We start from the raw sequence: 72,089 nt of genomic DNA, 5'->3' as shown, positions 1-72,089 counted from the left end.
GATGAATCCACATAGAGTTCTCTAACTTCACCCACATCCGATATTCTTAGCCATGTGATAAGCCCTCCTGTTGCTCTTCCCGCAGGGGATCGCCTAGCTTCCTTACAAAAAGAAGTAAACCCATGTCTATGTATATTTGTAATAGCCCAGGTTTCTTGAAACAGACACATACTGAATTTATCTATAACCAGCCCCCAGTCAGCATCAACTATTTTGTTTCTAATCCGAGCCACATTCAATGTTAAAAACTTTAAGGTCAGTATCTTATGGAACCTAGGATTTTCCTGGGGGATATCGAGTAAGCTCACCCCATGCTGGGGCTGGGAGAATGGTGTTTTAGATATAATATCTTCGGAGGCAACGCTGAAATCCTCTGTAAAAGGGGATCTATAGGCCAACCATTAGCTGTGGTTACAATGGATTTAGGGAGCGATAAGCTTCTGTCTTTTGGGCTTGTCCTAGCGCGTAGTCAGTCAATGGCTGATAGAACCTCTGCGGGGATCTAGGACAGCCAGGCAACATCGATGCTCTATAAAATCGTATTTCCTAGTTTGAAATTCAGCAGATGAGCACCCTTCCATAGTTACACAACTTTGGGTTTTAGGCTTTTCTAGTGAATCAACACCCACCTTGGAGGGCCTATTATCAGCACATAAAGGGGTTATATTCTGCGTAGACATAGGCTCAGGGCGGGTGTTTTGAAGACAAATACTTGAGCCATTTTGCATGGGGAAACGGGCTTCCATGGATAACAATCCCTTTACCAAATTTGGACTGGCTAGGTTTAGTCTGACAAAGTCTCACTGGCCTAGCTGGTCAGTGTAACGTTTGACCGAAGTTATATCAGAATAAATAATAGAGCAACATTGTCTAGTATGACTTAGCCAATAAACAACCTTATTTTTCAGAGATACATCATCTTCACGGGAGTTCGGGGATAAAGGGGGTACCTTGCACATATATAAAAAGTTGGTAGTGGTAGGACGTGTACAAGGTTGTTGAATTGCTGTAGAGTCCCACTTCGTTTTGGGACATCGGCTTATCCTTGGAGGTACACTAGATGGTGCGCTGAAACGCAAAGACTTGTGATGCTTGAACAGGGCTTCACTTGCATCGTGTGGTGGCCAGGGCCAGTCGCTAGGACCAGCTGCATTCATGGTAGAATTGGGGAGTAAAAGTGAAGGAGCAGTAGTACTCGTCCAAGCTTTGTTTTGTGCAGATACTAAAGCCCCCGTCGGGCTAATAACACGCAGGAAGGATAATACTTCTGCTAATGCTTTTTTTAGATCCCTAACCTCTTCTTGCAGACCCAGCACAACAGAGATCAACTCCTTTTGGGAGGAAACCACAGAGGATAAACAGTCCGAAGCTTGAAAATTCAAAAGTGGGCTCCCGGAGTCACTTGATTGTGAGGCCAATGGGAGGAAAGGGTTTGAGCATGGAATATTATGGACGGTCGCGGTGTCTGGCGTAGTATCGTCTGGTACCAGTTGATCTAAAGTCTGTTCAGTTAGTATAGCATCTGGGCCGTCAAGCTGGGATCCAGATGCTAGCGAGATAACTTCCTTGGAACTGCAATTCCCCTTGGACGAACAGCTTGGAAAAAAGAAAGTGTCAAGGGGACCAGATTTGGGCCTTTTCTGTGGGAACTTCATTTCTTTTTGTTTAATTATAGATTCAACCTCCTCGATCAAGTTATCAATCTCATTGGTTACACAATTATTAGGAGCCTTTGATGGTTTATGAAGTCTCTGGAGTTCAGGTTGCACTAGGGCCATATTAGGGCTTCCTTTCGCCTTGCGCTTTACCATTGTGGGAGCTGAAATTTACAATAGTATGGAACCGCAGCAGAGTCTCAGTGAATTCCTACCTTAAAGTGAAGAGGGATGGCCCAGCCCGGCCGGGCACGGGCTGCGCGGCACACTTTTTAGCACCCGCGTCTGGTGTCTGGCCCCCCCGGGCAGCAGCAAAAGCGCCTGGGACTTGGAATCCCACCAGGAGCTGTATAAACGGCAGGCAAGTGGCGGGGGCTGCGCGGCACGCTTTGTAGCTCCCGCGTCTGGTGTCCGGCCCCACCGGGCGGCAGCAAAGGCTCCTGGGACTTGGAGTCTGTAGGAAAGTACCATCTTGCCTGGCATGTTACCCCCATTTTTCACTGTATATATGTTGTTTTAGTTGTATGTGTCACTGGGACCCTGCCAGCCAGGGCCCCAGTGCTCATAAGTGTGCCTGTATGTGTTACCTGTGTTATGACTAAATGTCTCACTGAGGCTCTGCTAATCAGAACCTCAGTGGTTATGCTCTCTCATTTCTTTCAAATTGTCACTAACAGGCTAGTGACCAATTTTACCAATTTACATTGGCATACTGGAACACCCTTATAATTCCCTAGTATATGGTACTGAGGTACCCAGGGTATTGGGGTTCCAGGAGATCCCTATGGGCTGCAGCATTTCTTTTGCCACCCATAGGGAGCTCTGACAATTCTTACACAGGCCTGCCACTGCAGCCTGAGTGAAATAACTTCCATGTTATTTCACAGCCATTTTACACTGCACTTAAGTAACTTATAAGTCACCTATATGTCTAACCTTTACCTGGTAAAGGTTGGGTGCTAAGTTACTTAGTGTGTTGGCACCCTGGCACTAGCCAAGGTGCCCCCACATTGTTCAGGGCCAATTCCGCGGACTTTGTGAGTGCGGGGACACCATTACACACGTGCACTACATATAGGTCACTACCTATATGTAGCTTCACAATGGTAACTCCGAATATGGCCATGTAACATGTCTATGATCATGGAATTGCCCCCTCTATGCCATCCTGGCATAGTTGGCACAATCCCATGATCCCACAGGTCTGTAGCTCAGAACTGGGTACTGCCAAACTGCCTTGCCCGGGGTTTCACTGCAGCTGCTGCTGCTGCCAACCCCTCAGACAGGTTTCTGCCCTCCTGGGGTCCAGCCAGGCTTGGCCCAGGAAGGCAGAACAAAGGACTTCCTCAGAGAGAGGGTGTTACACCCTCTCCCTTTGGAAAATGGTGTTAGGGCTGGGGAGGAGTAGCCTCCCCCAGCCTCTGGAAATGCTTTCATGGGCACAGATGATGCCCATTTCTGCATAAGCCAGTCTACACCGGTTCAGAGACCCCTCAGCCCTGCTCTGGCGCGAAACTGGACAAAGGAAAGGGGAGTGACCACTCCCCTGACCTGCACCTCCCCTGGGAGGTGCCCAGAGCTCCTCCAGTGTGCTCCAGACCTCTGCCATCTTGGAAACAGAGGTGCTGCTGGCACACTGGACTGCTCTGAGTGGCCAGGGCCAGCAGGTGACGTCAGAGACTCCTTCTGATAGGCTCCTTCAGGTGTAGTCTGCCTCCTCTCTGCACTAGAAGGGTGTTAGAATCGTCCCCCTGCAACCGCAGGCACCAAAGAACTGCATCACCGGTACCCTGGGTCTCCTCTCAGCACGACGAGCGAGGTCCCTTGAATCCAGCAACTCTGTCCAAGTGACTCCCACAGTCCAGTGACTCTTCAGTCCAAGTTTGGTGGAGGTAAGTCCTTGCCTCCCCACGCCAGACTGCATTGCTGGGAACCGTGACTTTTGCAGCTACTCCGGCCTCCGTGCACTTTCGGCGGAAATCCTTTGTGCACAGTCCAGCCTGGGTCCACGGCACTCTAACCTGCATTGCACGACCTCCTAAGTTGTCCTCCGGCGGCGTGGGACTCCTTTGTGCAACTTCGGGTGAGCACCGTTTCACTCCACTTTGTAGTGCCTGTTCCGGCCCTTCTGCGGGTGCTGCCTGCTTCTGAGAGGGCTCCTTGTCTTGCTCGACGCCCCCTCTGTCCCCAGACGCAATTGGCGACATCCTGGTCCCTCCTGGGCCACAGCAGCATCCAAAAACCCTAACTGCACGACTTGCAGCTAGCAGGCTTGTTTGCGGTCTTTCTTCAGGAAAACACTTCTGCACGACTCTCCACAGCGTGAGGGGTCAGTCCTCCAAAGGGGAAGTTCCTAGCCCTTGTCGTTCCTGCAGAACCTTCAGCTTCTACTGTCCAGTAGCAGCTTCATTGCATCCACAGCCGGCATTTCCTGGGCATCTGCCCATCTCCGACTTGCTTGTGACTTTTGATCTTGGTCCCCTTGTTCCACAGGTACCCTCGACTGGAAATCCATCGTTGTTGCATTACTGGTTTGTGTCTTTCCTGCAGAATTCCCCTATCATGACTTCTATGTCCTTTGGGGAACTTTAGTGCACTTTGCACTCACTTTTCAGGGTCTTGGGGTGGGCTATTTTTCTAACCCTAACTGTTTTCTTACAGTCCCAGCGACCCTCTACAAGGTCACATAGGTTTGGGGTCCATTCGTGGTTCGCATTCCACTTTTGGAGTATATGGTTTGTGTTGCCCCTATCCCTATGTGTCATCATTGCATCCTATTGTAACTATACATTGTTTGCACTGTTTTCTAATACTATACTGCATATTTTTGGTATTGTGTACATATATCTTGTGTATATTTGCTATCCTCATACTGAGGGTACTCACTGAGCTACTTTGGCATATTGTCATAAAAATAAAGTACCTTTATTTTTATTATATCTGTGTATTGTGTTTTCTTATGATATTGTGCATATGACACTAGTGGTACTGTAGGAGCTTCACTCGTCTCCTAGTTCAGCCTAAGCTGCTCTGCTAAGCTACCATTATCTATCAGCCTAAGCTGCTAGACACCCTATACACTAATAAGGGATAACTGGGCCTGGTGCAAGGTGTAAGTACCCCTTGGTACTCACTACAAGCCAGTCCAGCCTCCTACATTGGTTGTGCAGTGGTGGGATAAGTGCTCTGTAACTACTTACCACTTTTGTCATTGTACTTTTCATAAGAGAAAAATATACAAAACAAGTTCAGTGTATGTACACCTAACCAAAATGTTTTGCATTTCTTTTCTCACCTCTTTTCTAAAGTGCTGAAAAGTACCTCTAAACTTTCTAAAAAGTTCTTAAAAAGTTTTAAAAGTTTTTTCTGTCTTTCTAAAAGTTCTGAAAAACGTTTTCTTCACTTTTTCTGTCACTTAAACACTGTCTAAAATGTCTGGCACAGGCCATACTGTTGATCTGTCCAAACTTGCTTATGATAACCTTAGCTGGAAAGAAGCAAGGAGTCTCTGCATAGATAGAGGTTTAAGTGTAAGAAAGAATCCTTCTAGAGAACTGTTGGTAAATATGCTTGTTGAACAGGATAAGGCCAGAGCTGGCACTACTGTTGAAAAGTTAGCTGATGGTTCCCACTCTGATTCTGGGGCACCCCTAGCAAAAGAGGTGGGAGGGAAACTTCCAAGCCTGCCCCCTAGCAGACAACCTAGCATAGTTGGTACTGATGTTGAGTCACATCATACAGATAGTGTGGTCTCACATCACAGTAAGAGTATTCCTTCTCATCATAGTAGAAGTGCTGTTTCTGTTAGCCAAGCTGTTAGGGTGCCTTCTGTTAGGGCCAGGTCTCCTTCTGTTCTATCTCAGCATACTTCTGTCTCTAGACATGCCTCACCCACCCACCCTGATGACAGAGTGTTAGAAAGGGAACTCAATAGATTGAGAGTGGAACAAACCAGACTGAAGCTCAAGAAGCAACAGCTGGATTTGGATAGGCAGTCCCTAGAGGTGGAAAGGGAAAGACAGAAATTGGGTTTAGAAACCCATGGTGGCAGCAGCAGTATTCCCCATAGTCATCCTGCAAAAGAGCATGATTCCAGGAATTTGCACAAGATAGTTCCCCCTTATAAGGAGGGGTATGACATTAACAAGTGGTTTGCTGCACTTGAGAGGGCCTGTGTTGTACAGGATGTCCCTCAAAGGCAGTGGGCTGCTATCCTATGGCTATCATTTAGTGGAAAGGGTAGGGATAGGCTCCTTACTGTAAAAGAAAGTGATGCCAATAATTTTGCAGTTCTTAAGAATGCACTCCTGGATGGTTATGGCTTAACCACTGAACAGTACAGGATGAAGTTCAGAGAGACCAAAAAGGAGTCTTCACAAGACTGGATTGATTTTGTTGACCATTCAGTGAAGGCCTTGGAGGGGTGGTTACATGGCAGTAAAGTTACTGATTATGAAAGCCTGTATAACTTGATCCTGAGAGAGCATATACTTAATAACTGTGTGTCTGATTTGTTGCACCAGTACCTGGTGGACTCTGATCTGACCTCTCCCCAAGAATTGGGAAAGAAGGCAGACAAATGGGTCAGAACAAGGGTGAACAGAAAAGTTCATACAGGGGGTGACAAAGATGGCAATAAGAAGAAGGATGGTAAGTCTTCTGACAAGGGTGGGGACAAATCTAAAAATGAGTCTTCATCAGGCCCACAAAAACACTCTGGTGGGGGTGGTGGGTCCAAATCCTCTTCAAATCAAAACAAAGAAAAGAAACCATGGTGCTATTTATGTAAAATAAAAGGCCATTGGACAACAGATCCCAGTTGTCCAAAGAAAAGCACCAAGCCTCCTACCACTACAACCCCTACTGCTACACCTAGTGTCCCTACTAATAGCAGTGGTGGTGGGAGCAAACCTACTAATAGCCAATCCAAGGGAGTAGCTGGGCTCACTTTTGGTAACTTAGTTGGGGTTGGTCTTGTTAGGGAGACCACAGAGGCTGTGTTAGTCTCTGAGCGGGCTATTGATTTAGCCACCTTAGTTGCTTGTCCCCTTAACATGGATAAGTACTTGCAACTACCCCTAATCAATGGTGTTGAGGTTCAGGCCTACAGGGACACAGATGCCAGTGTTACAATGGTAATAGAGAAACTGGTCCACCCTGAACAACACCTACTTGGTCACCAGTACCAAGTAACCGATGCTCACAACAACACACTTAGCCACCCCATGGCTGTTGTAAATCTCAACTGGGGGGGGGGTTACTGGTCCAAAGAAAGTTGTGGTTGCCTCAGATTTACCTGTAGACTATCTACTTGGAAATGATTTAGAGATATCAGCTTGGTCAGATGTGGAGTTGGAGGCCCATGCAGCAATGCTGGGCATCCCAGGGCATATTTTTGCTTTAACCAGGGCTCAGGCCAAAAAGCAAAAAGGACAGGGTGACTTGGATCCTGGAAGAATGGACCAAGTGCTCCCTAAAGCTAGGGCTAGTAGAAGTAAAGCACTACCTACTATCCCTCCCTCTACAGTGGATTCTTCTTCTGAGGAAGAAGAATTTCCACCCTGTGCAGAACCTACACCAGAGGAGCTGGAAGCAGACACTGCTGAGCTTTTGGGTGAAGGGGGGCCTGCCAGGGAGGAACTGAGTGTGGCACAGCAAACCTGTCCCACACTAGAGGGTCTAAGACAGCAAGCTGTCAAACAAGCTAATGGGGATGTCAGTGACTCTCACAGAGTTTACTGGGAGGACAACCTCTTGTACACTGAAGCAAGGGATCCTAAACCTGGAACTGCCAGGAGGTTAGTGATTCCTCAGGAGTACAGAAAGTTCCTCCTAACTCTAGCCCACGACATTCCCCTAGCTGGACATTTGGGACAAATGAAAACTTGGGACAGACTTGTTCCCTTGTTTCATTGGCCTAGAATGTCAGAGGACACAAAATAATTTTGCAAGTCCTGTGAAACCTGTCAAGCCAGTGGCAAGACAGGTGGCACTCCAAAGGCACCCCTTATTCCACTGCCTGTGGTTGGGGTTCCCTTTGAAAGGGTAGGGGTTGACATAGTTGGCCCCCTTGACCCTCCTACTGCTTCAGGCAATAGGTTTATCTTGGTGGTAGAGGATATCCTGAAGCAATTCCTCTAAGGACCACTACAGCACCTGCAGTGGCAAAGGCCCTCCTGGGAATATTTTCCAGGGAGGGCTTCCCAAAAGAGGTGGTATCAGACAGGGGAAGCAATTTCATGTCTGCTTACTTAAATGCCATGTGGAAGGAGTGTGGTGTGACATACAAGTTCACTACACCCTATCATCCACAAACAAATGGACTGGTGGAGAGATTTAACAAAACTCTCAAAGGCATGATTATGGTACTCCCTGAAAAACTCCGCAGGAGATGGGATATCCTTTTACCATGCCTCCTTTTTGCTTACAGGGAGGTACCCCAGAAAGGAGTGGGCTTCAGCCCCTTTGAACTCCTCTTTGGACACCCTGTGAGAGGTCCTCTAACACTTGTTAAGGAGGGTTGGGAACAACCTTTAAAAGCTCCAAAGCAAGACATAGTGGACTATGTACTTGGCCTCAGATCAAGGATGGCTGAGTACATGAAAAAGGCCAGTAAAAACCTTCAGGCCAGCCAAGAGCTCCAAAAGCAATGGCATGACCAGAAGGCTGTTTTGGTTCAGTACCAACCAGGGCAGAAAGTGTGGGTCTTGGAGCCTGTGGCCCCAAGAGCACTCCAAGATAAATGGAGTGGACCCCACACAATTGTTGAGAAAAAGGGTGAAGTCACCTACTTAGTTGACTTAGGCACTGCCAGGAGTCCCCTTAGGGTGCTCCATGTCAATCGCCTGAAACCCTACTATGACAGGGCTGATCTCACCCTGCTCATGGCAACAGATGAGGGACAGGAAGAAGAGAGTGACCCTCTCTCTGATCTCTTCTCTTCCACGGAACAAGATGCTCTGGTGGAAGGGGTTGTACTGGCAGATTGTCTTACTGCTGAGCAGAAAGACCACTGCATAAATCTCCTGGGTCAGTTTTCTGAACTCTTCTCTACTGTGCCAGACACCACTTCTTGATGTGAGCACACTATAGATACTGGAGACAGCTTGCCTGTCAAAAGTAAGATCTATAGGCAGCCTGACCATGTCAGAGACTGCGTAAAACAAGAAGTGCAGAAAATGTTAGAACTGGGAGTGGTTGAGCACTCTGAAAGTCCATGGGCCTCTCCTGTGGTACTTGTACCAAAACCTCATTCCAAAGATGGAAAGAAGGAAATGCGGTTTTGTGTAGACTATAGAGGTCTCAACCAAGTAACCAAACCTGATGCTCACCCTATACCCAGGGCAGATGAGCTCATAGATACACTGGCATCTGCCAAGTATCTTAGCACTTTTGACTTGACTGCAGGGTATTGGCAGATGAAATTATCAGAAGATGCAAAAGCAAAAACTGCATTTTTCAACCATTGGAGGCCATTACCAATTCACAGTAATGCCTTTTGGATTGAAAAATGCACCTGCCACTTTTCAGAGGTTGGTGAACACAGTCCTGCAAGGGCTGGAAGCTTTTAGTGCAGCATATCTGGACGATATAGCTGTCTTTAGCTCCAGCTGGGATGATCACCTGGTCCACCTATGGAAAGTTTTAGAGGCCCTGCAAAAGGCAGGCCTCACTATCAAGGCTTCAAAGTGCCAGATAGGGCAGGGGAAGGTGGTTTATCTGGGACACCTTGTTGGTGGGGAACAGATTGCACCACTTCAGGGGAAAATCCAAACTATTATAGATTGGGTTCCCCCTACTACTCAGACTCAGGTGAGAGCCTTCCTAGGCCTCACTGGGTATTACAGGAGGTTCATTAAGAACTATGGCTCCATTGCAGCCCCTTTTAATGACCTCACATCCAAGAAAATGCCTAAAAAGGTATTATGGACAGCAAACTGTCAGAAAGCTTTTGAGGAGCTGAAGCAGGCCATGTGCTCTGCACCTGTCCTGAAAAGCCATTGTTACCCTAAAAAATTCTATGTCCAAACTGATGCATCTGAATTAGGAGTAGGGGCAGTCCTATCGCAACTTAATTCTGAAGGCCAGGATCAACCTGTTGCTTTTATTAGTAGGAGGTTGACCCCTAGAGAAAAGCGTTGGTCTGCCATAGAGAGGGAGGCCTTTGCTGTGGTCTGGGCACTGAAGAAGTTGAGGCCATACCTGTTTGGCACTCACTTCATTGTTCAGACAGACCAAAAACCTCTACTTTGGCTAAAAGAAATGAAAGGTGAAAATCCTAAATTATTGAGGTGGTCCATATCCCTACAGGGAATGGACTATACAGTGGAACATAGACCTGGGAGTAGCCACTCCAATGCAGATGGACTCTCCAGATATTTCCACTTAGACAATGAAGACCCATCAGGTAATGACTAGTCTTATTGTCCTTCGTTTGGGGGGGGGGGGGGGGGGGGGGGTTGTGTAGGAAAGTACCATCTTGCCTGGCATGTTATCCCCATTTTTCACTGTATATATGTTGTTTTAGTTGTATGTGTCACTGGGACCCTGCCAGCCAGGGCCCCAGTGCTCATAAGTGTGCCTGTATGTGTTACCTGTGTTATGACTAACTGTCTCACTGAGGCTCTGCTAATCAGAACCTCAGTGGTTATGCTCTCTCATATCTTTCAAATTGTCACTAACAGGCTAGTGACCAATTTTACCAATTTACATTGGCATACTGGAACACCCTTATAATTCCCTAGTATATGGTACTGAGGTACCCAGGGTATTGGGGTTCCAGGAGATCCCTATGGGCTGCAGCATTTCTTTTGCCACCCATAGGGAGCTCTGACAATTCTTACACAGGCCTGCCACTGCAGCCTGAGTGAAATAACGTCCATGTTATTTCACAGCCATTTTACACTGCACTTAAGTAACTTATAAGTCACCTATATGTCTAACCTTTACCTGGTACCACTAGCCAAGGTGCCCCCACATTGTTCAGGGCCAATTCCCGGACTTTGTGAGTGCGGGGACACCATTACACACGTGCACTACATATAGGTCACTACCTATATGTAGCTTCACAATGGTAACTCCGAATATGGCCATGTAACATGTCTATGATCATGGAATTGCCCCCTCTATGCCATCCTGGCATAGTTGGCACAATCCCATGATCCCACAGGTCTGTAGCTCAGAACTGGGTACTGCCAAACTGCCTTGCCCGGGGTTTCACTGCAGCTGCTGCCAACCCCTCAGACAGGTTTCTGCCCTCCTGGGGTCCAGCCAGGCTTGGCCCAGGAAGGCAGAACAAAGGACTTCCTCAGAGAGAGGGTGTTACACCCTCTCCCTTTGGAAAATGGTGTTAGGGCTGGGAGGAGTAGCCTCCCCCAGCCTCTGGAAATGCTTTCATGGGCACAGATGGTGCCCATTTCTGCATAAGCCAGTCTACACCGGTTCAGGGACCCCTCAGCCCTGCTCTGGCGCGAAACTGGACAAAGGAAAGGGGAGTGACCACTCCCCTGACCTGCACCTCCCCTGGGAGGTGCCCAGAGCTCCTCCAGTGTGCTCCAGACCTCTGTCATCTTGGAAACAGAGGTGCTGCTGGCACACTGGACTGCTCTGAGTGGCCAGGGCCAGCAGGTGACGTCAGAGACTCCTTCTGATAGGCTCCTTCAGGTGTTGCTAGCCTATCTTCTCTCATAAGTAGCCAAACCCTCTTTTCTGGCTATTTAGGGTCTCTGCTTTGGGGATTTCCTTAGATAACGAATGCAAGAGCTCATCAGAGTTCCTCTGCATCTCTCTCTTCACCTTCTGCCAAGGAATCGACTGCTGACCGCGCTGGAAGCCTGCAAAACTGCAACAAAGTAGCGAAGACGATTACTGCAACTCTGTAACGCTGATCCTGCCGCCTTCTCGACTGTTTTCCTGGTGGTGCATGCTGTGGGGGTAGTCTGCCTCCCCTCTGCACTAGAAGCTCCGAAGAAATCTCCCGTGGGTCGACGGAATCGTCCCCCTGCAACCGCAAACACCAAAGAACTGCATCACCGGTACCCTGGGTCTCCTCTCAGCACGACGAGCGAGGTCCCTTGAATCCAGCAACTCTGTCCAAGTGACTCCCACAGTCCAGTGACTCTTCAGTCCAAGTTTGGTGGAGGTAAGTCCTTGCCTCCCCACGCCAGACTGCATTGCTGGGAACCACGACTTTTTCAGCTACTCCGGCCTCCGTGCACTTCCGGCGGAAATCCTTTGTGCACAGTCCAGCCTGGGTCCACGGCACTCTAACCTGCATTGCACGACCTCCTAAGTTGTCCTCCGGCGGCATGGAACTCCTTTGTGCAACTTTGGGTGAGCACCGTTTCACTCCACTTCGTAGTGCCTGTTCTAGCACTTTTGCGGGTGCTGCCTGCTTCTGAGAGGGCTCCTTATCTTGCTCGAAGCCCTCTCTGTCCCCAGACGTAATTGGCGACATCCTGGTCCCTCCTGGGCCACAGCAGCATCCAAAAACCCTAACCGCACGACTTGCAGCTAGCAAGGCTTGTTTGCGGTCTTTCTTCAGGCAAACACTTCTGCACGACTCTCCACGGCGTGAGGGATCCATCCTCCAAAGGGGAAGTTCCTAGCCCTTGTCATTCCTGCAGAACCTTCAGCTTCTACTGTCCAGTAGCAGCTTCTTTGCATCCACAGCTGGCATTTCCTGGGCATCTGCCCATCTCCGACTTGCTTGTGACTTTTGGACTTGGTCCCCTTGTTCCACAGGTACCCTCGACTGGAAATCCATCGTTGTTGCATTACTGGTTTGTGTGTTTCCTGCAGAATTCCCCTATCACGACTTCTATGTCCTTTGGGGAACTTTAGTGCACTTTGCACTCACTTTTCAGGGTCTTGGGGTGGGCTATTTTTCTAACCCTAACTGTTTTCTTACAGTCCCAGCGATCCTCTACAAGGTCACATAGGTTTGGGGTCCATTCGTGGTTCGCATTCCACTTTTGGAGTATATGGTTTGTGTTGCCCCTATCCCTATGTGTCCCCATTGCATCCTATTGTAACTATACATTGTTTGCACTGTTTTCTAATACTATACTGCATATTTTTGGTATTGTGTACATATATCTTGTGTATATTTGCTATCCTCATACTGAGGGTACTCACTGAGATACTTTGGCATATTGTCATAAAAATAAAGTACCTTTATTTTTATTATATCTGTGTATTGTGTTTTCTTATGATATTGTGCATATGACACTAGTGGTACTGTAGGAGCTTCACTCGTCTCCTAGTTCAGCCTAAGCTGCTCTGCTAAGCTACCATTATCTATCAGCCTAAGCTGCTAGACACCCTATACACTAATAAGGGATAACTGGGCCTGGTGCAAGGTGTAAGTACCCCTTGGTACTCACTACAAGCCAGTCCAGCCTCCTACAGAGTCCCACCAGGAGCTGTATAAATGGCAGGCCCGAACCAGAAGTGGATCTTGTTCACAACAAAGCGTAGAAATATTTTCTGTTGTGCATTCATTGGGATATTGCAATTGCAATTGTATTTAAATAGCACTTACTACCCCTGACGAGGCTTTGAAGCGCTTTTCGATGAGTAGCATGCTACGAGGCTTTGAAGCACTTTTCGGCGAGTAGCATGCTACTCCAGAACCCAAAAGGATTAGTGGTGGATTAGTATAGGGAAATATAAGTACAGTATTAGTATAGGGAGGTATGATTTAATTTGAGCAGAAGACATGTGAGTCTGTTATTTGGATTGAATAGAATAATGGAGGTATAAAGGAGGGAAGAATCCAGAAGTGTTAATTGTGATAACATAGTAGTAAGATGAGGCGTGGGGTCAGTAAAGTAGAGACAGATGAGGGAGTCTGTAGAAAGGGATTAGAGAGATCATAGTAGTAAAATTAGTTTTGGGATGAGTCAAAGGAGAGATAAATGAGGGAGAATTTAGTAGGGTTGGTGGGAGATCATAGTAGTAAACTGAGGTTTGGGGTGAGCCAGGAGGGGTAGAGGAGGAAGGAATATAGGAAGGGGTATTTTGGAGAGCTTAGTAGTAGACTGGGTTTGGGATGAGTCGGAGAATGGGGATAGAGGATAGATTGATAGAGGTATAGGGTAATGGTGAGAGAGTAAAGCTTTTGAGAGTATTTTTTCCCTCCTGTACAGTAGCACTAACGTATTAAATATATAGATACATGATTATATAGTAAGGGAATATATTTATAAGGAATATAATATATTGAGATTTAAGTTGTATCATGACAATGCCTAAACCCAGCCTTCCAACATACCATCTACAAACACCCTTCCCTTCTCTTCACTAATTACACACAACCATACTATCCTCACACCCCACTCCACCACACATATTACCTCTTCCAGACATCACAACTAACACAAACATCCCTGACACACATCTGTACCCTCTTACACACCTCTTACACTCATCTCCAAAACACATCAACATGCCCTGTAATACTCTAATACCACTCACCAACACTAACTCACATACAAATCATTCACAGAAAACCACATCAATATCCCCTCTCACAAACTTTCATTATACTTTCTGTCACACCCACTCCCACCCTCATGACTACACAAAGAATACAAATCCTGGCCACTCTTTACCCCTACATTCTCACTCTACACAAACATCTACTACACGCACAGCAACACAACAACATTCATTCACCCGCCTCTCATCCATTGCACAATTTAGAGCCTTCCATTATGGTCCACATGCTCCACCACCACCCCTAACCCATACTCCTTCCACACTAAACAGATGCAAACAAAGTAAACAACATGCCACTCTTAACAACTTTGCATCCCCTTGTCTATTACATAATAATGCTACCCTACAAAAAAAGTACACTTTTCATGTCTCTCTCAGCCATCAAGTCCACCACAGACCCAACAAAATACCTCCTAAGCCTTCTGGAAGAGTAACACTATATTGAAAAACAGGACTATTGTGACCCCCACACAGTTATCACAACACACCTGCTACAAGCTCAAAATGTACTGCTCACCCTTCTCCTAAACAAAACAACACCGCCACTAACACACTTTTTCTAAACTGCCTGTTCATAAATGCTTGATCACTCTAAAAAACCAAGCACCACATCTACGACCTGCTTAAAGACACACAACCTGACTTACTATTTATAACAGAATCATGGTTGGGAGATGACATGGCCCCAGTGTTGCATGAAGCCATTCCCCCAGGCTATCAAACCATCACACAAAACCGTATAGGCACGAGAGGAGGTGGACTAGCTATTATATTCAAACAAGCAATAAATCTCAGTAAAACAGACAACATTTCCATATAAGGTTGTGAAGCCCTCTTCACCAGATGCCACCCTACTCCAACTTCCTCCTGTAACTTTCTTCCCCTTTACAGACCTCCATCTAACAACTCAACATTCCCCAACGCTTTTCTAGATACAGTCTCAAACCTTATTACATTATACTCAAACCTATGCATTCTTGGGGAACTAAATATTTGGTTTGACAAACACAATATGCACCATCCAAAAGCTATCACCACTGGCCTAGTCGTATTGAACCTACATCAGATTGTACACAATCCCACACACATCGCTGGACACATCCTAGATGTAATTTTTGCTAAACCTGAACTAGTTACCATTCATAGCATCACGCCAATCACATGGTCAGACCACTATTTGATAACTTTCCGACATAAAACACCATAAATCAACACATCCCAAAACTACTTACATACATGTACCTATCGACCATGGAGAAACTCAATTTTGAAGACTTAGAAACACAACTAACAACCAACACAGATCTAGATGCAATTAATTCTGTTCCAAGACGTTATGAGTGGCTAAAGGAAGTTTTTGATATCCTAATACCTCTCAGAAAAACTAAACAGGACAAAAGAAAACAAACACCTTGGAGAAACACAGAACTTAAAAAGATAAAGCAACAAATCAGAAAGTTGCAGCGAACCTGGTTCAAAACAAACAACATTCAAGGCAAACTGCAGCTACACAAACTTGATAGAATATACAAATCATCAATCAAAAAAGCTACTACTCCGACAGAATTCAAAATGCTAAATCTGCAACCAAAGAATTTTATAAAATTCTCAATGAATTTCAAAAACCTAAATGCATGGAAGGAAGTCATCCCACTACTCAAGATCTCACAAACAAATTGGCAACTCATTACACAACAAAAGCAGACACATTGGAATCCTATTTAAAACACAATAAAACCATCAGCACCAACCCCTTTCCTAAATTCCCCTCTAAGAATAAACCAACCCAGCCTCTACAGTCCTCCAAACAAATATCACAAGGTGAATTTATGGATTTGGTCAAAGCAAGCAGGCCTTCCAGTTGCCCTTCTGACCCTTGTCCATCACACATCTTAAAGAGCATTCTTTTATCTACTGCTGCTGCCACACCTGTGAGAAGAATCATCAACAACTCTTTAACTACACAAACTTTTGCTGAAGACCGGAATAAGGGATGCATAAGTCTGTTATTAAAGACAACAAACCTAGACCCGCAGGACCCCAACAACTACAGACCAATCACAAATGGACCTTTCCTGGGCAAACTGATAGAAAGAGCAGCATTCGCCTAGATGTCACAATTCATTAAAGACAATTCCATACTTTCAGACTACCAAACTGGATTCCGCTGAGGAAGAGGCACTGAATCGGCACTCATAGCAATTTGGGATGATCTTAAAAACACAGTCGACCGCAATGGAGTTGCTGCACTACTTCTCTTGGACCTCTCGGCTGCCTTTGATATGGTTAACCATGACACCCTAATTCAAAGACTCCACAAAGCCGGCATAGAAGGGACTGTTCTCGACTGGATTATATCCTACCTTCAAAACAGAACTAACATTATCTATTCTCCCCCCTTCTCGTCCAAACCCTACCTCACAAAAGCAGGGGTCGCCCAAGCATCAATCATCTCACCTTTGCTTTTCAACATCTACATGATATCATTACCAGAAGTGATCAATGATTTTCAACTCATGTGCTACAACTATGCAGATGACACACAAATACTACCTAAATTGGAATGCCCCAAAGACATTGAAAACTCACAAATCTTCAGTTGCCTCAGAGCCATTGATCAGTGGATGACTTGGAGCCATCTCAAACTAAATGCTTCCAAAACAGAAATACTCACATGTGGTGACTGAAAAAATGATGACCCACTGTGCGCCTGGCCTGACTATCTTGGACCACCTCCTCAATTATCCGAAGAAGTTAAAGACCTTGGAATTATCATGGACTCCAAGTTAACAAGTAATGCCCAAGTGGACAAATTAGCATGAAGAAGTTTTATCACCTTGATGACTCTGCAACGCATCTTCCTCCACCTCGGATTTCCACACAAGTTGCAGGCTACTATCTCTATTGTAATATCCAAACTGGACTATGCCAATGGCCTCTACCCAGATCATCTCTTTCTATTATGAAAAAATGACAACGTATTCAGAACTCCGCTGCCAGGCTACTATTACATGTAAAGCCACAAGCCCACATTTCCCCTGCCTTGAGAGCACCACACTGGTTATCCGTTGCCAGAAGATCCATCTTCAAGCTGCTTTGTATCACCCACAAAGCTATACATGGAACAGGACTGCTTTTTATCGGAAACAAAATAACCAAATACATTCAACAAAGAAACCTCCGCTCAAGATTGGCACCCCCCTTAGAACACCACCATACAAGAAAAAGACTATGGGTGGTATATCCTTCTCCGTTCAAGCAGCCAAACTATGGATTTCATTACCCCCAAATATAAGATCCATGGATAACTATCTTGTCTTCAGAAGACTACTCAAGAGTTGGCTTTTCTTCATAACCACCATATTCAAACAGCAAAGGACTGCATATGCCTGTGTTGATAAATATTTTCTAATCTGATTATGTGTATATTCTAGATATGTATAGTTCTTTAGGAAATATGTATCACTACTATGTCACAGCCATAAATTACACACATACTCTTTAAACCTGTTTAACAAATGTATATTTACTTGTGGTTATATATATATATATATATATTATATATATATGCATGTATGTATATGTGTGTGTATATATATGTGTATGTTATTCTATGCTTAACATGCTCATAGGTCATTGCATAGCTCCTATATTGAAAATGTCACTTACCCAGTGTACATCTGTTCGTGGCATCAGTCGCTGTAGATTCGCATGTTTTGCATAGCTCGCCATCTGGTGTTGGGCCGGAGTGTTACAAGTTGTTTTTCTTCGAAGAAGTCTTTCGAGTCACTGGACCGAGTGACTCCTCCTTTTGTCTCCATTGCGCATGGGCGTCGACTCCATCTTCGATTGTTTTTCCCCGCAGAGGGTGAGGTAGGAGTTGAATTGTAGTAATAGTGCCCATGCAATGGAGTGACTAAGTATGTACCTATTTAAGGTTGAGATGATACATATACAAATAGTTGAAGGTAACTTCCAAACTGCTACAGGCTCCCGGGGAGGCGGGTGGGCACATGCGAATCTACAGCGACTGATGCCACGAACAGATGTACACTGGGTAAGTGACATTTTCAGTTCGATGGCATCTGTCGCTGTAGATACGCATGTTTTGCATAGACTAGTAAGCAGTTATCTCCCCAAAAGCGGTGGCTCAGCCTGTAGGAGTGGAAGTAGTTTGAAATAATGTTCTTAATACGGCTTGACCTACTGTGGCTTGTTGTGCGGATAACACGTCTACACAGTAGTGCTTGGTGAATGTGTGAGGCGTAGACCATGTGGCTGCCTTACATATTTCTTGCATTGGGATGTTTCCTAGAAAGGCCATGGTAGCACCTTTCTTTCTGGTTGAGTGTGCCCTTGGTGTAATGGGCAGCTGTCGTTTAGCTTTAAGGCAGCAGATTTGGATGCATTTAACTATCCATCTGGCTATACCTTGTTTTGATATTGGGTTTCCTGCATGAGGTTTTTGAAATGCAATAAATAGTTGTTTAGTCTTTCTGATGTTCTTTGTTCTGTCAATGTAATACATTAATGCTCTTTTGACATCTAATGTATGTAGTGCCCTTTCAGCTACGGTATCTGGTTGTGGAAAGAACACTGGAAGTTCCACTGTTTGATTTAGATGGAACGGTGAAATAACCTTTGGCAAAAATTTAGGATTAGTCCTTAGGACGACCTTATTCTTGTGTAGTTGTATAAAAGGTTCTTGTATTGTAAACGCCTGAATCTCGCTTACTCTTCTTAGGGAAGTAATGGCGATGAGAAATGCAACCTTCCAGGTTAGGAACTGTATTTCGCAGGAGTGCATGGGTTCAAAAGGTGGACCCATAAGTCTAGTTAGGACAACATTTAGGTTCCATGAAGGAACAGGTGGTGTTCTTGGTGGTATAATTCTCCTAAGGCCCTCCATGAATGCTTTAATGACTGGTATCTTATATAGGGAAGTTGAATAGGTAGTCTGCAGGTATGCAGATATTGCTGCAAGGTGTATTTTAATGGAAGAGAAAGCCAGGTTAGATTTTTGTAAGTGAAGCAAGTAACCCACTACATGTTCTGGAGTTGTGTGTAATGGTTGTATTTGATTAATATGGCAGTAGCAAACAAACCTCTTCCATTTACTTGCATAGCAGTGCCTGGTGGATGGCCTTCTGGCTTTCTTTATGACTTCCATATATTCTTGGGTAAGTTGTAAGTACCCGAATTCTAGGATTTCAGGAGCCAGATTGCTAGATTCAGCGATGCTGGATCTGGGTGTCTGATCTTTTGGTTGTGTTGTGTCAACAGATGTGGCCTGTTGGGCAATTTGATGTAGGGTACTACTGATAGGTCTAGCAGCGTTGTGTACCAGGGTTGCCTTGCCCAAGTTGGTGCTATTAGTATGAGTTTGAGTTTGTTTTGACTGAGTTTGTTTACCAGGTAAGGAAGGAGAGGGAGAGGAGGAAAAGCGTAAGCAAATATCCCAGACCAGTTCATCCATAGGGCATTGCCTTGGGACTGTTTGTGTGGGTATCTGGATGCGAAGTTTTGGCATTTTGCGTTCTCCTTCGCCGCAAACAAGTCTATTTGAGGTGTTCCCCAGAGTTTGAAATAGGTGTTCAGAATTTGGGGGTGAATTTCCCATTCGTGGACCTGTTGGTGATCTCGAGAGAGATTGTCTGCGAGTTGATTTTGGATCCCTGGTATAAATTGTGCTATTAGGCGAATTTGGTTGTGAATTGCCCAACGCCAAATTTTTTGTGCTAGCAGGCTTAACTGCGTGGAGTGCGTCCCCCCTTGCTTGTTTAGATAATACATTGTTGTCATGTTGTCTGTCTTGACGAGAATGTATTTGTGAACTATTATTGGTTGGAAAGCTTTTAGTGCTTGAAAAAGTGCTAGAAGTTCTAGGTGATTTATATGCAGTTTTGTTTGATGTACGTTCCATTGTCCTTGTATGCTGTGTTGATCGAGGTGTGCTCCCCACCCTGTCATGGAAGCATCTGTTGTTATTACGTATTGTGGCACTGGGTCTTGGAAAGGCCGCCCTTTGTTTAAATTTATGTTGTTCCACCACAGAAGCGAGAGGTAAGTTTGGCGGTCTATTAACACCAGATCTAGAAGAGGACCCTGTGCTTGAGACCACTGTGATGCTAGGCACTGTTGTAAGGGCCTCATGTGCAGTCTTGCGTTTGGGACAATGGCTATGCATGAAGACATCATGCCTAGGAGTTGTAATATCATCTTTGCTTGTATCTTTTGTGTTGGATACATGCGTTGTATGATGGTGTTGAAATTTTGAATTCTTTGGGGACTTGGAGTGGCTACTCCTTTTGTTGTGTCTATTATGGCTCCTAGGTATTGTTGTACCTAGCACAGCAGAATGTTGGATTTCGTGAAGTTGATGGTGAACCCTAGTTTGAAGAGGGTTTGTATGATCTGATTTGTGTGATTTGAGCACTCTATTAACGAATGGGCCTTGATTAGCCAGTCGTCTAGATATGGGAACACATGTATTTGCTGCCTTCTGATGTGTGCAGCGACTACTGCTAGACATTTGGTAAAGACTCTTGGTGCGGTTGTTAATCCGAAAGGCAGTACCTTGAATTGGTAATGTATTCCTTTGAATACAAACCTTAGGTATTTCCTGTGCGATGGGTGTATTGGTATATGGAAATACGCGTCCTTGAGGTCTAAAGTTGTCATGTAGTCGTGTAGTTTTAGCAATGGTAATACTTCTTGTAGTGTGACCATGTGAAAGTGGTCTGATTTGATGAATGTGTTCACTATTCTGAGGTCTAGGATTGGTCTCAGCGTTTTGTCCTTCTTTGGTATCAGAAAGTACAGTGAGTAAACTCCTGTGTTTATTTGTGTGTTTGGCACTAATTCGATTGCATTCTTTTGCAATAGTGCCTGCACTTCTATCTCCAGGAGATTGGAATGATGTTTTGTCAAATTTTGTGCTTTTGGTGGTATGTTTGGAGGGAATTGTAGAAATTCTATGCAATAACCATGTTGGATAATTGCTAGAACCCAAGTGTCTGTAGTGATTTTCTCCCATGCTTTGTAATAATGACTTATTCTTCCCCCCACTGGTGTTGTGTGGAGGGGGTGAGTGACATGTGAGTCACTGCTTAGTAGTAGGGGTTTTGGGGCTTTGAAATGTTCCTCTATTCCTAGGGAATTGCCCTCCTCTATATTGTCCCCGAAAACCTCCTCTGTACTGTCCCTGGTAACTGGACGGTGTTGCCTCTGAGGTGCTGGCTTGTGTGCTCTGACCCCGAAATCCCCCTCTAAAGGGTGTTTTACGGAATGTGCTGTAATTCCCTCTGCTCTGCGGGGAGTAGAGTGCGCCCATGGCTTTAGCAGTGTCCGTGTCTTTTTTGAATTTCTCAATCGCTGTGTCCACTTCTGGACCGAACAGTTCTTTTTCGTTAAAAGGCATATTGAGAACTGCTTGCTGAATCTCTGGTTTAAATCCAGACGTTCGGAGCCATGCATGCCTTCTGATAGTTACAGATGTATTAATTGTCCGTGCAGCTGTATCTGCAGCGTCCATGGAGGAGCGGATTTGGTTGTTGGAAATTGTCTGTCCCTCCTCAACCACTTGTTTTGCCCTATTTTGTAGGTCCTTGGGCAGATGGTCAATGAGATGTTGCATCTCATCCCAATGGGCTCTGTCATAGCGCGCAAGTAGTGCCTGGGAGTTAGCGATGCGCAACTGGTTTGCAGCTTGTGCTGCGACTCTCTTACCAGCTGCATCGAACTTGCGGCTTTCTTTATCTGGGGGTGGTGCATCTCCTGATGTGTGGGAGTTGGCCCTTTTCCTAGCTGCTCCTACAACGACAGAGTCTGGTGGCAGCTGTGTAGTGATGAAAGCCGGGTCTGTAGTTGGCGCCTTATACTTTTTTTCCACTCTTGATGTGATTGCCCTACTTTTGACCGGCTCCTTAAAGATTTCTTTTGCGTGCCGGAGCATACCAGGGAGCATAGGCAGGCTTTGGTAGGAGCTGTGGGTGGAGGAGAGTGTGTTGAATAAAAAGTCATCCTCGACCTGTTCTGAGTGGAGGCTTACATTGTGAAATTGTGCTGCTCTAGCCACCACTTGAGAATACGCAGTGCTGTCCTCTGGTGGAGATGGCTTCGTAGGGTATGCCTCCGGGCTGTTATCTGACACTGGGGCGTCGTATAAGTCCCATGCGTCTTGATCTTGGTCACCCTGGCTCATGGTGGTGTATGCTGGGGAATGTGATGGAGTTTGTGCTGGTGAGACGTTAATCACAGGTGGAGGAGAGGGTGGTGGGGTAACTTTTTTCACCACTTTTGTTTGTGGTGTTTGTTCAGTTTGGAACTCCAATCTTCTCTTTCTTCTAATAGGGGGAAGGGTGCTTATTTTTCCTGTCCCCTGCTGTATGAAAATACGCTTTTGCGTATGGTCTACATCAGTTGAGTGTAGCTCTTCCTCAAACCTATGCTTTTGCATTTGGGAGGTTAGCGAGTGCTCTTCTGTATAAGAGCCTGAAACTGGGTCGGTTGCAGTTTGTTTTGGCACCGAAACCCTGTCTGCATCTTTTTTCGGCTCGGAGGTGACTTTTTTCTTTTTCGGGGCCGAAACCTCTCGGCGTCGATCTTCTTCGGTGCCGCTGTCTCGGCGTCGAGCCGTGTCTACACCGGTATCTCGGTGTCGATGCTTGTCTCCAGCACTTTCTCGGTCCCGAGAAGGCTGCGTGCCGGTGTCTCGACCGGAGTCGGACGATCTCGGCACTGTTTGGGCCTTTTTCGGTGCCGACGGTCGGTTACCGAATTTATGGGTCGAGCCATGGCCTGGTGGCAGTGGCGTCCCCTGGGCCTTGTAAATCTTCTTCTGAGTGGTTTTCGACGTCTTACTCACGGTTTGTGTATCGTCGAATCCTTCAGAGTCCGATTCTTGGATCGAATAGGTTCCCTCCTCTTCTTGTTCCTCGAACTCCCGGTGGGCTGTCGGCGCGGACGCCATCTGAAGTCTTCTGGCTCGACGGTCTCGGAGTGTTTTTCGGGACCGGAACGCACGACAGGCCTCGCAGGTGTCTTCACTGTGCTCAGGTGACAGGCACAGGTTGCAGACCAAGTGTTGGTCTGTATAGGGGTATTTATTGTGGCATTTGGGACAGAAACGGAACGGGGTCCGTTCCATCGACGTTCTTCTGCACGCGGTCGGGCCGACCAGGCCCCGACGGGGGATCGAAAAAATTACCCCGAAGGGTACCGGAGCTCTTCGATCTTAGACGCGGTGTTGAATCTAACTACGCCGATCCCGAACGCAACAATACCGATGAAAATCTTCCGAAATTAGCTATCTTTCCGTTCCGAAACTCGGAGCGACAGGAACACGTCCGAACCCGATGGCGGAAAAAAAACAATCGAAGATGGAGTCGACGCCCATGCGCAATGGAGACAAAAGGAGGAGTCACTCGGTCCCGTGACTCGAAAGACTTCTTCGAAGAAAAACAACTTGTAACACTCCGGCCCAACACCAGATGGCGAGCTATGCAAAACATGCGTATCTACAGCGACAGATGCCATCGAACAAATTGTTATATTAGATACTTAGGAACCCTGCTCTCGTTTTTATATCACACTGATCAAATGTTTTATTATTCAAAAATTGAGGAAAGATAAATAAATGTTAGAAAACTACACCTATCATTTAAATTCAAATATTACAAATCTTGAAAGTCTGTGTTTATACAATACTACTTTTCTTCTCATATTATACCCATTATTATATCCCTTAAACATATGTTCCCTTACTATGTACTTACATAGCTATGTATTTATTACACTAGTCCTACTGTTCTAGAGAAACAATATAAGATAAATAAAATAAAACCTATAAATAAAATTCTAATTATAAATAAGTAAATTAAAGTAAGAAAAATAATAAATAAAATAAAAATGAATAAAAATATATATATATAATTATAAATAAAAATCAGAATATAAATGTGCTCTCGTGAACATTACTTTGTCTACCCATTACCATATGTCATATTTCTATCAATCTATCCTCCATCCCCACTCTGACTCATCCCAAACCCATTCTACTACTTTCATCTCCAAAATAACCCTGCCTAAGTTCTTCCCTCCTCTTCCACATCTAGCTCACCCAAACCTCAGTGTACTACCATGATCTCCCAAACAACCTTAATAAATTCACCCTCATTTATCTTACCTTTGACTCATTCAAAACCCCTCCAGCTACTATGATCTCCCTAACCCTTTCACACAGACTTTTCCCTCTTCCATCTCTTTTACTCATCCCAAGCCTCATCCTATTACTATTAAGTCCCAATTAACACTTCTAGATTCTTCCCTCCTCTGTCCCTCCATTACTCTCGTCAATCGAACTAACAAACTCACATATCATCTGCCCAAATTAACTCATAAATATACTAAAACTGTACTCATATTTCCCTATACTAATGCACCACTAATTCCTCTTGGGTTTCGGAGTAGCGCACTAATCGCCGAAAAGCGCTTTGACACCTCGTCAGGGGTAGAAAGCGCTATATAAATACTACTACAATACAATATAAACAGACTTTCAAGCGTTGCAGTATTTCAAGTTAATTTATTTGTGTACTTTTATAATATTATTTTATCTTTTCTCAATATTTCAATAATGAAATGCTTGTAGGGTAAATAGTTATGATAATACTTACTATAGTGATAGATAAAACAAAAACAGAGTCGACTCTTGAGCATCTAATCAAACAATTTATAGAGAAACTTTGCAGTGAACTATGAACATGTTAAACATATGCATGATATACAAGTATGCGTCCTTTAAGTCTATAGTTACCATGTAATCCCCTATTTGTAGCCAAGCTATTTATTACCTCTAGCAGTGTTCTCATTTAGAATTTTTCAGTCTTTATGAACATTTTTGTGAACCTTTGGTCAAATATTGGTTGTAGTGTGCCATCTACTTTGGGAATAAGGAACTAGATTGACTAGTTTACTTTGTTTACCTATTGTTTTGGGACTCTTTCTATTGCATTCTTTTCCATTAACTGTTCTACCTCCTTGAGGAGACATGTTTTTTCTTTGGAATAAATATTTTCTTTGGCCCGTTTGCTGGTAGGAATTTTAGAATTTCTATGCAACATCCAAATTAGATTAAGATTAGTATCCATTTGCCTGAAGTATCTTCCTCCACTCCAGAAGGAAAATATTTAGTCTGCCTTTTTTTAGTCTGCCTGCTACAGGTGTTGTTTAGGAATAGATGCGGTTTGGTGTTGCCTCCCCTGATGTTGCCTGTGAGGGGTCTGTTGTCTTTGCAGAGTTGCATGTTTGTGGGAGCAGATCCTCACTTGTGGGGCTGACTCCTTCTGCCTCTTCCTCAAAGATGCGGTCTGCCTTGTTGATGGAATTGCCAACCTTGTTGGGATTAAGTTGTCTGGCTGGTTCCCTGTAAGCCTTGGTGTGGAGTTCCTGCTTGGAAGCTTCCACTTCCTGTGGGCCTGCATGAAGATGCTGTTCCTCTGGGCACTCCTCCACGAAGCTGCAGACCTCCCATCGATTTTGCAGTTTCATTGCCTTTTTTTAATAGGTTCAGCTTCTCCTCCACCATGCTTCCAAATAGTTGTTAACCCGTTGAATGGGCTCTTGAATATACTGGTCTGTGACCCCGGTTTGAATCCTGAGATTCTTAGCCATGAGTGCCTCCTGGGGGTTACTCCCATCATCATCTGACAATTGGATTGTATTGGCAGCATCCAATGTTGACTTTAAGCATGTGTTGGCGATGTTTTTGCCATTGTCCACTAGGTATGCCACTCTCTTTCATCTGGGAGGTATTTTATCAGCTCAATTTCCTCCCAGTGCTGTGACGATTCAGCAGAGTATTAGAGTTAGTGATGCACCACTGCTTTGCTGCACTTCGCTCAAATTTTCTCCCCATGAGCTCCATTCGTCTGCTTTGTTTTTTTTCAGGGGAAGAGCCCATTATTGATGGCACATTGGCCCTTTTCCTTGCAGTTGACGTGATGATGGAACCTGCAGGGACTGATCCTTTAACATAAGCTGGGTCCTTCAACAGGTGCTTAAATTTCTTCTCTGCCCTTGGGGTTACTGCTTGACAAGAGGCAGGCTCCTGAAAGGCTTCCCTTCTCTGGTCCAGAACGCTAGAGAGCATGGGAAGAAACTGGTTCCTTGTTTGCATTGGCATTAAGATTTCCAGAAGAAAACATACTGGAGTTTCTCTTCTTACAGTTCCAACCCATACTTGTCTGCTGCATATTTGATCATTTGGTTGTACATGCCTATATCGTCAGGTTGTGAGGGCCTTGAGGGGTCGGTATCCACTCCTTGCTTAAGGGTGCTTGACTTTCTGTGAGAGCTTGTGGTGGCTCGTGTGGCATAACTGGAAAGTTGTCTTCTCCATATAGGCCCTCCAGGGAGCCCCCTGAAAGGGCATTCTCATTAATTCTTCTGAAATTTAACTCTCTTCTCCTAATCTTCCTCCTGAAGTTCTCCATCAGTGAGGTAACGATTCCGGTGAACTTTTCTGGAATTTCTTGAAATTTTCTTCCCAAACTTCGTCTCTGTGTTGGAGATCCTTCAGCAGGCTTCCAGACCCAACGGCATAAAAACAGAATCTGAAGATAGTGACCAAAGGTAACAGCTTCCAGAGGAAGCAGGACAATGTCACAGGGGACACCAAATGGAGGCACCATTGATGCCCATTAACAAACACAAAATCAAAAACAGAAGAACTACAAGATAGTGGAGAATTCTGAACCCAACCACTAGAAGGCAAAATAATGCACAGCATGTGAATCCAGAAAAGATTCATGCTGCAAAAGTGGTGATCCTCAAGATGATGATGTAGTGGTCACTGCAACTTACTGTGGGGTTGCTTGCCACTGCGGTGTGCCCCACCGGCCAAATATGACAAATTCAGGTAGGGTGGCTTTGTGGTGCGTAGGTGTAGTCTTTATTGAGACAATTCAGCTAATGAAGAGGAGGTGTGGGTGCGGTTTCAGGGAGTAGAGCTAAAATGCTGAAGCAGTTTTTGTTCATGGATCTTGCATTGGCGAGTAAGCATTTTAGTTATTGTGTTTCTTTCCTCGTGATAGAATGGTGCTTTGAGGGCAATGTGTGGTCAAGAATGTGTGCATTAGGGATAATGGTGTGTCCATACAGTCTATTCCACCACAATCTATCTGCTGAAGTGATTAGCTTACACAGTCACTACTCTATATCTACTATAGCTTCTCGCCAGAAAAACATTTGTCTGGAGAGTTCAGGGATATGGGTGTGTCATCGAACAAGAAGACTGCCACACATGCATATACTGCAAACGAGAGGTGAGGCATTTAGCGACATAGCGTTTTCTTGCCACTCTCTTCTGCTTCATGACAGAATTTTCAGTGTGATCATCACGTTCTTTTACAAAGAGACTTAAATACCAGAGAAGGCAAAATTAGCCCAAGGGGGGGAAATAAAAGAAGAAAGTAGAAAATATGTAATACAAAAATATAAATTTATTTCTATGGCGATTTACAATAAGAATAACAAAGGTTTTCTTAATTTTCATACAACATAATTAGCGCTCTGAAATATATAAAATGAGATCTCTTATATTAAAAAAGCCATATTATTATAAAACGTAAATGAATGTGTGAGAAGAGAATCATGTATCTGAATTACGCAGAGACCTATTTTCGACCAAGGGGTGAACACAGTAAACAGACAAAGAAACATATCGAACAGTTGAATTCACTTTTTTTTTCTGGTACATGTCTGACAGGCAAGCGCATGGTCACATTTCCTATATTGGGACTTTGCATGTTCAGTTCTTTAGACATGTTAATGAATAACAAATGCACACGGAAAAATTCCGGACATTGAAATTTTACACACAAACTGTGCACACCAAAAAATGTATGCTGCTAGAGGTTCCAAAGATAACGGATCCAGAACTGGCGAGGTGTCCCGTGTTGGACCGTTTCCAATGAATCCGGAGAAAAAAAACAGCCTTTTATGCATTTTCACACAACAGGTAGAGTGAATGTTTTCGCTCCTCAAACATTTTAGCTTGTAAAGTTCTGCAACAGGACATCCACTTATAAATAATCATAGGAGAAGGCACTTCAGTCTCATACTGGACTCTTATGAATACAGCAAAACACTAAAAAAAACATGCTTTACCCTCCTGCCCCACAGATTGGGATTCCCGCAATTCCCTTCCCCCACACTATCTTTAATGGTTCAATGACAGCCCTTTCATGTTAGGGGAAGTGTGGCAATTGTAGAAGTGGCACAGTCTGTATAGGGAAGTGATGTTCAGCTTGAAACTATGTGCAAACCACTGAATGCCACTGCTGTGCTGGAACGTTTTTTGGTCTTGGGACTGTACATTTGAGAGGAGTTTATCTTCTGGGTGACACTGACAAAAAGGGGTGGGCTTGAGAGATTTTGAGATGTAATGCCTTGCACGGCCAGTTGCAGCTGGCCACACAAACACTCTCGGATCCCAGTTGCAGAAACAGGATTTAGACCCAGGGATCTACTCAGCAATATTTGTCAGTCCGAATTTATACTTTTATACTCGAATGTCCAGTACCGTGATCATTTAGGCTCATCTCTCTAAAGTATGAGTAACAGCACTTGTGTTTTGGTATAGGTGATTGCCCATGAGGTCTCTAAGGAGGATCCCGTTACACCATTTACGGGTGCATAATATGCTTTATCACCAGCACTCCAATCCAACAGTTATTAGCCAGAGAAAAAACTGACGTCCACAAATAATAGAATGAAGGCATTAATCTTGCGGCAACAAGATGTACAGCACTGCTCTCACCAAATGATTGGGTTACCAGTCTAAAGGCCAGTGAAAATCGCAACGAGTGGGCTTCAGTCCAGTGAGATGGACTGAATGACAATCATAAATGCAAACTGGTTCACGTGAGAGCAGGCTGCGATAGAAGTCAGACGGCGTGTTTCATGACATGTAAGTAATATGGAAGACCAGTCACAGGTTAACGGAGATCCACTCTTACCACCTGCACCAGCTTGCCACAGAAGGGGACTTGCTTTCTTTGGGGATCTATACAAGTAGAATAATAGCACCACAGTGGAACACACTGTAAGCACCACACACAGCATGATGCGATAAGGGGGCTGGAATGGTTCTACTGGCCGTCTAGTCTGCCTGTACCGTTCACTTTAATGTCCCTCCACCCCTCAGCAATGCAATGGAATATCTAGACATTAACTGACCTTCTCTAAGACTTAAGCTGGTCATTAGTTCTGCTGTGTGTGACCTTGCTTTAGTCCTGTGGGCCTCTCAGGAGCACTGTGCTCCCTACCACTCTCTGGAAATCTAGAGCGATGAATGTACCTCGTTATTCAGTCATACTGTGTTGACGGAGCAACCTCATCTTTCTCATCACATTCATGGCGTTTCACACAATGAGCTAATAAGGCTACCTTATGTCATGATTTGGATTATGTGTGCAGTGTTTATTCTTCTCACAATTGGGCTCATTTGATAGGCCTCTGTGGTACTGCATGGATTTTAAAATCAAGTCAGAGGAAGAAGCATCAAGGAGGGGGTTTACCATGTACGAATAGTGAAGGAAGATGTTGAGAAGAAGAAGTTAAGTGCTGAGTTAATGGACTTCTCAAATTTTCGATTGTTATAAATTATTTTAGTGGAAAGGAATAACTGAGGCTACGGTAATAAATTCTCAATGATCAATTTCAGAAAGTGAAGTCTGTGCCCTCTCCCGTCAAGCTCACCTCATTATTAAGCTATGATGTGGTCCTGAATGAGGATCGGGTTAGGAAGTTAACTTCTGCTATAGATTTAAAACACTGCTTTTGGGTTCCCAATACTGTAACTTTAATAAAGGGGCAGGCTCAGTAACTCCTGCCCATATGGCAGCTAGGTAGACATAGCTTTAAAGTATTATAAGAGGCACTGCGATTTCTACCAGGATTCAAGAATTCCTGACAGTGGGACTGGATAGCAGCATTTTAATAGCACTTTGAGATGATGCCCCTGAGTAAAAAGAGTGATGGAGGTTCCAAAGGGCAAACCCCAGGGATTTACAGCGATCCCATATTTCTAGGTGCAGCGTGTTTGCTCCTCTGTTTCTTGAAATCAAGACACCCGGATACTGTTGGTGGGTGAGCACAACACAACTAACAGTGTGAACGCCATCTGGAATGTGGCTTTGCGGTACATTCTGAACACGCATTAGTTAAAGAGAAAAGAGACGCTTGGAACTATGGTCAGCAGATGCTGGTTAGCAGAAAATGTCTAGAGCAATGTCCTGCACCTTGTAGCATAAATGGAATAAGATTTTCAAGCATTTATGCTTTTTATGCTGCAACTAGAGATGCAAACTATTAGACCACTACCAGTGTCCCATTCTAGGTCTGGCAATTTACACAAACACGTAATTTTTTTTAGGAAAAAGATTCCCATTGGCCATTCGAAGCGAAATTCAAATACAATCGTGTGCAATTCAGGGGACACTGTCTGGTCATTACTAGGCTACGAGACTTACAGTCAATAGTGGAAAAAGACATGTTCAACTTGAATGCCCATGTAAAATGAATGGATGTGGATATGTCGATTGTTAGCTGTGACACACCACATATTGAGTGAGAAGATCAAGATGTTGAAGGATTTAAAAAAAAAAAAAAAAAAAACACACTTCTGGGTAGCCATGGCTTCTCTCTGCTTCTCGCCAACAAATGTTATCCACTCCACACAAAGCTTTAAGCCTTCATGCTTTGTTCTCTCTTCTTTGAAATCTACTCATTCCAAAATACCCTCCTGTTCTCATACAGCATCAATCAATAGGAAGAACGACACCACATATGCTGTAAGATAGCAACAAATGAAGAGCAAGATGAATCTGCATCCGTGTACAGACAATCCTGGAATGGTTTCCAGTTCTTGATCCCTCTTTGAGCTCCACTTTCTGGTTCCTTTAAACTGATCAACTTCCAAGTACACCCGACAGCTCGGCCTGTCCTACACATGGTCCCTTCCAACCCTGAGAACTAAGATTTTTTGCTGCAAAAAAACACAAGTGCTTGGCGAGACAACCATGTTGCCTTCTAGAAATGTTCTTCACTTGGCAGTAAAACGCCCTCTGTCCATGGGCACTGGAAGTCCACGTGTTACCGTCCTTAGAGTTACCAACGGAGTTGGATATAGCAGCTAAGACATCCCCCTTGCATGGGGCACAGCCTTTCTCCATTTTGTCCATTCGTCCAGGGCATCAGCCTACTCTTTCCACTTTGCAAATTATTTTCTCCTCAAAGAGGGGCAGGACTGCATCTTCCTCTGAAATCTCCTGGAAAACAGCGTTGCACTCAAACTCCTGGCTTTCTTTCTTGAAATAATATCTGCTCAGAAAAAAAATACAGCAATTACTGAAAGAGTATATTCTAGACTTGCACAGTAGACACAAAAGTAGAATAGTTCAGGGTGGAATGGGTGCAACTTGAGGAAAGGTTAGTATAAAATGTCCCCCAACTTGGTGGGCTGCACTACAATTTCCCACCAGTTGACTGCCCAGCCTGATGGGGATGTTTACCATAAGAACGACTTGTTAAGTCTGTGGATGACCAACCACTACATGGGGAAAACCTGGAAAGGGAATCCTGGATTTCTCCAGTTCAAATTATCCAACCCTTAAATGCATTAGATTCTGAATGAAAGAAGGGTGCTATTATATGGTTAATTAAGCTTCTTTCAGTCACCCTGTAAAGAGGATCATATTCAACCTATTTTCTGTCCCCACTTCCTTCCTTTTCCATCCCAATCATTGTGATTATAAAAAAATGTATATAATGAGATCTCTTCTCCAGTTGCCCTACTCACTTGTAGACGCCTTTCTTGCTGAGTAGCTCCTTGAACTCCCGGAGAGTGAGGGTTGGCTCCTTTGTTCGAATCATATAAGGTATTCTCTCGCCGCAGAAGTAGTAAACGATGGCAAGCCCTCCCTGAAGATGGCTTTCTGTGCTCACCTTCTTCACCAGTTTGTGCCTGCAATGGATAAGAGGAGCAAATGGTTAAAATGGAAGTCAACAAAATACTCCTCACAGTTTCTTAATCTGGATATCAACACCCATTGCTATTTGCCTATGTAAGTGTAAAATAAGTGAGATGGTTCCTAAGAGTTAGTTTAAGATATTATAGGCCAGATGCGAATAAATGGTAGAAAGAAATAGTCCAATGATAAAAAAGTAAATCGAGTTGCCTCTAAGCCCAATAATAGGGAATGGATTTATGAATAAGTTCACAAGGCCAACCATATACATAATACAAAACAATGTTATGTTAGAGGCATTTGTCTGGCACTTTTCTAGGGTCCAACAGCCCGTTCAGAATCTAGGCACACTTTGTGTTTCACCTATACCTAAAGACTGGAAATTAAGTGATCTTTTGACAGCGTATGTGTTCCTTTTTCATACTGTACAGTGGCTGACATAACCTCTTATGCAGCTGTTCATTACGTGTTCCGTTGCAAGCTTTAAGAGGCTGGCCATGTATTTTCTTAAGCTCTAGTGAATGGTTACCCTCTGCTCCCGTTAGGATGGTTACTTTTGGAAGCTTCGCCAACTGTGTGGTGTCATACAACGTTGTGCCATGTGGATTTATTAAGGTATACTTACTCTTCGGGAATCTTGGCTGTAGAAATGCCAGGTGATGGAAGGCTGTCCTGTGCCTTTGGCCGCTCTCTCGTTAAAGTGGGCTGCACACACCTGAAATGGTTGCAAAGAGATTAATTAATGCAAACTTACACAAAACATTCCACCATTTAAAGTAATGATACTTCTAAAAACCCGTGCGAAATCATTCGGGTACAGCCCGTCTTCTAAATTGTCCCTGCGCACCAGGCAATGTGTTGTCTGTTACAGCTAAAGGGGCTTCACGTGCTTACTCCTGCACTAAAGGTGGTATCACGCTGCTGGCCCAGTGGGTGCACAGAACTGGGTGGGCCCCTCCATGCCCAAACACGTATTCTGCGTACGAATGCATACGGTGTGAACTTTGGTGGCACAGCAGCAAATGCTAACAGACGTACACCAGGCGCATCAAAATAGACCACTCCCTTCAAACGTTATGACTATCAGACGTGACAAAACTCACGTGATTTCAATGCCAATGCACTAAATTTAAAAGCTCATTTACTATACTATACTATGCCTAACGTCTTCCCCTGGGCTGCCAAACCCACATAACATCATCGTCTCTTCACTTGTACCACCTTGGCATCAACATTACACTCTTGCACCACCCATGTCCTTTGCTCATGTTTTTTGTTTTCTTAACAGTGCCTCAAAAACCACACCGTTGCATCACCTACGCAATGTTCTGTAAGCTGTGCTCTTGTGGCATTTTTAAAAATCAGGGATGTGAGCCACACCTCAAAAGGAGGAAGATATTTACATTCTAGTTCATCTTTCTGAACACTTGAATGCAAATATGGTTACAATCGGTGTTTTCCCCCGTCCTGGCCATGAAACGTAATAGACCCTCAGGTTCGCACTGCCTTGACACCAAGAGGACCCTCTATCTCCGCACCTGGGTTTCTGCATCTTCGGTGCCTTTTTCTCCTCCACTAGTCGGCGCCGGGCCTCTTCCAGCTGGTCAAGGGTGTTGGGTGCATTGAGAGGGGGCATGGAGGTGTCCTGCAGGAAGAGGTGGGCAGGCTGGGAGGCAGAGCGGTGAGACGCTTTCTTTACATCTGGGCAGTGGCTGAAAAGGAAATATGAAACTCCTTGACATTATGGACTGCACAGAAAGGACCACAAACTTCACTGCTACTGTGGTTCATACCATTCACTGTATGCAATTTTAAGCTGAATGAAATTCCATTTTAAAAAGGTTTAAGAGTATTAGAATAGCAAAGTCATTTAGCAGTGCTCAAACTCTTTGTCTTCCCTACTTTGTGGTCTCCATCTTTCCTCCCGGTATAAAAAACATCTATTTAGACTCCATGCTCTACTCACCTTGCTGTCGGTTCCCGCTGGTGTTTCTTCACTATCTTGGCACTCTCCAGCACCCACTGCCAGACACTGTGATTGCGACCCATTTCCTGCTCCACAGAGAGGGGTGTCGTCACCCCCGTGGATGCCACAGGCTCTTCCGGCCTCTGTGGAAGGGCAGAGGTCTCCGTCTTTCGGCCTCCTTTACTACCCAGTGAGCTGAAACAAAGCAAAACGAATTTAGGTGACCTTGCCGCTTTTCGTATCCACAGAGTTCTTAGGTGGGTTCATAGGGCACACAGTCATCAAGCGCTGAAATCTCATTCTAGGTTATACTAAACTCCTCTGCGCTTAACCTCGGTAGAATGCAACCGCTGAAGGGATTGGTTCTGTGATCCTGCAGTTACATACAGGTGTATGCACCGAGGGAATTAAGTAATTGAGCTATCGCTCTACATGAATATTTTCTGCATTCATTTAGTTGTAGAAAGAACATGAAGACATTTGCACACACACAAAAAAAAAAAAGTTTTCTTATAGTTTTGAGGACCTAAAAAATTATGCCATCCCAAAGCTATACCCACCCCAAAGAGAACTTCCACAAACATATTGCGCTTTGAAACGGAGTATGTTTGGGCATCTTTCGTGATGAAACAGTGATAAAAGCAGTACCTGGATACTTCTGTTTTTGCAGGTTGGAGCGGTATAAAACAGCAGATTTCCTGTTTACTCCTACACATTGGTACCCAATCTCACGAGCCACATGAAAGCTGAAATAATGAGTTGGCCTTGCAAGAGCGCAAACCTATATACAAGTTGCATGGGCATTTAAGGAGCACGCATTTAAACTTATAAGGTATATTTCTAAACTAAACACTTCCTGCACTGATATTACACGTTCCATTTTCGGAGAGCATTACACACACACACACACGCTGCTTTTTTGCTTTGTACAACTGTAAATGAAGTTAATATTGTTAGAATGTGCGTTGTGCACTGCTAAAACTTACCCGCCAGAGATCCGGCTATCCATGGTTGAGATGGTTCCAGTTTCTGATCCCTGAGGCGCCTTTGTCCGAAAATGGCAGGCTGATGAGCCAGGCAACCTGAGGTGAGCCCCTTGCCCTTTGACCCTCCTCTGGTTGAGGGGGGATTGGGAGCGCGGTGACAGGGTGGCCGGCGTCTTCAGTACCCGCGACAGGTGGTCGTCGAGAATGGACTGCGGGTCATCCTCGCAGGAGGCGGTAGGCAGCACTTCCGGTTTGGTGACTGGCACCTCATATTCATCTTTTTCTTCCTCCTATTGGTTCGACAAAGGCTGGTTAGTGGCTGAATCACATCCAGGGCCTTCGCGCTTATTTGCCAGTATATGGATCAGCCCTGGCCCCCACTGACCGTCTACTCAAGCCACGTGACCACACTGCTTAGGAGGCCTCTCCTCCCTACGCATTGCGATCCCAGCAGCCGCCTCTCTCCCAACAGGCTGCGACATGTCAACCGGTGCTGCTGCCAGCGCCGCATGCCAGGACTCCCAGCTGCAGAGCTTTCTCATTTTTTGGTGCCTCGTCCTGGAAAGACTTCTAACCTCGCCCTTCTCTCACTTGGGCTTTATCGCCTCTTTAACTACAAATCCAGTCTACCTGCCGGCTTTCCCTGCGATTACCCCTCTCCCCTTTCGCATTCACACTGTTTAAGAAGTGTTTGCCCACAATCCTCTTTTTCTCTTACGTGGCTCTCATAGTCATTCTTAGAACTCCTGATAATCCCTCCCACATTTCATCTCCTTCCCCTTACAGCTCCCTTTTTAAATCAATTTTGTGGCTTTAATTTCTTTACCTTCTTTGAATTTTCCCCTGCTGCCCTAGAATAATTCCTATGCAGTACACTGTCCCTATGAAATTCCTCCAATCTCCCAGGCCCACCCCCCCCCCTTGGTGGCCTCCTCCTTTTTCGACTTCTATAAAGGCGCCATGGATCTCTCGCATCCCTTTCCCCAACCATCCCACTCACCTCTTTTAACCTTTGTAACCTCTCCTCCAGTCTCTCCTCTGCCTCCCTTTGCTTCTTCACCCGCTCCAAGGCTGCAGTCAGCTTGGCTGCAAACTCCTCGGGGTTAGCCGGCAGCATTTCTGCGGTTGGACGCTTGGTCCTCTGAGGAAAGTTGAAAAAAATGTGTTAATTCAGAGTGTCCTTGTAAGAAGGTGGACAATGGGCACACAATCTGACTTAAATATTAAAGTAGTGTCTGCCTAACGTTCACAGGTTGGCGTGCATACACTGGTGCTGGAACACTGGTTTCCATTTTCAGACTGGGAAATGGAAACAAAATCTGCATTAAACATGCAGTTTTACTAATAACATATCGCGTATAATGTATGGAAATTGGGTTTCAGCAAAAATGTATAATTTGCACATCACCAAGTAAAGTATATTGATTTATCAGAATATTTGTTTCAATCACACTTCAGAAGTACCAAAAATGTGCTAGAATAATTAGAAATATGCATACAGTTCATTTACAGGTATTTAAAAAGTTGTTGTGCCTTAGAAGAAAATACTGACATACTACATACAGCCTTTCATTTCAAATTTTATGTACCACAGAAAGACTGTCACACAGTTCTCACTTGAAAAAAAATATAGCCTCCATATTAATAAAAATAGACATTTGTCAGAATACATTGCTTGACATTTATCTCTGTAACAATATAAAAACAAAATGTAACGACATCTGTATTGCTCATTCATCTTCTGAACTCCAGTGCGGTTACTTTGGGGGTGCTGCAGCACTCCTCACACTGGATATTCTAGCAACTATGCTTGCACACCTCTCCAAGACCCAAACAAAAAAATAATAGGATATGGTTGGACTTTGTAAATAATAACAGGTTGGAAAATGGTGCACTACATAACGGGGTCAGCGCAGCAGCAAAATCTAAAAATCACCACATACATTCACAGCTCTGATACAATTACTGATCTTGTACTCTAGTTCAATTCAACCCACCCCCGCCCCAATTCCCCATGAGTGAGGTACAAGTGACAAGAAACTGGGTTTGGAGGCAAAGACCACATATCAAGCCTCGGGTGTCTAAGTAGGGCTTTTGGGAGCAAAGGTCATCTCACGGACCTATACTGGACATCCTTCAATAAAGACTCCCTAGTTCATCACCGCTGCCATTAACATTATTGAGCAGCATGTCAGTGACTCAACTGCACAAAAGGTAACATTGGAAATCAGTCAATACAGAGGTTTAGATTTTGGCTTTGCCTCAGATATGAAGACTCAGTCTGAAACTAGGATATCTGACTAACTGCACACAAGTCCAGCCTCCAAGAAACTCGGATTCCCCCTTCTTTGGTGAATTGTCTCCAATTTTTAAGAAAATGTTTTCTTAATGAGTTTGTCTGTTCAAGTTTAGCTAATCCACACGATTGAACTTACAGGCACAAATGGGAGTGAAGACTGCCCATTGGAACTGATGCTCCGGTGAATTTCTCGCTGTTGCTGCTTTTTGCTACGGTAAGGCGGCACTCCATCTCTGCAAGAGAACCAGATTTGCATTTATTACTCTTCCATGCAAGACATTTCCCACCAGAAAGTGACAAGGACCAGAGTGACATCATACAATGCAGCAACAGATTCTAAGGGCACCACAAGCCTAGAGATCTCCATATGCATGGATTACCATCTATAAACCAGGGGGTGACGAATGTAGGGCGGGAGGAACTTAAGTGATGTTAATGAACAAAAAGAACAAGCTGGAGGGAAAGCTTTGATGCTATAAGTAAAGCAATACGTATAAGGGTGGCAAGGGAAGACTTTGCCAAGTAACCCTACGCTCTCTGGAAGTTACAAGCATCCTTCACCATAGGCCATGTGATGTGGTTATGGGAGATGCAACCAGTGTTCATATCTGACTGTTGTTAAGGTTAAGGCAGGAGATACCATTCAGGTTAAAGACTTTTTTCTAGGGCAGGGCAGGTAGAAATGCAGATGCTACCCTTACTAATGGGTGCCAGGGAGGATGAACATCCTGACCATATGCCTGAAAGGGTGCATATGCTAATCCTCTTTGCAGGTCCTAAATGGAGAAGGTGGCGTTACAGCTCTTCTTTATCAGTGCCTGGGACAAGGAGTAAGGATACTACTAGCGGGAAGGGAGGTTGGAGGGGATATTCTTCTAACAGGTGGTTTATAGGATCTTTTAGCATAAATACATGCACACATGGGACTTTTGGCATTATTGACTGGAAGTAGATGGTAAAGATGAATCTTCTGGTAAGGTATGTGAGCGAATGGAGTGTCACAGGTGATGGTGGAGTGGAATACTTATTTTGTCCAGTGATGAAACTAAATCGGACATGGCGATGGGTGGAGGTGGAATTGGAAGTTGATGGACCTATCTCCTGCTTTCAGAGGATCTGTACTTACACACTCCCATCCGTTAAGGACATGCTGTCCTCCGTGAGGGCATCGCTTGAGATCTCGCTGTCGTTGATGCTGGCTGCTGGTGCATAATACTGAAACGGGGGTTCTGTTCTCCGAGCGAAGCACCTGCAAGGAATAGAAGGTAGGGAATCCTTAAAATGAGATCCTGGCAGGACTGGATTTGCAAAACAAGCACGTTTGAGCAGCAACACTGAACAAGAGCCTTCTTCCTGATTCCCGGAGGAATAATCAATTAGTTTTACTGTAGTTGCACGCACATCAATACCCCCGGGACAACAACAAAATAAAAACAGATCAAGAGAATACAGCCTCTGTCTATTGACAATAAATTGAATCTGCTGTCAGAAAAATTCTTAACGATTTTCAAGTTTCACAAAGACCAGCATAGTTCCGACCCATTTACCAGATGTGGGAAGAATGCATAGCACCAAAGGCAAACTAACACCGCTACAACAGAGCTACCACTGTGGCCAAACGTCATGGCCCTGGGACCGGAACCCTCATGAGACCAAACTACAGATGCTTTGGCCTTTTTCAGACAGACCCCTAAGTAATCAAGGATGCAACGGCTCTCAAGCACCTGAACTTCAGAGATAAAGGGCCAGATGCAGCAAAGGTTTTTACCCATTCTGTGTCTATGGGAAAAAGTGTTGTACATATGGCCCTAATGGACTGCGAGAAGAGTTAAAATAATAAAGAGCAAATTACATTTTGGGGAATTCACCACTAGATTGCGAGCTGCTTTGGTTTTGTGAAGAGTGGTAAACAGCTTTTCCTTGAGATAGAAGACAGTCCAGCTCATAGATCACTATTGACAATGTATATCAGTTCAGAGGATAGAAAAGCAAATTATGACAAGTGCTATTACATTTTGGTCCAACAAACAGTGGTATGTTGCTGTGGGTTCTTGTTTCACCTCCACTCCATACTATGGCATGGTGGAATTATATTTATGAGGGGCTGTGGTCTGCCACCCATTGTCTGCTCTAGCTCAGACTGAAACAGGCCTCTAAATAAATATGGAGCTTTTCCAACAGGTCAGCTGTCAGGTCTTTAGCGCACTGGGGGCTTGCAGCATATCAGGTGGTCTGCTTGTAGTCCGGTCACCAATCAACACTACGGGCTATACATTCTATGTTATCCAATCAGCTAGAACTAGATGGTTTGGTGGTGGCATGGGAGCTGAAGGTTGAATGTTAGCTTTACAAACCACTTCCGGATGACGGGTTGGTCTAATCTGCAGATGACATCACTTCCGATTTCCTTGCTCACTTCTGCCACAAGCTGATTTTAAAGTGTCACGCAGTTTGATGGTTTAGACAGAGGCGTGACGGGAAGGGTCTTTGGTTTCCTGAGTGAGCCTTTACAAAGAAACATACTCAGCGTTTGTATCTTTGTTCGGATGCCTGGGCAGCATCTGGGGGCAACGTCAAATAAGAAGCCACAGCTGTGCGCTTCAGAAATAATATATTCACCTTGAGCAACCAAAGACCACAATGAACCAAAGATCAGACTCGCAACCACTGAACAGAGTTTGCGGTATTCTGCAGCTGAGTGAGAAGAAAACGGCTGACCTAATAATCTGTTTTCTGGTTTGGGGATGAAGGTGGGCATGTGATATGGTGATGTTGTAAAAACGGTTGGAAACATAAGCATCCAAGATGGCGCAACTGCACAATCAGTAGTGGAATGGGCTTCTCATCACTGGAGTGTCCTCCTAATACAGGGGTGAATGAGTGTCTGTCTAGGCTTTAGTCAATCCATCTCGATTCTGAATAAATTACCATGGTAACATCCAAAGCTATGTGGTTTAGTAATGTGACTTCCCTGCTTTAATGTCGGTCCTCTCTTCACAAAGACACATAAACTTTCTCGGTCTTGTTATTGTGTAATGTGTCTCAGAAACCTCCCACGCTTTATTCCAGGCGGTACTAGGCACATGGTAAAACCACTGGTGTATGTATGTTACTGTCTTCTAATGACATATGGCCAACAGGTTTTAGCTTCTGCCAAACATGTGACCCAGGAGGAAGGACAGAGCCATGCCCGTGACTAAATCGACTCGGGCCCTACTAGTGGGTCAAAGGCTGACCCATTCCTCATGGGCCAGTCCTGAGTCTGTATTCAGTTAGCCAGACCCAAGTCCCACCCAAAACATGGAAACCTTGGTCGGCAGAAGAGAGAAGCACGCCAGCCATGAAAAGCAAGCCTAGCTCCTCCCTGGTGTGGAGATTGCGGAAAGATAAAACCAGCCTCGGTTTGGCGTGCTCTAATCCGCAAACCGGCAAAGTAGGGGTCCCAGAAGGAAAACAAATATGAATAAGGGGCGTTGGGGCGACAGACTAGACTTTGAGTCGCTGCGCTTCTCTTGATGAAGAAAGGCATCTCGCGCTGTAATCCAGCATAAGCCTTTCAAGAAATGTGAAAAAAGGAGTCCTTCCTGAAGAAACTGTGATTAAGAGATAAGGTGTCTTTGAAACGGCTCGCATTGTTGGCGGTGGTAGAGTGGGGAGAAAAGTCAGAAGTCTTTGTGCACGGGGAGGGGGGTGTTGATCTCGCCAGCACAGGCGGCTTTCTTTCACATCAAAGGACTGTTGTGTAGGGTTGGGGGACGAAGGAAGAGGGGATGTGAGCGGAGCTAACCTTTGACCCCCCCCTTGCTCTGCAAAAGGCGGTGGGTCGTGAGGAATCCGTATCCAAGTGGAACCTGGAGACGAGAAACGCAGTCCAATAAAAAGAAAGACATTTTGCGCCTAACGGGGATTTTGGATTACAGATCAGAGAAACTCGCAGTTCGTGATCTGCTTTCAATCCATGCCAGTTTCGGCTGGCAGTATGTTGAGCTTGTGTGCCTCGAAGAGAAGTGAGAGCAACGCTACGGTTGCAGGTTCTCACCAGGTTTGGGCGAAACAAATCTAGTTAGAGGACTCCTTTATAGCTTTGGAACTAGAAAATATGTTAACAAGGGTGACAACGGAGCAAGTAACGCCTGCCCTTTGTTACTTTTAAGAATACCGACCCTACCCAAACGTATTAATGCTAAAACAGCTCTTGGCTATAAAAGCTCCGAGTGGTTGTTTATTTACAGTAAGTATTAGCCAGCAGTGTACCGACTGTGCCTGAATAAACACAAAAAAGTTACACATAACTTTTACATGATGTGCAACATCTTAGAGCTTGCTCGCTCCAGGATAGTGTTTTTCATGGTAGTTAAAGGCTTCGAAAGTCAATGGCGAGCCCTGTAAATTGTTGGAAATCCATGTCCAACCACAGACCACGCGAGTGGAGACAAATATACTTTCGCCCCAACGACAAAGCCAAAGCTATTTAACTCCAGAATCAAGGCAAGGGTTGTGGCTAAGCAAACACATGCTCGCTGAAGAAGGATATAACTGCCCGCAGTGTTATCGCTTAGAAACATATCACATGACCACCAACATTGCCACCCATCAGCTTAGATTTTCAAACACCTGGTCACCACTCCGCTGCGCAAAAGTGGGTCTTGTGCAAGCTTTCCTGGAGGAAAGACACCTGGCGTTGGGTCAGTTATCCGAGCGGGGATGCTGAAAACCGTAACTTTAAAATTCCAACCACAGGCAATTCCGACCTGGTTGGGAGGCCTGGGTGCAGCACCCCCTGCGGCCTAGTTTTAGCTCCGCTAAGAAGTTGAGCAGAACACAGTAAAAGGCTAACGTGAGGGGGATCTCTTTACAAGATAGATTTACTTTGAAGTCGAGTTTTACAGCCACTACCCCCACCCAAAATGCTCCGATTCAGCTACTTGGCACGGCCAGCGTTATGACGCTATTGTTTAAACAGGGCAGAACAGTTGCACAAGCCTCGTTTTAGATACTAGAGTTTCTGACTGCACATGGACGTTTGCCGGTATACATGTGTGTCTGTGAGATTATGTTTCTCATTAATTCTTCGTTGTCTTGTCTGGATCTGAAACCATTAATGTCATTTTCTGTGATTTAAGTTCAGTGCAATTGCATGTGATGCCATTATCTGATATACTGCCACTGGCTAAAATTCCAGGCAAAGTATATTGTGTCCAATGTTCTGGTACGTGAATGTATTTGGAAACGCATGCTTTTGTAGACGTTACAAACCTTTCTAGTGTTGAGATACATCCTCTCAGCCAAAAATCTGTAGGAGAATTGTTTTCAATGGGAAAACACTCGACATTAGATTCTGTGCATTATAACGACGTCCCTAGATTTTGTTTTTTTACTTTAAGATAAAAAAAGTTAATGTCACACTGTCTGTGTGCCCCTTCAAAGTAAGATGATCTTTTCCCAACTAAGATATGCCGGGTATTGCCGCGCATTGTGGGAGAGGTTTTGGTTATACGGTACTCACGAAAAGGACTGCTCAGCTTGGACTCATGCCCACGGTGACCTGGCCTTGACCGAGAGCCATGAAAGTGCCGCCGGTGTGCTCAACCCTAACCTGTCAAATAACGTTTATTGTTTTATTTGGCTGCGTGACCGATTACCAAAGGTTTATAACTCCATTTTACAGTGCTGCTTCCCTGCGCGGCCCCTTTCATCTCTATGGAACGAGCCCAGTGAAATAGAAATAACACACACTGTAAAGCAAAGGGCTTTTTGCAATGTGCCCTGCTCCCAATTCCCGGCTTCTTTTCCTATTTTTTTTTTATTTATTTTTTTAGATTTAGGCAGATAATTAAACCACGTATGGCACTGCTGAAGCCATAGCCGTGCGCTGGCTGCATAGAGTGACGCACTGACGTCAAAGCCACTCGGTCGCCTGCGCGTGCACGTCAGGAGGCGGGCCTTCAAGGCCACATTAGGCTGGCGCCTTCTGTTTTCTATTAACTTTTAAGCTTTTTCCTGCATAAAATGACATTCACTCTAATTTAAGTGAATGGGGAGGACAAATCCCAAGAATTATGTTTCAAAATATCCTTCTTTTATGATTATAAATGTTGGCCATGTTTGTAGTACGCAAAAATCACTATGAAAGAAAAATGGCAGAGGCTCTAACAACACTGAAAAATCACAAAAATAGACAACATTTATGAGTGCTGGCAACATGCCATGATCCGCTCCAGTTATCATTACACAGCTGCATCCCTTATCATCTACTCGCTTCTAATGTGTAATATACAAAATAACGCAGCACTTTATTTCAGGCTCACATTGACGGTTGGTGTATTGGTAAAACTAAGGCATGCATTTACATTTCATCCAGTGTCACGAGCAATCAGCGTATGTACAGACTAAATGCACAAGAATGAATTAATACCCAGGAAACAAAATGTTATTGCTGGAGCTTGGCCTACTTCCTGAATGATTCCAATCAGTGGAAGGTCAAATTCTAGAAGGCACCAGTCAAAAGCCAGCTTCAAAAGGACATAAGAATAATCTGACTCAAGTCCCTAACCAGTGGTAAACCAGATTTACAAAGCACAAAAAAAACAAGCAAAATTATCTCATTAAAGGTCGCAAAACAATTGAAATCAATCTCATTTACTAAAGAAACCAGGTTTGAGAAACAGCAGTAATGGTATAAGTGGCAGCTCCTTACCTTTGATTTTTGGGTGGAATCCGGGTAAAGGCACGACTCAGTTTCCCAATCCTTGCAGCTCCTCCATGGGAAGGGCTTCCAAATTCATCTTCTTCAGCCAGCGTTGGAAGACATGACCCAGGTGCTGGGCTTTCAGGCGTTGGGCTATCTTCAGCGGCTCGGGCATATTCCCGGCAGATGTCCGATCGCATAAACGAAGGGTAGGCCTCCACTTCCATGACCCTTTGGATTTCCTGCTGTGCCTGGTCAAACAGGCATGGATCTAGCTGCTGGCTACGCACTCCTTCCTTGACTTGTGCTCGTGTAGTGGTCTTCAGGCGCCCAGCCACCGCTTGGCTATTTTGCACATACCAGCGATAGATGGCTTTTGCAGTTCGGGAGGTTTTCGGCTCCGATGGGTCCATGCAACGGAAACCATTGCAGGCAAACCAAAAGCTGAGCAAGTCACCTTGGCCCTCTCCTTCCAGGTACATTCGAAAGAGGGTGGCTCCATCCTGGTCCTCCAGCAACATATGGAGGGAACGCCCCCATCGGGAAAGACGGGAGTCCACCGCAACACATCCTTCTGCCTCCCGAAGACATCCCCCTTTCATTCCTCCTTGAAGGTCATAGCGGGTTGTATGTGGAGCAGGTTTTTCCACCTGAGAAAGAAAGTGCACTTGTTAATAAGGTGCAATGCATGGCTGTGTGAAGTCGCACATAACTTGGGAACCTGGCTGAGCATAACTCACGCACAACACAACAGACTTCACCTTTCTTCGTCAAAGCCAAGTCTCTGGTGTGGTGCCCATGCACTTAGTGCCTCAAGGTAGGTGGCCATTCACTCATATCACATCCACCTGCATTGTGACTGTAGAGTACTATTAAACACACTATACATAGCACAATCACCAGCACTCATGTCAATTCCAGTGGGTGCTGGTGAAGGATAAGGTGTAGGACACCAAACCACACTGACTCTAGTCAATGAGAATCCCAGAACTCTAAAGGGCACCCAGACTTAAGAAAAAGTGCTCCTGGTCCACACAAATGGTAGAAGCACACCTTTAGAGTACTTTAGTAGTCTACCAGTGGTCATCGCACCAATTTCTTCCCACTGACCACAGTTTACAGCTTTGTCACCAAAACTCTGTAACTTCTCATGCAAGTGCCAACTTCAGATCACAATTATCAAGCTGGATGTCTCACATGAAACCAGGATATCCATCAACTGATATTGGTGTGCAAGGCTACACATCAGTTATCACCAAAATACATTGCAGACTCACTAGAATGCAACACTCCCACGTGCCTCCTAAGATCCACTTACTGAGATCTCCTGCCCTACAGTAGAACCTCCATATGTACAGTGTCTAGAGCTTAAAATTAAAAATTATTCATACACATTCCTGCATTTGTATAATTCCTTTTGTTAAACATTGTAGTCACTTCTACCATTTATGACGATAATTAGTTATATTTTATGGGATTTCACCCTTTAACCATAACCACCACCACCACTTGGACTTTAACCTTTTCCGAGGCAGGCAAAAACCTCTTTTATTAAGCGGGGCGTTGCTGAAAACAAATTGGCGTTAGAAAAATCACTGTTCACAGTTAGTGTTTTAGGCAATATTTTTACATTGTTTATCTTTGGTGGACCATGATGTTGATGGCTGCTCCGTCTGAAATCTAAAAAAAGTACAACAAACCTCCTCGTGAAGGACTGTCTATAGAGGCAGACTGATTCACTCATTCAAGACTGCCAGAAATACATTAGACATCACTGCTACATGTGCTTCATTCATCATCTTGCAGTCTCAATCTTAAAACTGCCTTTACAGTCTCCTAAATTATATCTCACAGTATTCAGCGAGATTTCCCTTCTAGGGATTGAAAAACTTCACTACTTGGCTATGTCCTTTAGCTGAATGTCTCATCAGCCTCACACAACAGCAGATCTTGAAACAGTTACACAATCCCCAGCTTGATGTCTCATACCCTAATGTCAAAGATCTTATCTACTGTGACATTGGCAATTGAGGAGTGTCCAATGCAAGCATACCTACAGGTCCCACTGAGTTCCTCTTCACAAGTCACCCTCTCTTGTAAATTTGCAAGCTTCTCACTGGTGATAGAGTGTGTCACTTCCCTGGCTGACAAAGGCTGCCCATCAAAACCACAAATTCTCACCTGGAATTCTCTGGTCTCCTGTCCTGGCACTGGCGGCCGTAGGGATGTTTCACGGAACACACGCCCGGAATCGGGCAAACACGTCAGCACCCCAGCAGAACTCATGGCTCCTTGCGCAGTTAGGCCTCGATTACCTGGAAAGGGAGAAGCAATACAAAGTAAAGTTAGAGTCAGATACCAAGAATGGTTAGGAGAGCAATGACTAAAAAGTATACCTATGTTAAAAAGACTTGGGAAATGTACTATTAGCGAGTAATCATTAGTTTGATGGTATACACAAAGCATTGGGTTTTGAAGTATGCCTTTAACCCATATTTTGTGCACGTGTGTTTTGTAAACTGGGCTTGTGGTTTTAGAACTCGGTGACTGCACTGCACAGTTTAACTTCATAGCGTTATTATCCAGTGTTTGTAAGACTTCACAACAGAGCATGACTGATTAAATTCTCGCTGTTAACTCACCTAAAAGGAATTCTAATTCAAGACCCACCAACCTGCAAAGAACCACACAATGGAGAACGGAATTTAATAAAGATACACTAACTCTCTGCTTTGGAAGCCGGTTTTTAACAATGTGATGTTTGTCCTACAAGACCAAGAGCTTTATTTCGAGGTTTGCAGATGTGGGACACAGTCAAAGAGCGGTGGTAGTTAAGTCCACACCAGTTAGGGTGTTGCGGGACTCTGTGCCCTCAGAGTAAGCTAGGCAGGACATCTGCCACTTTTGGGAGAATGCCACGCATGAACCAAAAGCCACCCGGGTCCCGATCTACTAGCAGTAGGGTGTCACCATCTTAGGACAGTGCATTTCTAATCTACTCTTGGGCGCCTTATTCACAGCAGCCAATGGGCACACGGCTGCCAGTTCTGGACCTCCCTTTTATTAACTACGATCCTGTCTCGATACTACAGTCCGAATAAAACACTAGTTTGTGAATGAACGCCCATGACTGAAAACAAGCTGCCCTAGTAATATAAGGCCACATTATATGGTAAACCAACCCAAAATGTGGTGCACTTAAGTGATACGATTATCTGCCCACCAGTATCGGTCGCTTCACTGTGATTTCACCGGTGCAGCATTTATTTTTAGTGTCTGTTCATGAATGGAACTCAAGAGGCACCAGAAATCAGCATTATCTACAGTTCTAAAAGTATCCACAGTTTAACAACTTATCAACGGGGTTTGTTGCATGGTAATCTGTTAAATTAATCAGGCCCCAATCCTGTAGGATTTGGTCACGAGCCACTGTGACCATACAACCCACACAATTCTTTGCAAGAGTTATTTTAGCAGCATAGACTATCTCTGTTGAAGGGCAATCACAATAGTACTTTTTGTCCATCCGTTAACCCAGAAGCATCCACTCCTCATTGCCGATTATGGTACTAACACGGCGGATACTTCTTCATCCATGCGAGATCTGGCAGTATGTATCTGTCTATTGAGGTAGCAGTCACACTTCTACTGTCAGTGGGACTGAGACAAGAAAACTGGCTCCTGCACAACAGCCAATGCTTTCTGAACACCTTAAGGCCAATGGAAAATGCGGATAGTCGACTTAGGTGCAGATAGGCATTTCTCCAGTGATATAGTTAACAAAGGTCCAGATTTTGTCAATCTAGGTTTTGAAAAAGATGTCCTTTTAGCCAATACTTTCATAGGAGACTCATGTATTTGTTCTTTCTTATATTGCTATACTGAATAGATGTGAAACAGATCTGTTTGTGTGCCAAACACCTGTGGATGCTTTCAGCTAGCAGCAGGGTTCGCCTACATAGTCAGAAATGTTACCAGAGCAATAAAGCCATCCCTGTTCGATTAATATCGCCGAACCCACACTGCCTGTTAATTTCTGTGCTTGTTACAATATTGCGAATTCTACCTTGGTTCGAGCACGGTTTAAGCCACTGGTTATTTGTAACCATTATTTTAATTAATCACCTTTCTGTGACAGCCCCACTACTCTCTAGCAGACGGTTTAAAATAACTTAAGATGAGCACACCCACAAGTATTCCTTCAGTACCCTTGTTATCAAATCATACACATCTCTCCTACTGTATTCTACCTTTGGCACATTGAACCATTATTATCCACCTGACCACACCTTTATAAATCAGCTATGAAAGATGCTCTGACCAAGTTAGATCTGCTCTGGGTGGAAGAAGGTGCTCTCAGTGGACACGCTCTTTAGAAGGCTGGGTTCCAACACTGGCTGGGAGATGCAAGCCACCCTAACTTCAGTGGACTACAACATTTCAACACATAACCGAGGCATTCCACGTCTTGCCCAAAAAGTTTTAAAGAAGAAGGAAACATACCTGGGTGAAAGAAGAAGCAGGAAGTGGGGTGGTTTTATTTGTTTTTAAACTGTGATTATTCTGTGGTTTCCCTTTAAAAAGTCTCCACCTCCAGTCTGGTAGGTAGTTTGTCTCTGGTACTAACTGAATATGGCCAGAAGTGAGGGTGTTGGAAAACCTCTGTCTACAGTCACATTAGGGGGTTCTTAATAACTGGATGATTCTGGGATTGTATGCTGCTGGTCATCCAGTGCCCAATACATGTTGAGGTGAACTTCCACCGTCAGGTGGTCTCCCTTACCTATGGCAGATAGCAGAAAACAGATAAATGTGTGTATCCTTGAAAGCCATACTGACAGGAAGCACGGTTCCTGCCTCAGTAGCCTTAAAGAAAACCTCAAAGAAGAGAGCTCCTGAACAGAGCAGGGGGGGGGGGGGGGGGTTAGTCTTGTTCACCTAAACACTTTTCAAAACACAACTGAGATGTCTATTGGCCCTAAACACTAAAAGAGATGTCAGCGATGGTGACAAGACGGCAGGTGGATGCAAGTGTCCAGGTGAAGGATGCTTGTAGTGCCTAAGCCTAGGTACACCCCACCGTCGCCAAGCACCATGATGGCTCACCATAAGGGTCGTCCAAATTTATAAACAAACCATCATCAACAGGTACCTAAAAATGTGACTCTGTAGTTGCCACAACCCACCTTGGTGCAAGTGATTGAGAAGCAAGGGAATGTTCCAGGCCGGAGAACAAAGGTTAAGTGCGCATGTCAGGGGCAGAGGACATGACTTTGTAATTAAAAATGTTTACAGTACGGAACTCTCTCGCCCTTAAGAAGGCTTTAAAGTGTGCCGCGCACAAAAAAAAAGTATTGCGGAATGCTCCCGCTTACTCCCCTGCGGTGATTGCGTTTGCATTTGATGTCTCTTCATTTGATCTCTTGCATGAAACTCCAATCTCTCGTTTGGACTGTGGCCAACCTAGTGATTAAATGTAATAATTTAATTACACAAATGGCTGCTCAATTGCAATCTGCACCTTAGCGCGGCGAGATGAAAGGCGTGAGTCAGCCGGGCCAGGCCTGGCACCAGGGCCGCTCAGGTTAGAACAGGCCTCGCCCGCCAGCAAGGCTCGGCGCAGGCCGTGCAGATTTCTACAAGCCCAGGACATGAGCTAGGCCTCCGGCTTCGTCGAGACCCTCAGTCCGCATTGTCGATACCAGAGCCACGGATTCGGGACTTCTGTAACTATGAGAACACTGATAAATTGCATGGGCAGCATACCCATGTATGAAAGCAGGATCGGACCGGTCTATGGGGCACTCTGGCCTGCTTATGGTTTGGTGGAACTGTTTTACTGTTGATTTATTTGACTTTAGTATTACATTCATAGACAAGGTATAGGTTAATTTAAAGAGGCGGTTGTCTCTTACGTCCTAGAGGAATTTAAAGATTTTGGAAAGGTCGCCTAACACATTGATCGTGGCACGTTTCCTCATAGGCGATCTACACATAGGCCCCCGCGGTGCTGGTGTGGGGGCCCCAGCTCCAGGCCCCTCTTATCACAGTACCATGGCCTAAGAACTTCTGGCTGAGTCCGGAGGGGGGGCACTCCGTGTACCTTGCAGGGGAGCCCCTTACGTTTTGCTAGGCCACTGCTATACACACCTAATTTACTATGTAGATCCCACTCTGGCGGACTCAACAGAGAAGTCATCACTGGATTTAAGCATAAAACCAGACCTATGGAAATATCTCTGGGTATGCCCGCAGTAATTACCCTTATTTGTTGGGCACCTTGGATGTGCCAAAAATGACAAGGTTTTGGATATTTGAAGAAATGCAATAATGTATCTATTCAAAAGATTTAGAAAACATGTTTCGGCCACTTTAGAAGCCTATACAGGTCACCTGCCTTCTTCAGGGCTCTTATACCCTCTTATTAATTACGCTGGTGCCATATAAAGTCATGAGGCCATGAGTGCATTTACCCTGTAGCAACACATTTGTCAAGAGGTAAGTGCTGATGCTTCACCTGTCTTCTTATTCTGCGTCTGCTGCAGCTCCACTTCAACTATCATTACTATGGTGCAGCAGAAAGGGAACTGACATCAAGAGAACCCCACTAAATGTTAAGGGGCGAACCCCACCCCACTAAATATCAAGAGGAGAACCCCACTAAATTGGTTTTTAATAGGGTAAGCCTTTTACAGTAGTTTCCTTCATGGCAGAGATTGCAGATGCAGATTAAGGATTTGGTGTTAGTACTACCCTTTTTATGTGACCTGGCCTTGAATCTCGGATCCTTTTGTGGAGTTCTGAACTGGACTGAATGAACGTAGTAAGAAAAACCTACATCCATCAGCCAGAGGGCCTCAGCTATTTTAGAGGAAGCAATCTCTTCGGCTACTAACTCCGAGACAAAGGCCCCAAGTTTGTGGTGCTGGGTGGGGGCCCCCTAAACCCCTGCCCATTGGATACACTGATGGAAGCGGTGTGTGCACACCTGCGTGTCACACCTCTGAATGTGCTAAGTCCCCACGGCTGAGACCCGCAGCTGTCCTGCGAAGCGTTGGTGGGATTAGAACCACTAACACTTGGGGGAGGGGTGAGAAGTTGAAAGCAGATGGCAAAAGTGTTAGGAACTGCACTGGAAGTGATACATGTGAGTGCGCACGTTCGGAGCAGGGAGAGGGCCCCAAAAGGACAGGCCGTGACTACGTTCAGGGCGTTATAAAGGGGCGTATTGGAGTACCAGGTGGCCAGGAGGGCAGAGGGCGCCACTGTGAGAAATGCATCTTCAAACCCAACCAAATTCCCGCGCCTTTTCGTTTGTTTGTTTTTGGCCCAACAGTCGCCTCTTGCAGTGAAGGGCAAGACCTGTCCTCTAAAAACCGGCTTCTAGTAGCCCTCCCTCTCCCCCCCGGTTTTATGTGGGCGATGGGCCCAGAAGTATTCGACAGTGGGCTGTAACCATATGTGGCGTGTGCCCTTAAAAATCTGGATTGGCAAATAGCTCTTTCGGCGCAATCCTTCAGTATCATTGACCTCTGGCGTGACGCACATATGGCCCATTGGTGAGAAAGCGACGTGAATGACAAGGCAGCCATGCGACAAGATACCAGAAGAGAGAAGTAATTTAGTTGACATGGTAACAGAAGAGAAAAAGTGATCTAGCTGAAAAACGGCAACTTTGGATGTAGTCTCTTACCCCCCTACCTCACCCCAAGACCACAAATGACCCCCTCCTGTAACCAGATCTAATCTCTTTATGTCCTTGGACCAAAACTGGATTGGATGCTAACCAGGGCGTAATTAGCAGGGACGGCAGCTGTGTGTTGCTTACCATGCAACAGTAGGAGCTCCCCAACTCTCCTTTGCAGTTTACAGGAAGAGGTATGTGGGAGGGATTAGGCACTGGCACCCCCTGCAGCATCACTTCTGGGGCAGGCTTGGGAGGGGACCGAGCTTGCGGATTTCTTAAGGGGCTTTTGCTGATAAAACTTGTCAATTTACTGTCTTTTTGACCGATTGCCACCGTGGCTGTGTATATTTTCTCAATTCAAAAGTTAGAGGCAGAGTTGCAGGGTAATCCAAAAGCAATTAGTGCTGCAAAGATCCCATTTAAAGGCCGTAAAGGAGTGTTTATGCAATGGCTCCAGAAGCTTAGTTACCAGTTAGTGTCCCTATGTTCCCTTGGGAAAGTAGATGTCCTGAGCAACTATAGATCCAGGTTTGGTTTTGCTCCATCTTGTGAGGGAACTATATGTGTCTGGATTGGGGGGTCTGAATGAAACCACAAGGGCAAAAAAATACCCGTGGATGATACCAAGTCAGGTGAGCAGTCAGTTTAAGTCATCTCCTCACTGGATCACATGGAAGTTAACAAATAGATTTCTCTACAAATAGCTATGTGGTGTTACTTGTTTCAGGGATTCCATTTACCAACATGAGCTATAGTTGCTTTTGTGATGGATTTATGCGATCGTGCAGCCTCAGTTTTTCCGCATAGTTATAGATCTGATACATTATTGACATAATCTATCATTTGCTGCATAATCTGCGCATTTAACCAAAAAAAAATGTTTCCGGCTCAATCGGATCGAAAGTTAACAAAATTGTGGTAACACCTTCACAAGCAAAGGAATGCCCTTTGCAAAGGTTAACTCGTTATCTACCCTTTAGTCTTGTTTCTGTATATGGTTGTTCAACTCGTACTAATGAGGTGAAGTTGTTGCCCAAACCGTATTACCATCAAAATAATGAATAAAAACTATCTAAACTTATGCAGCATAATTTGCCCTCTTTGCTGCTCAATTTAGTCAACTTTGCCACATAATTCGATGCTCTCCTTCCGTTTGTGGCACTGGGTATACCAATGTTATTACTAGTGACACACAGGAGACGATGACACATAACACTTAGGCCCTCATTCGTGACTGGCGGTCTTATGACAACCAGAATTGTGGTGGCAGTCAGACCGTTGCAGTTATGGTGGTCTGACCGTCACATTATGACTGTGACAGAGCCGCAACGGTCCGATCGCCGAAATTGCCAGTTGACGGCCTGGCGGTCTCGCAGTTGTAATCAGCCAGTGCCATCCTAGGGATTACGACTCCTTATTCTGCTAGCCTTTTCATGGCGGTTGAACCACCATGGAAAGGCTGGCGTGATGGGGACTTTGGGGGCCCCTGCACTTGCCATGGGCTTTGCAGGGGCCCCCTTGGACAGCCTTGTTGTGCTTTCCACTGCCCGAATTACAGCAGTGAAAAGCAGAGCAGGTGCTACTGTACCCGCCACATTGCCGCCAGGTCGATTAAGAGCCGGCGTCAATATTAAGGCCCTGTTTCACGCTGGGCTGGTGGGTAGAAACGCTGTTCGGCCGCACTGGCGGTAATAGTTTGCTGAGCGGCCCCCGCCGCCCGCAAAACTAGTAATGAGGGCCTCAGTCTCTACTAGGAATCCTAGGGAAAAAGGGATAAACCATCATAAGCAGCGTCCATGGACACCCCTGTGCTGCCATCAGTGTAAAAGGAAGCGGTCAGGCTCCTTACGGCTCCTAAGCATGAGACAACGCATTTCATTGGAAAATATCCAGCTACTCACTCCTGCCACAAGCGCCTTAGTGGCCAGTGGAAATGATAACATGTGCCAAGCGAAATAAAGCTTTCTCTTAATAGCCCCTAAAACCAACGCATGTACGAGACCCCATCATACAACATCCCACCCTCATGCACAAGACCCAATCCTAAAACATCCCACCCTCATTATGTACGAGATCCCACCCTCATCATGCAAGAGACCCCACCCTACAACATCCCACCCTCATCACGAACACCGCTGTCCATTCCACACAACCGGATCTTCACTGTGTACGTGACCCAGCTCCCTTCACTAGCTAACTTTCTTCTTTATGTAACTGTCTACACATGATAGTTTAGCTTCAAACGCTACTCTCCTCTCTCCTGTGCACGACAGTCAGTCAATCCTTACACCTCACCCTCCTAGTCCATGATAGTACACGATAGTCCATCTTCACACCCCCACCCTTTAAGTGTATGGTATAGTGCACATGACAGTCCATTTTTTTCCCATACATGACAGTACACACAATGGTACATCTTCACACCCCATTCTCCTCGTGCAACTGGATGGCCATTTCACAAAGCCTACTCCCCTCAGGCACATCAGTCCCTCATGCACCACACCACTCGCCTTATGTACATTAGTTGACACAGCACCACCCTCTTCGTGTCCGTTTGTCCTGACAGCACCCCACACTTGTAACGTACACGGCAATAAATGCGCCACCACACACCTTCCTCGTGTACAGCCCTCCTGCACCAGCTCCCCCTCCTTAGATTGTACCGGAGGTCGCCTAAACTGCACAGCATCTCAATCTGTAACTTGTGTGCACCGGGATGCAGAACTGTGCAACTTGCTCCGTCCATGCTGAGAAGAAGCACACACTTGGTCCAGCCAGGTGACATCACTAGGCTCTAAGAGCGCCATTCAAGCAGAGAAGCCCGGGTCACAGCAATCTAACCAGAATTTTATAACTCATTCACACAATTCGTGAAACCTCTCTGAGAAACCTTTAAACTGAGGGGCACTTGCAGGCCCGTGCTTAAAAGGCCAGTTGGCTGCTCCAAGTTTGGTACTATCTCATTCTCTCACATATCAAACTGGTGTGAAATGTTCAACTGAGTTCCAAATCCGCCTTCCAGCTCGACCAAAAAACGAGTGATCCTGGGTAAAAGGTAGTTTCTTACTTTGGCTTCCTTTTTTTATTTTTAAACAATCACGTCAAACGGAGGGATTTACAATAAGGAAACCTCCCTCCCCCGGCCCCCTTAATAAAAAAAAAAAATATTAAAGTCAAAATGGACATTTTCAGCATAACACACTGGCCCAGTGTTACTATATTTTTAACTACATATATCACCAGCAGGAAAAAACAGGATGCCTGCCTCGAAGTCTCCAAAAGTCTCCCAGAGGTCCCGCTTACGGTCCTTGAACTAGACAAACGTATGTTAATTTAAAGGCATTTTCAGAAATGCTGGCATATGAGAAGGCAATTTGCTCGGACTGGTGGGTAGGTCGACTTCAGAGTTAGCTCGGCGGGTCACAGCAATGTTGCTGTGCGTCACATACGGTTTACCGGTTTGAATTTCGGTGGGACTGACTACGCCTTTCATCCGCCGCATCGACAAACACAAATCCTTTTGAGTTAGAACATCAGTGCTAGGAGTTTCATACAACGTTGCATAGGTTCAGCGGCTGAGACAGGAAACACCAAGCATTTACTCTGAAGATATGCGCCAGGAACTGGCCGCAAAAATTGGCAAACTTGGGCCCAATCAAATTTAGAGTCCAGCGACTGAAGAAAAAAAAAAACATCCCAAGAGTGCCTCCCTGCACGTAGACCTTTCTGTCCAGAAGCAGCCAGTCGGTAATTTGTAAACACTTGAGGATCCATGATGGACAGGCAGGTCAACGAGCCTGCTCTAGATATCTGGATGTAACCTGCAAGTCCCGATCATAGCCAGCCAGGTCAAACCATCACCCGTTCCGCTCAGCCTTTTATCTTTTCTAGCATATCAAAGGAAATCCAGCCATGAAAACATCCAAGCTGTTTCTAACTACATTATAAATCGAAACATTTTTTAGACTTAACCCACATCTCGGTACTTAAGGCAAAGTGAACCACTAACAACTATTTTAAAGCAAAATCATACTTGTAAAGAAACAAGGTTGTTTCTGTTGCACTTATCATTGGAGCTCAGCTTGTTTTGAAACGTCACAACATTTTGGCAGGTTGGGAAATTAAAACATGCACATAGCTCGATCCTCGCGTGATCATGTTTTGGAAGCAACAACACAAACAAAATTGGAGATGGCTGAAAACAGGGTAACATGGTGTGCAAACCTTTCTCAGTAATTTGTAAGACACTGTAAAAGCTGTGCATTATTTCCTGCAATCTCAGCATAGAGATCTCCGTACAGTAACAACAAAACATCCCAACAAGTTCAAAACACTGCAACTATTTATTCCATCTGTCCACTGAACTGGCGAACGCATAAGCAACTTCATACCTTACTCGTATTGTTTCTAAGCACTGTAACACACGAATTACAATAATTATACATTCCACGAGCGCTCTAATGAATTAAAAACGGTTGCGGAGATTTTTAAGACAATATGAAACACTTACACAAGAAACTCAACAATAAATCCTCTCCATTAAACAAATGGCCTGTCAGCTGATGGCAGAACACAAAGGAGGATACACTGTGAAATGCCTCCTACCAAAAGGCAAGAAACACTTTGCTTAACTAAACCCGGCGGCCACGGAATGTGAGAAAGCACAGCCAAAAACACGCACACCAGAGAGAAAAATCCCCACAGCCGCCGTAAACCATTCTTATGATCCACATTGTCAGTGCACACTGCTAAATATAACCACATGTTCCAGCACTGGAGCAGAACAAATGAAAACCACTCCTCCACCAACTGCGTGCAAGTCAGGCACACACAGTAAAATGAAGGCCTCTTGCAGCTGCAAATGAAGTTTTTTTTAGAGATGGGGTCGTTTCAGGAGGAGCACTTGGAATTATCTTGGTTTTAAATTGAAGCGGCGTGGGCCATAGTTTGAAAACACGGACAAGGCAGGCTGCATGTGTAAAATTTGTTGAGGAAAGACAACACAGATTGCAGTAACTTTGATGAATGGACAGAAACGATAATAACAGAGTAACCAGGGGGGATGGTGGCGCAAGGAGAGTTTGATTGGGAAGAGGGGGGGGGGGCGCAAGGAGGGTTTCATCGGGGAGGAAGGAGTGCTTCATCAGGGAGCACGGAGGACTTCGGGGCGCACGGAGGGTTTGATCGGGGCACACGGAGGGTGAAGACGAAAGGCGGGGGGGGGGGCGACGAAGACCTCGGATGCCGAGAGAGAGAGCTGTGCCGGGACAGAACAGTTAGGCGAACATGGGTCCGAAAGTCGGGTTCGCGAGGACAGATGGTAGAAGCTGTTCGGGAGTTAGAAATCTTACCTTATTTCCACCACGGCGCGTTCCTCCTTTTTGGATTTTGATCTTCTTCCCCTCCTGTCTCCGAAAAGGAGCGAACCACCTTGGTTAAGGCAGCCCTCTCATAGCCCACAGGCCCCCAAAAATCCAGAGAGGCTTCTCGCAGCCTGCAGTGGAAGCATGATCCCGAAGAGCGAGCTGGATGCGAGCGTGGGGCTCCAAAAAGGGAAGACGACGGAAAATCCAAGCCTCTCCTGCCTGCTCTCCACCTTCCTTGAGACTGGAGTGGGGAGGACTTGAAAACGCTTTCTTCCTCCTCCTCCTCCCCCTCGTCCCTCTGAACTTTTTTTTTTTTTAATCAAAACCAAAAAGCCTTTTTTTCTCCACTCCCCCGGGGGACAAAGCCAGGAGAACAAAGGGGTGTTATAGCTTTAATGAAACATCACTGGGAAGCCTGCAGGGCTGGGTCCTGGCAGGGGAGAGACAGCCAGGCGGGCTGGGAGGGGCGGGGGAGTAGAAAGCGGGGAGGAGACAGAGCCACCCCCCATCGAGCCCCTACCTTGGTCCAGTCCTGAAGCCGAGTGGGCCGGGGGCTCCTCTGCAGGACGCTGTGGAGACTTTCAGCTTTCTACCTTCCTGCCAGGACCTGAGGTCTCTGAATTCCTTTCTTGGAGCCAGGCTGCCCCCACCCCCTCTGGTTAAAGAAAAAGGAGCCTTTGAAGCCGGTCTGGCCAATCAGCGGCGGGAGTCTCTGGGAAGCTATTCCTTTCATCCCATCTTCAAAGGGGGCCCTTCAATCATTCGTAACCCTTGAAGTGCCGGGGAGAGGGGAAGCTAGCAGGGGACGAGGGAGGGAATGGTATGTGGAACTTTGCAAGTTGCAAGAGCTGTTAACTCTGTGGCTGCCGGAGGCAGGGGGAGACACAGCATGGCTAGGGTGGGGAGGGTGACACAGAGAGGGGGAGATCATGTCACAGCGACCTCCCCCACTCCTTCAGGGCTGGAAAAGGCCCAGAGAGGACACGAAGCTCGTGCCGCGAGGACCACCCTCCCCCTCCTTTAAAACAACTCGCACTGTAAAATGGCAAACTAACCTTGCACGGGAGGGGAGGAGGAGCCGGGGGTGTGTGGGCAGGCTGTCACCCTGAACTCCAAGGAGTTTCCGTGGCCTGCCAGCAGACTCCCAGTGACTGTTTCTACCCCTTCTCACACAAACAGTCGGAAATTGTTACTTGCATGCACACTCTACTGCGGGAAGGTCCATGACCGACGGAAGATTCCCCCCAGATGTGTCTGCAATGGATATGTACCAAGCATACCAACTAATTCCCCCCCAATGCGTTGCAAATACTCTTTATACGACTTGAGTCACATTTATAAAATTGAAATACTCATCCGAAAATATCCAGAACAACTCTTGATGGCTCAAATGCATTGAGGCATGGTAACAATGTAACCAGCCCTACTGTCTTGTTCGTCTTGAAATATAATCTCACACTCGGGCTGTCAAAATGCTGCGCAAAGGGAAGTGCCTTTTGGAGTGAATGCATCAGGGGCTGCACACCTTCCCAAGGATGCGGGTAGGGGGTCTTCCTCAAAAGGGCAGACGTTCCCCATATATCTTTGGAAATGTATTTTCCTAATTATTTGTGGGTTTTTTGTATAGTAAGATCACGACCCCGGGCGCAGGGTGACAGAGCGCTTTATGTCAGGTTCCAGTGATACATTGTGTACATTGTTAGCGGGGTCATCAGTTCACTAGTACAGGCGAGAGAAACATTAGCATGAAGGAGACATTTAACCTTCTTCGCCCGATCCAGGCACTGACTCCAGCTTTTATGATGTCTCTAATAAAGTTCTGTTCCAAGTTGTTCTTGAAAGTCGATGTTGAAGTTGAGCGTCTGATATTTCTGGGAAGGATCGTATGAGGTGTTTCTCAATAGGGGTGTGTCCAACTTAAGAACGTGTTTCCACTGGAAAGTTGACTTTTCAAATATATGTGCATGAGTGTCAGTGTGTTCAGGTGATTACAATTCAAGCAAAGCTTGAGGTCTTATACGCAGGGCGAAGTTTCCGGGGGAAGGCAATTTAGTGAGGACAAGTGTGATTCCCTCCATGTAAACAACCGTTTTCAGGGGAGCTAGGGGAGGTTCAGTAAGTGGGCATTTCATAGACTATAGTTGGGATGGGAAAGGTTTGGATTGTCTGATTTAAGGTATTGTTTTGGAAAGTAGAGCTTGAGATTTGGGCGTTTTAATTTGAAGTTGGAATCTCTAGACATCTTTTTTTGTGTTTCAATTCTTTTATGAAAAAAATAGGAATGTAGGGGAGAGGGTAATTGGTTTCAGTTTCCACAGCCATGTCGTATAGACACAACTATGCCCCGGTAGTGCATGGGCGAAAAGCACAATAATCGTGTAAGGCTCAACAATCCAAAACCCCACAAGTCAGGGTTCAGTGTGTGAAGCTTTCAATGCGAAATATAGAATGAAAAAAAAACAGGATGCAAAATACAAGAGGCATGATTTCAGTTTGCTTCAGTCATCAGCCAGTGACTCTATGTAATATTTTAGAGGACTGAGCATCAAAGGACCCCATGACGAATTTAAAAAGAGTTGAAAAATACTTACAACATTTGATGCAGTTTGATCTGTCTGATAAATAGGACCTGAGTCAGTTCAAAACCCACTCTGTCACTTTGGATTTTTGAGAGGATTTATGGTCAAAGGCTGCTGACAAATTGTGAAGGACCACAAGGCAAAGGAGTATTTGGAGACACACGAGTGCACTCAACATCTGTTTCGAGGACAGATGTTTGTGTACTGTGAGCGAAACAGAAATCAGAATTAAGGTCCCTTAAGAGGTGATTGTTGTTGAATGCATGCAACCATGATCAACAGTGTTTTAGCAACTGATGCTTCTCCACAAGATTCCAGATTGTGGATTCTTGGGGCAGAGATCAGACAGTTGCTGAGCGGGGAGGACGTATGGGGTTGTTGTCTAATACTTGAATAAACCAGCTTCCCCACATCCTTGTGTTCTGAGTCTTAAAGAATGGCGACGAGGGTGGGATCTGTGTCAAGGTAATAAGTCACTTGGATGTTGAGTTTGTCTGCTGGAAGAAGACCAGTGCTAGAGGAGACACGACCCTTGTTTCCTGGCTTTGCTGGAGTAAATGAAAAAATATTGAAGGGAACGCTACTGTATATGCATTAGTTGAGACATTCTTCAAGTTGAGCAACAAGGAGTACTACATTAGTATGTGTGACTGGCTCAGTGAAGTGTTTGGCATTGGTACGCATGACCAGCACAGTGATCAGAGCATCAAGGAAGCTGCACTGCCTGCATGGATTGGGGTATATTGTGCCATGGTGGAGCGGGCATGTAAAGGTAATTTACACATCCTAGAAGCAGCGCGCAAGGTAAAAGGAGGATGGTGAGCTGAAATGCGAGAGGAGAACGTTACTCACGTTGTTTACATTTAAAGAGTTCATGCATCACTTACCAGAGGCAAGGATCAAGCCTCTGTGGCACGGGAGAACCACATTGTGTTCTCAGTATCCTGGCAACACGGGATAGAGCAGTGTGGCGGAACTCGCTTGCCACAAAGCACAATGTGAGCAGCGTGCCCACGTGCACTGGTAGTGATGTAATATGGCAACACAAAAGGATGATGGACGGAGTGCTGAACAATGCAAACACTCACACCCAGTCACAGATCTGGGTTTAATCCATCGTTCATTTGCTCACCATGCCACCCCAGTTTGGACCCAGCCATATGCAAATCACTCTTGACCCTGTTCCTCATGGGATCTGTCCAGCCCAAACTGCCAAGCCAGGTCCTTCCTGGACTGGAAACAAGCATCCTGGGACCGGTTTCAGGGTATCACCCTTCATCAGCCAGGCTAGCTTGAATCCAGTGGCACAGTGAGCACGGGACCCACATCTGGGCATACCCTTCCCACTTAGGGCAACTTTAGCAACACAAAAGGATGATGGACGGAGTGCTGAACAATGCAAACACCCACCCCCAGTCACAGATCTGGGTTTAATCCATTGTTCTTTTGCTCCCATGCCACCCCAGTTTGGACCCAGCCATATGCAAATCATTCTTGACCTTGTTCCTCATGTGAACAGTCCAGCCCAAACAGCCAAGCCAGGTCCTCCCTGGACTGGAAACAGGCATCCTGGGACCGGTTTCAGGGTATCACCCTTCATCAGCCAGGCTAGCTTGAATCCACTGGCACAGTGAGCATGGGACCCACGTCTGGGCATACCCTCCCCACTTAGGGCAACTTTAGCAACACAAAAGTGATGTAATATGCCCTGTTCCAATGCACATGTTGTATTTTAGTGTATGCAAGTCGAGAAGACACGGCAAAGAGTAAGCATTTTTCTGCAATCAAGTTCAATGCAGTTGAGGGACAAATTTCATTTAACTATTTGCAGGTGCAAATTAACTGGTACCGCTGATGAGAGCCACCAAGCATCATCTTAAGAAACTGGACACAAAGGTGAAAGGGCAAGCAAACACAAAGGTGAAGCAGACAACGGTGACAACTTTAGTTGTTTTAGTTAATTATTTTAATACTGAGAAACTCTAAAACATTAGTATGTACAAATGAAAATCTTAAGGGTGAGTAACAATTTAAAGAGTGTTAAGGTAGTCTATCTTATAAGAAGATGGATACCTCATCAATTCTTGCTCCTCCCAAATGTTTTATAAAATCCAGGTACACTTGTTATGGCATGGAAGGATTGGCATGAGTCTTTTGAGAAGTATCTGAAAGCTGTGGGGGGATGGGGTGGATAAACGTGTGAGGCATCACAACAATTAGCATTGTTGAAATGCAATCTGGGTGTAGAAGGAAGGAAAGTTTTAAAAACATTACCCAAGGCGGCTCGAGCAAGGTCATCTAATTTAGAAGGAGAAGGAGACATGGAGTCAGAAAATGTAACTATGAAAGAATATGTTGAGTCAATGAAGGCGTTAGAAGACAATTATGGAAAAAAGACAAGCATAGTCATAGAGAGGCATACGCTTTTCTTCAGGGCTTAGTTGCCAGGCTGGGCAGTAGAACAATATGTGTCTGTACTGAGAACATTAGCTGCAACATGCAAGTTCAAGGACTTACATGAAGAAATAATTAGACATCAATTTATAAGTGGAACTTGTAATGTCAAGATTCCGGAAAGATTGTTAGAATTAAAGGACCCGTCATTGCAAAAGAACAAAAACATTGCAAGATGTATAGAAAATATATTGAAATATTTAAAAGAACTTACTATTGACCAAGCTAGAGACAGTAATGGACGTGACAAGGTGAATGTAGTGAATAAAACAATAAAGGGTTTCAATAATTCCAATAAAGTGCAGCTACTTAAACACAGACACATATGTTATAGGTATGGGAGTAGTAACTGTACTGCAGATACTACAAGATGCCCTCCTGTGTTGGCAAAATGTTTTAAATGTAATAGAATGGGAGATTTATCACATATGTGCACATTGGGAGGACAGCAATGAGGGAAAGAATCAGTGAATGTGGTTAAAGAGTATAAAAAGAATATTCTGATGATGAGGAGGATGACGGAGACAATGTTGAGGTATGCCACAATGAGGTGGGTGAGATTCAAGAAGGGTATCATCCACCAAAGTGTATGTTGAAAGTCAATCAGATAAGTCTATCAGTTTGGGCAGACTCATGTTCTCCTTATACCATAATAAATGAACAAATGTGGAAAAGTTAGGGAAATGTAAATTGTTTTCACTTGACATTAAGCCGGAAGGATACTGTGGGGTTAAGCTACCATTAATTTGATATTTCAATTGCAAGATATGTTACAGGGACAGAAATGCTGAGGCTTGAGTGTATGTGTTGAGACAAGGGAGAGCTCTCCTGGGATGGAGAGAGCAAAAAGTATTAGGAATTATTTTAGACCCAAATCACCCAGAACAGGTATTACTAATGGGTAAGGATGGAAGGGTGAAATGGAGCGAGAAATTCCCCAACTTATTTGCAAACAGTTTAGTATGTTTAGGAAAATTTGAACATCATATAATTTTGAGGGCAGAAAGTGTGCAAAAAGTGCATAAGGTAAGAAATGCACAGTTTGCTCTGAGAACGCAACTCAAGGAGGAATTGGATCAGTTGTATTGTATTGTATTGTAATAATATTTATATAGTGCTTACTACCCCTGACGAGGCGTCAAAGTACCTTGCGGCAAGTAGCACGCTACTCTGGAACCCAAAAGAAATTAGTGGTGGATTACTATAGGGAAATATGAATACAGTTTTAGTATTACTATGAGTTAATTTGAGCCACGGATATGTGAGTTTGTAAGTTGGATTGACTAGAGTAATGGAGGGGCAGAGAAGGGAAGAATCGAGAAGTGTTAATTGGGAGTTTATAGTAATAGAATTTAGGCTTCAAATGAGTAAAGGGGGATGGAGGTGGGAAGAGTCTGTGGAAAGGGTTAGGGAGATCATAGTGGCAGGAGGGGTTTTGGATGAGTCAAAGGTATGATAAATGAGGGAGAATTTAGTTGGGTTGTTTGGGAGATCATGATAGTAAACTGAGGTTTTGGTGAGTTGGATGTGGAAGAGGAGGGAAGAGCTTAGGCAGGGTTATTTAGGAGATGAAAGTAGTGGAATGGATTTGGGATGAGTCAGAGTGGGAATGGAGGGTAGATTGATAGAGACATGACATGGTGATGGGTAGACAAAGTAAAGCTCACAAGAGAGTAAAAATATAACAATTTATATATATATATATATATATATACATATATATATATATATATATATATATACACACACACACATTTTTTTATCATTATTTTTCTTGAATTGATTTATTCTTTATTAATATTAATATAGTTTTTTGGTAGATGTATTTATAATTTTAATATTTATAGATTTTATTTTATGTTTATTTATTTTTTTCTCTAGTACTGTAGGACTAGAGTAATAAATAGATATGTAAATACATAGTAAGGGAATATATGTCCAAGGAATATAATGGGTATAATATGAGAAGAAAAGTAGTATTGTTTAAACACAGACTTTCAAGATTTGTAATATTTGAAGCTAATTAATAAGTGTACTTTTCTAACATTTATTTATCTTTACTCATTTTTTGAATAGCCAATGCCTATGATAATAAACATTTGATCAGTGTGATATAAAATGTGAGCAGGGATTCATAAGTATCTAATATAACAACTTATCTATCATTGGAAGGTATACAAGAAATATAGAAAATGCTACTAAAGAAGGACTAAAATAATAGTGTGTGCTGGCACATTTTAATGGGCGCTGGAGGGACAAAACAGGAATAAGGTACATGCTGGGAGACCAGTATCTTTATCCAGTCACAGCAACATTGCACATCCCTGCACACATAAGTAGAAATTACTTTGTGAACTGTATGACCATGTTATGAGTTAATAAGAACATTATGCAAATATGCAGAGGTATGCCACAGTTGTATGGTGTATAAAGCTCTAAAGATGAGCTACAATTACACTGTGTTTATCACCCAGAAGTGGTGGGAAGGAAGACTTGCATGATGAAAATGTAACATTGCAAAGTATGTGCAGAAACTTAACATTGATGGACACAATGCCGGTTGCACTTATGAGCATGAGAAACTCCCCTGATGCAAAACCAAAATTGAGCCCTATGGAATAGTTACTGGAATGAAAAATATCAGGCATTCATTACAGCAGAGAAACAATCCTTTGTCCATGCACCACTAAAGCAAATAATTTGCCTTACTATCACTGAAATGGAGAGCAAAATCTATCTGTCCAAGCAGACTTACCAACCATCTGTTAAGTTTATGCCTCACGAGTAACTCTTCCACTACCGCTACTCAAGCCATATTCACAGCTTCAATGTAACTAAGGAAAAATGTTATGCTATTCATCAATTGTTTACAATGAATACAACAATATCAGTTAAAATTATAAAAAGACAGAAAATAAAATGTAAAACATGCTCAAGAGACTCCAACAGTTAGCTGTTTTTAGTCACCTGTTGCATCCAGATGTAAACATGGTCTAGAAAACTCAGGAGATTGAGACGGAAAACAATGGTTTATTGCCTCTATTTGTTCTTGTATTTACTTCAATAAAGGAGGCTCAAAGATATTGCTTTAGCAAGGCTAGCAGTTTAGGACAAACACAGATGATATAGTATAAAGTTTCTGCTTTGGGATCACAGAGACGGCATGTGCTCTTGCCTTTAAAACAAATTACAAGGTTCTTAAAATTGATACAGTGGGATATAAAATATTCTGGCTCTCAGGTATTTTCTTTTGCTGGCTGCCTTCAAGAATGAATCAAGATACTGTTGTTTAACGTTTAAGTAAGAGTTATAAACCAGGTCAGATGTTTGTAGTTCTTAAGCGACAGAATGTCCTGCTAATGACAATTTTGCTTCGAGGTTTGTTTTTGTAGCAGTTCTTTCAGTCCCAAGGGGTGACACTGCAACAAGCACATTGAGACACGATGGGATTTTGTTCTCTGATCCTGTTGCCAATGTTGTCTAGGTTCAATTCCAAAATTTTGTGTCCATTTCGTTTCAGTTCTTTGGAAATGAATCCTATTATTGTGAAAGCTTTACCTTACTGCAGTCACACGGGTAACTTATTGTTTCATCTGTATGAAAGGTAGCAAGTGATTTTACATTCAAATATAGCAGGAGTTTACTCTGAGGATGTTTGTGCTTTTCCATTTTCCCCTGTACTGCCACATCAACTGCAATATGTGTGCAATACATTGTGGTGTCAACAGTATTGCTACCTCTTCTAAGAGTCCATATTGGGAGGCAGTGCAATATCACTATATTGACTGTGGAACATGCCTTACGTTTAGCTTTGTGTGCTTTGATGGAAGGACTATTGGGGATGGTTGTCTTAGGAATGTGGGTCTGACATGGGCATATGGCTAGAGCTGGCACCTGCCAACTCACCTTTGCGACTTTGTAATTGTGGTGAATGTGTGTTTTGTGGGCATTTTTGACTCCTATAGTGATTGATGTCCCTGTGTGGTTCTACTTGCAGGGCGTTTGTGTGGTGCACTCTGGTTCCTGCATCACTTGTTGCCTCCCTCAACACATCTCTAGCCTCTGCCTACTCCACTATCATCCATGTTGCATATTGCTCCCCCTTCTGTCACTCTCACAAACTTTGGCAGGACAATGGGTTGACATTTAAACAGGTTATGCCACAGTAAATGGTACTTCTTACAGTAAAGCACGTAGACAGTAACTGTGCTCAATAGTGTTTATTTGTGACTGACACGTGCAAGGGGTGATGAGTGGGGTCATGGGGGGTGAACTCATCAGTGTAGTCAGGCCAGCAGTGTGTAGTCCGGGTCCAGTATAGGGGGCCATGGGAGAACGCAGAGATGACAGTGGACAATCAACAGGGTGTGTCAGTGGCACACAAGGGAGAATGTTCAGGAGAGGGTCACTTCATGGCATTGGTGTTGGTCTTGGCATCAGTTCCTGCAGGATGTCTGGTTGGACGTTCTCACTTGTGTGGGGGTCCCTCAGGTACAGGGTGAGGTGTGGTGGTGGTCTGCGGGTCCTCAGGCAGGGCCTCCATTCCACTAGCTGCCGCTGTAGTGGAGGGCTCTGTTGGGATGTGGCTAGTGAAAGGGGTTTGCTTGTGGGTGGAGGACTCACGCAGGATGGTGGTCAGTTCCTTGAGCAATGGAGGCCATGGTAGCATTGAGGGCCTGTCACTGCTGCATGGCCTCCTGATGGTGTTCCCTCTGCAGCCCTGGTTCTCCTGCTCGGTTGTGAGTATCTGGCCCATCTTGTCCTGGGTTTGGTTGTATGCACCCAGGACTTGGGAGCGGGCCACCTGGGCAGTCTGCTATTGTTGCAGCCCCGTCCCTTGGACCACAGGTCCCCTCTCACTATCCCTGCCCCCTGTGCCTGTGCCCCTGGCACAGTGTGCCCACTCCCAGTAGCACCAGGACCTTTATTGTCTTGAGTGTGAGCCCTTGACTCTGGCCCCTGTACTATGGGGCACGCTTCTGATTGACCCGTCCCTGAGGCACTGGTTTGAGGACGAAAGGCTGGCTGCGGTGTGGTTGTCATATGGGAAGGGGAGTCTGGTGTGTCCAGGGTGGGGCTGCTGGGTATGGACTGCCCAGTCGTCCCTGATGGGCCAGGCAAGTGGTCACTGTCCAGACATCCACTGGGGCCTTCATCCTGGGGAGGGCTGTCTGACCCTGACATCCGTTGGTGGTTGGCAGTGGGACCTGTTGATGGAAAGGGAGTGAGTTCCATTTTGGAGATGTTTTTGTTGGCCACATCGTGTGATGCATGGTGTAGCCTGACTTGCTTCCCAGTGATGGCAATAACAGCTGCAGTAATGCAGACATTGTTTGGGGGATGAGGATTGTGCCATTGATGATTGAGGAAAGTGGATAACATTGCTGTTATTGCCATGTGCTGGAATGCAGTTGAGGCTGCCAGATGGTGTGGCATGTGATTTGGTTTACCATGCAGGTGTTCCACTGTGAAGTGCGAATGTGATCCTCTGATGTGTAGGGAGTGTTGCATGGTGGGAGTTGTGATGCTTGGCATTGTGCTTGGTATCCATGCATTAGGGGGTGACTGTGTGGGGATGGTGGCATTGGGGTGCTGTGGCATGCAAGGGAGTGGTGTGGGGTTCCTGGGGGGGTGTAGAAGTGTGGGATGGCGTGGAGTGAGTAGTGATGGGTGGTGGAGACGCATGCTGGGCAGGAGGGGTTGATGCCTTGGGGTGTTGTTGACTTACCAGAGTCGAGCCCTCTGATTATTCCATTCAGGCCCTCAGGATGCATGTTGTCCAAGGCCTACTCCTGCCAGGATGTTAACTCAAGAGGTGAAGGTGGGGGCCCACCGCCACTCTAGTTCAGGGTAATCTGGTGCCTAGACGCCATGGAACGCACCTTACCCCGTAGTTCCTTCCACTTCTTCCTGATGTCCTTCCTTGTGAGTGGATGTGTGCTCACTGAGTTGACCCTGTCAACAATCCTCTGCCATAACTCAGTTTTCCTTGTCATCAATGTTTGCTGACCTGAGTTCCAAAAAGGTGTGGTTCTAACCTGACGATTTCATCTACCATGACTCTCAACTCATTGTCAGTGAAATGTGGGTGCTTTTGATATGCCATGTTGTGGGGGTGGGGGGCATAGTGCGTGTAGGGTGCAGTGTGGGGTGGTTGGTGGGGTGGGGGTGTTTGGATGTGGGTGTAGGTGGGTTGTGGTGTTGGTATGTGAGTGTGATGTGTGCCTAGTGCAAAATGTGCAGTTGTGTGGTGTGTTTAGAGTGAGCAGTGTGAAAGTGCCTGTGGTGTTGGGGATCTGTGTGAATGGATCATCACTATGTGTGCCATTCGTAGGATTTGCAAGGCATCGTGGGTGTGTATGTGGGGGTGTCTTATAGTGCAGTGAGCAGGTGTATGTGGTTTGTGTATGTGTCTCAGGTGTGGGGCATTCAAACTGTCAAATGTGGTGTTGCCTACTATTGGTGGTACCTTTTTGAACCGCAGCAGTGCGCGCCACCAATCGTGTTCCACTGTGCATGGACCCGACACGTAATAGGGCGGAAGGAATGGTGTTGGTGTGGCGGGGCCGGTGGTCGGACAGTCATTCTTTTGGTCAGCCTGGTGGTGTTGCATTTATGACTGTTTTGGGGTGGTTTCTACTTTGTGACTCATAATATGACAGTCACTGTACCCCCAGCACTGACGGCATGGTGGAAGTATTCTGCACGGCGGTCTTGCCTAAAAACCGCCAAAGTCGTAATGTAGGGCCAAAGTCTTTGAAGTTTATGTTAGGGGTTTCCTTCATTTTGAGGTGCTTTCTGTTCTTTCTTCCTCCAGAGAGAAGACTGTCACAGCAGGACTGACTCCAAATCTGATAGCGACATTGACCCAGGTGATGGGAGGAGTGACGAGAGGCTCATACCTGAACGTCAGCCACACTGATATGTGTTCCAAAAGGTTACACCAGGGCCTCAGCCCTACATTTTCTGATATTCTTATCAGTCCCATATCCTCCCTGAAATGTTCCAGGCCCCCTACCAGTGACCTTTCTCTGAATGAAGGAGCACCATTTGAAATGTACTCAGGAACCTGGCTCGCTTTCCTCCAGTGTGTCCACCCCAGATTACAGGAATGCAGAAATACACAAATCTGTCTGGGTGATTCCACTATTTACTCTCTCAAGTTTCCTCATTCAGTCCTGGGTCTCCCAAAACTGAACCTAGATTCTTCCATGTTTTGTGCCCTTCACAGGCACACATACACCTAGCACGTGCATATAGCATATATGCACTCCACAGCACCACATCCTTCATGTATTGTACAATTCACAAGCACACATACATCCAACACTCAAGTAAAATTGATGTAGGCCAAGGGTGAGTTAAGCACACAGCAGTGGAACCTTAAATGAGTGAGCCTATAGGCCTCACACCAGTGACACACCTAAAAATAATCTGTTCACTCCTACTGATCACGACAGAGTATGATGCCACCACTGCATTCATGCTTCTCAACTCCTACCAAAGGCAGTAGCCTTTCTACCACTATGTGGGTAGCACTTTGGGTGCAGCTTGTGGTACAAAGAGACTGCAGCCCAGGTGACATGCCTCTGTCATGGCGCATACGCATGAACAGTGTTCTCCCATGACACCAAAATAATCAGCATTAGGGATCCAGACATCAGTACAATTGGGGCACTCAGGGCAAAGGTGCACATCCATTACAATGACTTTCTGTGCCAGCACCTAGAATACCCTTCTTTTAGATTGGCAATGCATCTTTCCAGAATAAGAATAAGATGAGCTTGTAGTTGTTTAAAACATGTGGGGAAGCATTAGTTTTTTTGGATAAAGCAAAATCAGTGACAGAAGAAATATTCAGAAATATTCTTGATTCTGGGAGGCTATGGTTTGTTATCCTTAAAGGTAGAGGGAACGTCAGAGTTCCTCAACTAGAGAGTTTGCAGTAGGGTGAGCAGAGGTATTTTACTGTTTAGTTCTAGTGATGGTTTTCTCTACCACAATTCAGGTAGTTGGGTCAAAACACTTCAAGTTACCAGGAAAGTTTATTTGAATGAAACCTGTACTCTGTGTACTACGTGGAGGAATGTGTTTACCTACATTCACCCTGATTGTCACAATCATATACATTTAGATTATGTGAGTGAAGTCTGGGAGTACTCTATGCAGTGTTTCTGTAGGATGTGGAAACATTCTCTGGAGCACTTTGGTGCCCATATAAGCTTCAATTTCAAGAAGGAGGATTTTGTGCTGCATATAATTTGCTTTCATGATTACCTGACAACCTTAAGGAGTTGGGTGCTGGTTGTACCTGGAGAGGCAAATAATTTGGAAGTAATGACCAGTCCTATCTGAGAGAATTGTAGATTTGTATATGGTCTTTCTTTTTGAAATCAGGTACAGGAAACGCCTCTATTGTAACATGGGGAGATGCGGAGTGGCAGTAAATTCTCAGAAAGGAAGGATTTAACATGGATTGTGTGAATGTTGCTGTCTTTTCCCCAGTAGGGGTGGGACTCTCCTGAAAAATCTGAGATGAGTTGGTCAGCCTTGTAATGAAGTAAATCCTAAGTGAAGATCTTTTCGCTGCCAGGTGGGCTTGAGAAGTTATTTAGGCTTTAAGTTTTAAATGTTGTGTTTATAACCTGGACAGTAAGGCACTCAAAAATGTTGATCAGTTTGCATTTAAGGAACTCCGTGTATATAGAGGCTACATCCACTCCAATTCGAAAATGTGCAACTTTTCTGAGGTTGCCTGGGCTAATTGAGTTCTGACAATGTTTGACGTTAATACACAACAGGGGCTACCCACAACCCACCTTGAAACAGGGGCAACCAACACATATATAACGACGGTTTGTTATGGGATAAATTATATATAAGCATTTGTAGTTCATCAAAGAATACCAAATTAACAGTGGCAATAGCCACAAACCGTTAATATGATTTTTAATACATCTTGGCCTTGCTTAATGTTCAAGTGACCACACAGTGTGTGATAATTAAAGGAAATATACATGCATGTATAATACTTTAAAGGCAATGGTTTGATGCTGTTTGCTCTGTCAGATTCATTAATGGCAATACAGCAAAAAGAGCTACTCAAGAACAAGTCCAATAGCCACAAGCATCAAAGGTATTTCAACCCGCTATGATTTAAAGGGTCATAGTCAAGATGTGACGTTTAAGAAGTAAAAAGCCATACTCGATGTATAGAATTCTAGAATAACTTTCTTTCTGACCCTCTGAATATCAATACCGCAAGAGTTGCCAAAATCCCACAAGATCTCAGCAAGTCTCGGCAGCCGTCTTGGGCTTGAACACATCAAGAAAGCCAAGTCTTTTATTTTTGGTTCAACAACAGGAATAAGGATGCAGAAAGCAGCACCAAACAAAATCCTCCTTCCTAGACTTGCCTTTCTGGAAGTTTTGTTTTTTGATGTCTCTACAAGGAAAGGTAGGTCAATTTTGTCTCTGCGAGGCCCTGGTGCAAGTCACGAAGTTAAGACTTGTATTGTTAAGTCTGCTGCCTGGTGACACTAAAGTGGCTTCCCATCAAGGCAAGGTGCATCTTAAAATTAGATTCAATAATCTACAAAGCGATATATGAAGAGCCTGCTTTCTACCTGACATGCAAACTAGCCATTTCAGGAGATTGCCACTCTCTGAAGCACTGAGCACCATTCCCCCTACCTTTATGACAAATCACTCTTGTGAGAATTTCAAAAGAGAGCTCAAAGGCTAAATCTTCAAACATCATCTCCCACTGTGACTGGCATAAATCTATTCTATAAGAAGACCTTGTATCCAGATGAGACTCCTAGACACTAGGCTAGTCGCCTGGGGATTTAGTATCATGCTTCAAGAACTATTCTA

General features: G+C 44.8%; 1 protein-coding gene across 2 annotated transcripts; it reads right to left on the bottom strand.

The window, feature by feature from the left end:
* Window positions 1–27,640: 27,640 nt before the first annotated feature.
* LOC138246246 (axin-related protein-like) lies at window positions 27,641–57,820 on the bottom strand. 2 transcript variants are annotated; one of them, XM_069200661.1, is made up of 12 exons: window positions 57,701–57,820; window positions 46,309–46,442; window positions 44,137–44,777; window positions 38,566–38,688; window positions 37,576–37,672; window positions 36,141–36,281; window positions 35,141–35,430; window positions 34,155–34,349; window positions 33,727–33,900; window positions 32,814–32,903; window positions 32,020–32,184; window positions 27,641–31,541 (listed from the first exon to the last, which is right to left on the bottom strand). In XM_069200661.1, exons 2-12 carry the CDS (start codon window positions 46,411–46,413, stop codon window positions 31,415–31,417), a joined length of 2,148 nt encoding a protein of 715 aa, XP_069056762.1. In that variant the 5' UTR covers window positions 46,414–46,442; window positions 57,701–57,820; the 3' UTR covers window positions 27,641–31,414. The 2 variants fall into 2 exon arrangements, with proteins under 2 accessions (XP_069056762.1, XP_069056761.1); XM_069200660.1 differs by lacking the exon at window positions 57,701–57,820 and adding an exon at window positions 57,166–57,597.
* Window positions 57,821–72,089: the final 14,269 nt, after the last annotated feature.

Source organism: Pleurodeles waltl, chromosome 7, assembly GCF_031143425.1.
Source record: "Pleurodeles waltl isolate 20211129_DDA chromosome 7, aPleWal1.hap1.20221129, whole genome shotgun sequence".
Taxonomy (NCBI): Eukaryota; Metazoa; Chordata; class Amphibia; order Caudata; family Salamandridae; genus Pleurodeles; species Pleurodeles waltl.
The sequence above is the reverse complement of the archived record's forward strand: the minus strand, read 5'-3'. Positions and strand labels throughout refer to the sequence as shown.

Excerpts from the sequence above, each read along its gene's own strand:
- LOC138246246 (XM_069200661.1), bottom strand. The coding sequence starts at position 46,413 with ATGAGTTCTGCTGGGGTGCTGACGTGTTTGCCCGATTCCGGGCGTGTG. Across the intron at positions 44,778-46,308 it reads AGGAGACCAGAGAATTCCAG|GTGGAAAAACCTGCTCCACA; the intron begins GTGAGAATTTGT and ends TTTCTTTCTCAG. Across the intron at positions 32,904-33,726 it reads CCGAAGATGCAGAAACCCAG|GTGTGTGCAGCCCACTTTAA; the intron begins GTGCGGAGATAG and ends CAACCATTTCAG.